This window comes from Pseudophryne corroboree, chromosome 5, assembly GCF_028390025.1.
Source record: "Pseudophryne corroboree isolate aPseCor3 chromosome 5, aPseCor3.hap2, whole genome shotgun sequence".
Lineage (NCBI taxonomy): Eukaryota > Metazoa > Chordata > Amphibia > Anura > Myobatrachidae > Pseudophryne > Pseudophryne corroboree.
In genome coordinates, this window is record NC_086448.1 from 823,251,278 (window position 1) to 823,323,366 (window position 72,089).

Below are 72,089 nucleotides of genomic sequence, written 5' to 3' on the forward strand. Positions count from 1 at the left end.
AGTGTCAATTTCCTCCTTCCCCAGGAATGCCAATAGTCCTGCAGGCAATGTCACTGGCAATTCTGACGAGTCCTCTCCTGCCTGGGATTCCTCCGATGCATCCTTGCGTGTAACGCCTACTGCTGCTGGCGCTGCTGTTGTTGCTGCTGGGAGTCGATGGTCATCCCAGAGGGGAAGTCGTAAGCCCACTTGTACTACTTCCAGTAAGCAATTGACTGTTCAACAGTCCTTTGCGAGGAAGATGAAATATCACAGCAGTCATCCTGCTGCAAAGCGGATAACTGAGGCCTTGACAACTATGTTGGTGTTAGACGTGCGTCCGGTATCCGCCGTTAGTTCACAGGGAACTAGACAATTTATTGAGGCAGTGTGCCCCCGTTACCAAATACCATCTAGGTTCCACTTCTCTAGGCAGGCGATACCGAGAATGTACACGGACGTCAGAAAAAGACTCACCAGTGTCCTAAAAAATGCAGTTGTACCCAATGTCCACTTAACCACGGACATGTGGACAAGTGGAGCAGGGCAGGGTTAGGACTATATGACTGTGACAGCCCACTGGGTAGATGTATGGACTCCCGCCGCAAGAACAGCAGCGGCGGCACCAGTAGCAGCATCTCGCAAACGCCAACTCTTTCCTAGGCAGGCTACGCTTTGTATCACCGCTTTCCAGAATACGCACACAGCTGAAAACCTCTTACGGCAACTGAGGAAGATCATCGCGGAATGGCTTACCCCAATTGGACTCTCCTGTGGATTTGTGGCATCGGACAACGCCAGCAATATTGTGTGTGCATTAAATATGGGCAAATTCCAGCACGTCCCATGTTTTGCACATACCTTGAATTTGGTGGTGCAGAATTTTTTAAAAAACGACAGGGGCGTGCAAGAGATGCTGTCGGTGGCCAGAAGAATTGCAGGACACTTTCGGCGTACAGGCACCACGTACAGAAGACTGGAGCACCACCAAAAACTACTGAACCTGCCCTGCCATCATCTGAAGCAAGAAGTGGTAACGAGGTGGAATTCAACCCTCTATATGCTTCAGAGGTTGGAGGAGCAGCAAAAGGCCATTCAAGCCTATACAATTGAGCACGATATAGTAGGTGGAATGCACCTGTCTCAAGCGCAGTGGAGAATGATTTCAACGTTGTGCAAGGTTCTGATGCCCTTTGAACTTGCCACACGTGAAGTCAGTTCAGACACTGCCAGCCTGAGTCAGGTCATTCCCCTCATCAGGCTTTTGCAGAAGCTGGAGACATTGAAGGAGGAGCTAACACGGAGCGATTCCGCTAGGCATGTGGGACTTGTGGATGGAGCCCTTAATTCGCTTAACAAGGATTCACGGGTGGTCAATCTGTTGAAATCAGAGCACTACATTTTGGCCACCGTGCTCGATCCTAGATTTAAAGCCTACCTTGGATCTCTCTTTCCGGCAGACACAAGTCTGCTGGGGTTGAAAGACCTGCTGGTGACAAAATTGTCAAGTCAAGCGGAACGCGACCTGTCAACATCTCCTCCTTCACATTCTCCCGCAACTGGGGGTGCGAGGAAAAGGCTCAGAATTCCGAGCCCACCCGCTGGCGGTGATGCAGGGCAGTCTGGAGCGACTGCTGATGCTGACATCTGGTCCGGACTGAAGGACCTGACAACGATTACGGACATGTCGTCTACTGTCACTGCATATGATTCTCTCAACATTGATAGAATGGTGGAGGATTATATGAGTGACCGCATCCAAGTAGGCACGTCACACAGTCCGTACTTATACTGGCAGGAAAAAGAGGCAATTTGGAGGCCCTTGCACAAACTGGCTTTATTCTACCTAAGTTGCCCTCCCACAAGTGTGTACTCCGAAAGAGTGTTTAGTGCCGCCGCTCACCTTGTCAGCAATCGGCGTACGAGGTTACATCCAGAAAATGTGGAGAAGATGATGTTTATTAAAATGAATTATAATCAATTCCTCCGCGGAGACATTGACCAGCAGCAATTGCCTCCACAAAGTACACAGGGAGCTGAGATGGTGGATTCCAGTGGGGACGAATTGATAATCTGTGAGGAGGGGGATGTACACGGTGATATATCGGAGGGTGATGATGAGGTGGACATCTTGCCTCTGTAGAGCCAGTTTGTGCAAGGAGAGATTAATTGCTTCTTTTTTGGGGGGGGTCCAAACCAACCCGTCATATCAGTCACAGTCGTGTGGCAGACCCTGTCACTGAAATGATGGGTTGGTTAAAGTGTGCATGTCCTGTTTTGTTTATACAACATAAGGGTGGGTGGGAGGGCCCAAGGACAATTCCATCTTGCACCTCTTTTTTCTTTTCTTTTTCTTTGCGTCATGTGCTGTTTGGGGAGGGTTTTTTGGAAGGGACATCCTGCGTGACACTGCAGTGCCACTCCTAGATGGGCCCGGTGTTTGTGTCGGCCACTAGGGTCGCTTATCTTACTCACACAGCTACCTCATTGCGCCTCTTTTTTTCTTTGCGTCATGTGCTGTTTGGGGAGGGTTTTTTGGAAGGGACATCCTGCGTGACACTGCAGTGACACTCCTAGATGGGCCCGGTGTTTGTGTCGGCCACTAGGGTCGCTTATCTTACTCACACAGCTACCTCATTGCGCCTCTTTTTTTCTTTGCGTCATGTGCTGTTTGGGGAGGGTTTTTTGGAAGGGACATCCTGCGTGACACTGCAGTGCCACTCCTAGATGGGCCCGGTGTTTGTGTCGGCCACTAGGGTCGCTAATCTTACTCACACAGCTACATCATTGCGCCTCTTTTTTTCTTTGCGTCATGTGCTGTTTGGGGAGGGTTTTTTGGAAGGGCCATCCTGCGTGACACTGCAGTGCCACTCCTAGATGGGCCCGGTGTTTGTGTCGGCCACTAGGGTCGCTTATCTTACTCACACAGCGACCTCGGTGCAAATTTTAGGACTAAAAATAATATTGTGAGGTGTGAGGTATTCAGAATAGACTGAAAATGAGTGGAAATTATGGTTTTTGAGGTTAATAATACTTTGGGATCAAAATGACCGCCAAATTCTATGATTTAAGCTGTTTTTTAGGTTTTTTGGAAAAAAACACCCGAATCCAAAACACACCCGAATCCGACAAAAAAAATTCGGTGAGGTTTTGCCAAAACGCGGTCGAACCCAAAACACGGCCGCGGAACCGAACCCAAAACCAAAACACAAAACCCGAAAAATTTCCGGCGCTCATCTCTACTTACAAAGCAGAGAAAATGCCCGTGTATATGTGGTGTATGAGCAACACTTGTATCTGGTCATTTGGGGGGCCCGGATTTAGTGTGCCCTTGCAAACACCTATAGTGAACATGAGTGAATGGGGCGTTCAGAAGACAAATTGCTGCCACCACTGCCATGCCTGACCGCAAGACCAAGGTGGTCATTCCGAGTTGATCGCTAGCTGCATTCGTTCGCTGTGCAGTGATGAGGTAAACAAACTGCACTTCTGCGCATACGTATGCGGCGCAATGCGCACATGCGTCGTACTATTACAACGAACGATGTCGTTTCACACAGGGTCTAGCGATGCATTTCAGTCGCACAGGCAGCCGCAGAGTGATTGACATGAAGTGGGCGTTTCTGGGTGTCAACTGACCGTTTTCAGGGAGTGTTCTAAAAAACGAAGGCGTGCCAGGAAAAACGCAGGCGTGGCTGGGAGAACGCAGGACGTGTTTGTGACATCAAAACAGGAACTGAATGGTCTGAAGTGATCGCAAGCGCTGAGTAGGTTTTGAGCTACTCTAAAACTGCACAAAAAAACTTTGCCGCCGCTCTGCGATCCTTTCGTTTGCACTTCTGCTAAGCTAAAATACACTCCCAGTGGGCGGCGGCATAGCGTTTGCACGGCTGCTAAAAACTGCTACCCAAGTGCCACTGAAAGTGTGGTCACTGAAGACAATAGGTATCATCTAGTACCTGGATATGAAAGTGTCACTGTCACCGGTTACTATGTATCACCGGCCCACCAAGGCAGCATCTACGGGTTAACCCCTTGTGCACAGCAAGAACTGCAGTTCATTAGGTAAGGAGCTGAGGGATCACGGCGGGCAGTAGCTGCTTCTGCATTACACCAGCGACTAATTACATTTACCGTCTATATATGGCAATCCTCCAATAGGCTTATACTCCTACAAGAAGATTGGAGCCAGGCTTATTACTGATACTTTAATCTGATCATTCGCTTCAGCTTTGAGTACCGACCTAATATCTCCGTGTGTGGAAGGTCTTTTCACAGTATACAGTAGGAGTGAGTATGACCCATCAATGCTCTGTATATCCATCTTCTGTATATTTTATTGGACAGAATGAGCGGGTATTCCAAAGTCAATAAAACAATAAAGATGAATAAATACAGACTAGAGGGAATTTCTGGCTTTTCTTTGTTTTCACATAGATTTAATATATCTGCTATTGATGTCTTAAACACTGGTAAACAACAAGTGATCTATCGTAAGCCGGCCATAGAGGTTTAATCAGAGATGGACGCAGATCTCACTTCCGCGGCCAGATCTGCGTCCATCCCCTCACATGCTGGGGGGCTGCCCAGCACAGGGCCAGGCTGAACAGCCTGTGTGTGGCGCTGCCCCACGATGCGTTCACAAGGTAATTTGCGAACTCATCAATTCGAGGTCAACCCCTGGCTGCGCTGGCAGGCGGTACGCCACCATTTTTTTCTCGGAGCGGCTGCAAGCGACAGCACGCAGCCGTCCTGAAAACGGTCTGCATTGTCCGGACCATGCCCACCAAACATCACATGGTTTCCCCCTTGCCCCCCCTCACCCTCAATGGCCACCGCTGCCAATTACCCTTCTGGGATGCAACCACATGGTGAAGGGTTGCGCACACGCACTATGGCCAGTGCACCTGCGCAGACCCGATGGCCGCGGCTGCATGCAGCGGCTGCGTCCATCTCTAAATATCCCCCATAGAAAGCATGATTAGCACAGATGACCCGGTGTAGCGATGGCTACAGAATCTCCATACACTCAAAGATGTACGGATGCAGTCTCCAGGACGGGAGCAAAACAAACAACGCAGACTGTTTTTCAGGGTATCTGGATGGCAGACGACAATGTCCTGGGCAGTACGGATGGTGTAATGGTTAGCATTACTGCCTCACAGCACTGAGGTCATGGGTTTGCAGTGGCAAACGCAGGATTTGCATGGGGGGGTTTCCAGAACTGGGCGGAGCCAATCACGGGGGTGGGGACTAAGGTGACCCAGTATATGCTGGGTCCGTAAAACTAGTGTGTCTGTGTGTGTGTGTGTATATATATATATATATATATATATAAATATATACACATATATCTACACATATATATATATATATATATATATACATACACACACACATACATATACACATATACATAGCATATTAAACATGCATACATATATATATATATATATATATATATATATGTACACACACATACAGTACACTAATATATATACACATGTATATATATATATCATATGTGTGTGTGTGTCTATATGTATGTATGTATATACATGTGTATATATGTATGCACATGGATATATATGTACTATAATTAAAATAAAGTAAACTTTTATTGCACTTACAAGTGCCACCAGGAAGACATCAGGCTGCAGAGGACGCTAGACAGCCATTAATAATACTCATGCAGCTAAAAAAAAAAAAAAAAAAAAAAAAAAAAAATTTTTTTTTTTTTTTAGTGGAGGGGGGTTTCTGGGTGCTCAGAAACCCCCCCTGGGTGCGCCACTGGTTTGATTCCCACCATGGCCCTAACTGTGGGGAGTTTGTATATTCTCCCCGTACTTGCGTGGGTTTCCTCCGGGTATTCCGGTTTCCTCCCACAATCCAAAAATATACTGGTAGGTCAACTGGATCCCAACAAAATCCCAGCATGAATGTGTGTGCGTGTGCATGAGGTAGGGAATATAGATGTAAGCTTCAGTGGTGAAGGGACAGATGTGAATGGCCAAATATTCTCTGTACAGCGCTGCGGAATATGTGTGCGCTATATAAATAACTGGTGATAAATAAATAAAATGTATTGGTCGTCAGCAACCGGTCACCCCATATGGGGGGTCATTCCGAGTTGTTCACTCGTTGCCGATTTTCGCAACTGAGCGATTAAGGCAAAAATGCGCATGGTGCGCATGCGCTAAGTATTTTTGCTAAATACTTAGTACATTTACTCACGGCCGAACGAAGAATTTTCATCGTTGAAGTGTTCGTTGTGTGATTGACAGGAAGTGGGTGTTTCTGGGCGGAAACTGGCCGTTTTCTGGGAGTGTGCGGAAAAACGCAGGCGAGCCAGGATAGAACGCGGGAGTGTCTGGAGAAACGGGGGAGTGGCTGGCCGAACGCAGGGCGTGTTTGTGACGTCAAACCAGGAACAAAACGGGCTGAGCTGATAGCAGTGTAGGAGTAAGTCTCGAGCTACTCAGAAACTGCTAAGAATTATGGCCCTAATTCCGAGTTGTTCGCTCGGTATTTTTCATCGCATCGCAGTGAAATTCCGCTTAGTGCGCATGCGCAATATTCGCACTGCGACTGCGCCAAGTATCTTTGCTATGAAGAAAGTATTTTTACTCACGGCTTTCTCATCGCTCCGGCGAACGTAATGTGATTGACAGGAAATGGGTGTTACTGGGCGGAAACACGGCGTTTTATGGGCGTGTGGCTGAAAACGCTACCGTTTCCGGAAAAAAAGCAGGAGTGGCCGGAGAAACGGGGGAGTGGTTGGGCGAACGCTGGGTGTGTTTGTGACGTCAAACCAGGAACGACAAGCACTGAACTGATCGCACAGGCAGAGTAAGTCTGGAGCTACTCTAAAACTGCTAAGTAGTTTGTGCTCGCAATATTGCGAATACATCGGTCGCAATTTTAAGATGCTAAGATACACTCCCAGTAGGCGGCGGCTTAGCGTGTGTAACTCTGCTAAATTCGCCTTGCGACCGAACAACTCGGAATGAGGGCCTATGTATTCGCAATTCTGCTAGTCTTTCGTTCGCAATTCTGCTAAGCGAAGATACACTCCCAGAGGGCGGCGGCCTAGCGTGTGCAATGCTGCTAAAATCAGCTAGCGAGCGAACAACTCGGAATGAGGGCCATGGTTCACATGCAGTAAGGTCGATGGGTAAAAATGAAAGGCCGACTTTACTTAAGGTGGACAGGTTAAAAATGTTGACACATCCATCAGTGGATGACACATGTTTTTTTGGGGGGGTTTCACACGTTTTCCCAACATTTACTTGATTTACTATCCACGTGGACATCTATTGAGAACCATGACCTTGCCTGAAGCGTGGCGAGTGAAGCTACGGTCATCGGCGCTCCTGGCCCCCAGTGAGTAAACCAGCATTGTGGCCACCGGGGGCAGAGACAGGCAGCGCTGAGCCAGAAATCCGGCATCCCTAGCTGGCAGTCGCGGCTCTGAGTGCTGCGCAGCAGTCAGGTCACAGAGCAGGGGGAGGGCACGGGGCTGTAAACGGTGCTAAGACTTCGGGATCCTGTGACGTTGCAGTCAGACATCCGGAAGTCTCAATGTATGCCCCCAGCGCTCCTTCCCCCCTGTTCTGTCACTGTCATCCCCCCCAGTGTTCTGTCAAGTGTCACCCCCCCAGTGTTCTGTCAAGTGTTTCACCCCCCCAGTGTTCTGTCAAGTGTTTCAAACCCCCCCCCCCAGTGTTCTGCGAATTGTCACACCCCCCCCAGTGTTCTGTCAAGTTCCCCCCCCCCCCCGTGTTCTGTGAAGTGTCACTCCCCCCAGTGTTCTGTCAAGTCTTTCACCCCCCCCCCCAGTGTTCTGCAAAGTGTAACCCCCCCAGTGTTCTGTCAAGTGTTTAACCCCCCAGTGTTCCTTCAAGTGTGTCACCCCCCCCCCCGCCGTTATGTTAGTGTCACCCCCAAAGTGTTCTGTTTCAGTCACTGTGTCATCGTCAATTGTTTCAACCCCCCCCCCCAGGGTTCTGTGAAGTGTCACCCCCCCAGTGTTCTGTCAAGTGTTTCACACACACCCCAATGTTCTGTGAAGTGTCACCGCCCCAGTGTTCTGTCAAGTGTTTCACACACCCCCAGTGTTCTGTCAAGTGTTTCACCCCCCCCCCCCAGTGTTCTGTGAAGTGTCACCTCCCCAGTGTTCTGTCAAGTGTTTCACACACCCCCAGTGTTCTGTGATGTGTCACCCCCCCAGTGTGCTGTCAAGTGTTTCACCCCCCCCCCAGTGTTCTGTCAAGTGTAACCCCCCCAGTGTTCCGTCAAGTGTGTCACCCCCCCGTTATGTTAGTGTCACCCCCAAAGTGTTCTGTTATTGTGTCACCCCCCCAGTGTTCTGTCACTGTGCCACCTCCCCAGTGTTATGTTAGTGTCCCCCCCCCCGTGTTCTGTCACTGTGCCCCCCCTCCAGTGTTATGTTAATGTCACCCCCCCCCCCAGTGTTATGTTAGTCACCCCCTCTGTGTTCTGTCACTGTGTCACACCCACCTCTGTGTGTTCTGTCTCAATCACTGTGTCACCGTCAAGTGTTTCAACTCCCCCCCAGGGTTCTGTGAAGTGTCACCCCCCGCCCCCCAGTGTTCTGTCAAGTGCTTCACATCCTCCCCAGTGTTCTGTGAAGTGTCACCCCCCCAAGTGTTCTGTCAAGTGTTTCACACCCCCCGCGATGTTCTGCGAAGTGTCATCCCCCCAGTGTTCTGTCAAGTGTTTCACCCCCCCCAGTGTTCTGTGAAGTGTCACCCCCCCAGTGTTCTGTCAAGTGTTTCGCCCCCCCCAGTGTTCTGTGAAGTGTCATCCCCCCAGTGTTCTGTCAAGTGTTTCACACACCCCCAATGTTCTGTGAAGTGTCACCCCCCCCAGTGTTCTGTCAAGTGTTTCACACACCCCCAGTGTTCTGCAAAGTGTCACCCCCCCAGTGTTCCGTCAAGTGCGTCACCCCCCGTTATGTTAGTGTCACCCCCAAAGTGTTCTGTCATTGTGTCACCCCCCCAGTGTTATGTCACTGTGCCACCTCCCCAGTGTTATGTTAAGTGTCACCCCCCCAGTGTTCTGTCACTGTGCCACCCCCCCAGTGTTATGTTAATGTCACCCCCCCAGTGTTATGTTAATGTCACCCCCCCAGTGTTATGTTAGTGTCACCCCCCTCTGTGTTCTGTCACTTTGTCACACCCACCTCTGTGTGTTCTGTCTCAGTCACTGTGTCACCCCCCCCCCCCCCCCTCCGTCTGTGTTCTGTGTCTGTACAGGTCAGGGCCGTAACTAGGTGAGTGCCAATGGTGCCTTGCCCACAGCGCAAGTGCAGTGAAGGCGCACCATCTGGCAGCACACCCCTACCTAGGGCTGTTTTAGTCAGTGATGGAGTAGTGAAATTTCCGCTGTTCGCCGGCGCCTGCCTCTGTAAGCGACGGGGAGCGCGCCATTTGGTGTTACCCATCGTGCGGTAATTCTGGCTGTGAGCTCCGCCGCCACCTCTGAAGTGGAGAGGGAGCGCTCCTTCAGCCACCTGGTCCCGTATAGGAGCCGCCACTGCCCCTATTGATGCCGCCCGGGAGACCCGCCGCCGCCACCTCTGAAGTGGAGAGAGAGCGCTCCTTCAGCCGCCTGGTCCCGTATAGGAGCTGCCGCTGCCTCTACTGTGACACCCGTCGCAGCCTGAGCACTGGAGAGGGGACTGTGAGCGCCAGTAAATGAGTGTCTGCGCCTGGTAGTCCTGGATGCCGCATCGCCCTAACAGGTGACTTGAGACACATACACACACACACACTCTCACTCACTCACTCACTCACACTCACTCTCTCTCTCTGTAATATGTAACAAAGGGTGACTCTGCTGCTGTAATGTGTAAAACGGGACTCTGCTGCTGTAATGTGTAAAACGGGACTCTGCTACTGTAATGTGTAAAATGGGACTCTGCTGCTGTAATGTGTAAAACGGGACTCTGCTGCTGTAATGTGTAAAACGGGACTATGCTGCTGTAATGTGTAAAATGGGACTCTGCTGCTGTAATGTGTAAAATACCTGCCTAATGTGTAAAAGGGGACTCTACCTGCCGTACTGTGTAAAAGGAAGCTGTGCCTGCCTTACTGTGTAAAAGGGAGCTATGTGGACACGCCCCTTCCCCATAAAGCCACGCTCCTATATTTTAGCGCGCGCCTAACGCTCGCATTGGCCCAGCTATGTATTTAGGGGGAGGGGGCGCCGATGCTGGTTTTTTGCACACAGCGCTAAAATGTCTAGTTACGGCACTGGTACAGGAGCCTCACCCCTCCACGCCACGCGGGTCAACCTGCCTCACAGGCACTATGCAGAAGCAATGCCTGGCATGCGCTGTCTCTTCGGCACGCGGTCCCTTTGTGAAGTATGGGAGGGAGGGCGTAAATTTATAGTTTGCAGGGGTGTGCCGAACACCCTAGCACCGGCCCTAGTCACAGAACATGAAATATGCAAATTTGGCCCCAAAAAACATATGTAGACCATTTTTGTGTCGACATTTGCCATGTTGTACCTGTCTACCTAATGCATTGTCGATCTGTTATCCCTCACCTGTTTTTCAGCCATATACCACACTGACATAATCATTCAGAGCAGTCGTTTCATTGGCTAATCTGCATGATTATCGCTCAGTGTGTGTGTGGCCGTCTCAAGGGTCTATTTACTAATCCTTAGATGAAGATAAAGTACCAGCCAATCAGCTCCTAGCTGCCATGTTACAGGCTGTGTTTGAAAAATGACAGTTAGGAGCTGATTGGCTGGCACTTTAGCTCCGTCCACTTTATCTCCCATCTAAGGCTTAGTAAATAGTCCCCTTATTCTGTAAAGGGAGGTGTTAAAAGGCCAGTGACTACTACCCAGTAAAGTATCAGCAATTTTGGCAAAAATGAGCCCCACCCCCTGTCTGTACTAGACACGCCCCTTTTCACACAGTCAATGGACTGCGCACGCATCACTGCCACAATGTACAAGCATGGCGATTGAATTGTGATTACATTGAGTATTCATTCACAAGTGATTGGGAGTGGCTATTTTGTGGGGGAGGGCATGGCGCGAGCACTTTTGGGGTGTGTATCAGCCTCTGACTGCGATCCTGTACGCAGTAAACACGCCTCTGGCGTCTCAGTGGCGGTGGCCATTCTGTGTGACCATAAATTCACTGTGGGAGCCAATGTTTCCCAGATCTGCGCCAATGCTGCAATGTGTTCAAGTTGCGTGCAGCTGCGGAGGCTCCGGTGAGCGTCTCTGTGCAAATCCCTGCAGCCGTTGCAATAGCATACAATATTTTTGCACATTTTTAAAAAAAAAAAGTATCTGTGGCAACATTAGCGCACAATGATGAACCGGGCTGACGCCCCAATCCCCAAACGGTGCCCACTTCCTAAAATGCATTCCTCCTTTGGTGTCAAACAGGGACAGTCTGAGCAAAATCAGAACAGTGGGACCGATTGCTCAGCACTGAGAGAAGAGCAGAGGTATGGCAAGCTACCCGTGGCTCTCCTTCGTGGTGGAACTACAAGTACTAGAATGTCCTGCCAGTGAGAGCGGGCGCATGTAAATCCCCCACATCTGGAAAGCCACTGACTGGCTGTCTCCCCTATGAGACATCTCCCCACTATCTCTGATGAGCTCTGTGGGAGAGGCATGGATATAGCCCCTCCCACTGCGCTACTGTCTGCCATCCTTAGCATAATGTGATTTGCAAGTGCAGGAACTTGCTATATGTTACAACATGTGGGACAGGTGAGAAATGTCCAAAACATTTATAAAGAATAAAATAAGAATTTGTTTATCTATAGACATCTATAAGACTGCGAGGGCATGCTGCAACTTGTAGTTCCACAACTGTTGTGCCTAAGTCAGTTTCAGAGCTTTATGGTAAAACTTTGCTTTGTATAAACACCAACAATTCTCAAAAAAGGTTTAAATATAGAATTATATATTAATGATTAATTATTAATGCAGCCGCCCGGCAGACGCTAATTTATTATTCATGAGATAAGCGCACCGCTGAGGTGTATGAGGGACCGCAGGCCTTAGATAGTGGCAGGACGGAGTCTTAATTTAGTGTCTCCAGCCGCTGCTTCTCTGCTGATGTATAATTAATTAGAATTATACTCTTTTACCAGCTCCTTTGTAATTAATGTGCATATGAGAATTGTTTTATGTGCTATTTATTTTTCTTCTATTTATAAAATAGGTTATAATGTTTAACATTTGTATCTCCAGTCTGTGTATACTGTGTGATTGTAACCAATTCCTACTGATCTTCTTACCAGCAAATCTAAAGGCAGGGTGTATTGGCGGTTGCCCGTCTGCGACTGTATACAAATGGCGCTATAAACTCCTTCCCCAGTGTACAGACTGGGACTATTTGGCAGTGCTGGCATTACAGTGTGCCCACGTACATTGAGGGGGTGTGGCCACAGCTCATGGGAGCGTGCTATGAGTCAAGGGACCTGCCCTCACGGCATGCCCTCGTCTATCTCTGTGTGCCATGCCGAGGGTTACATAGGCAAACGCAGGGGTAGGGGGTTTCTGGTTGCCTGGAAACCCCCCTCCTCTTGGCAAGTGGCTCAGATTATGACAACAATAGCAATAGTAAATAATACGATTACTACAGCTTCCGCCACAGGGACAGAGCAGAGCTGATGCACATGTTAGCAGCTTCTTCTACCCAGTTTGCTGTATGTGGATCCAAGTACTCAATCGGTGCTCTGGACCAGAGAGTAGCTACCAAGAAGAAGAGACAGGAGCCTTACCATGAGGTGGGAGAATGTGAGATTAGAAAGTGCAGTACTGGTTCAATTATGTTGTGTATTTATTTATTATGGTATGTTTAACCTTTTCCTGACTACTTATTTATATTATTAAAATATGTTTGATACACCCTATACTATAGACCATCTATAGTGTTCAATATTAATACTGTATTCCATACAGTATCCAGAGTCTAAAAAGACCAATGTGTACATTACTGTCAAAGGTCGTTACTAGGTTCTTCTACCGTTCCCCCAGACTCCCGCACTTGCTCCAATGTTCCTCAGAGTGGCAGATTGTGGACTGCATTTGGAAACCCCCCTCTAGAAATCCTGCGTTTGCCCCTGGGCTGGGCAAACAGAGACTGGAAGGCTTTCCGAGTGGCTGGACCGGCCCAACAGAACATCAGCTCTTCTGGTATTTGCCAGAAGTGCCATATGACCAGTCCTGCCCTGTCCATGTGTATGAATGCACAATGACCGAGACGCCCGCTTTTAGTGCCTGCCCACGCTGTAATACTGATTGGTGTATCCTAATCTAATACGCCGCCATCGGATGCACCTTCTAAACTTGCAGCAGTCCTCAGTCACTATAGCCTCCGATGCCTGCGTTTTGCACTTGGGAATGCAACTGTGTAAATCTCTATATCAGGCCTTTTCCGTCCTCCCAGTTCTCCAACTGATCCTTCTGTCTCTACCTCTAACGCCACCTCCCTCCTTCTAACTGTAGGTGTCCCCTATGGGGATGGTTCTTGCTACCCTTCTCCTCTCTCTCTCTACACCTCCGTGCCGCTCTGCAACAGTTATACATACCTCACTGAGTTACGAGATTGTTGCTATTTTTAAGTGATCAATCTCTGGCTACAAATGTATCAGCAGCAATCGCTAATCTTGCTGCAGACAAGCAAATCATGTGACACCGTGCAATAAATAGGCGCTCAGTCAATACCCTGCAAAGTATATGTAAATGCTGATGTGTAAACAAGAGATAGCAATCGCTCAGGTGTGGAAAAAGAGTGACCATAACACGTGCACTTCCGTGTCACAGTCACCCGTGGTGTGGTATCGTGGACCTATACAGGACGTAGGGGCAGATGTATTATTAAGCCTGGAGAAGTGATAAACCAGTGATAAGTGGAAGGTGATAACGCATCAGCCAATCATTACGGATTTGAAAAATGCTTATGAGCTGATTGGCTGGTGCGTTATCACCTTCCACTTATTACTGCTTTATCACTTCTCCAGGCTTAATACATCTCCACCATACTTTGTTCTGCAGGTGCAGAGTTTAAACTTTGCTGAATTTGATAAACAGGTGATAATTTGGTTCCATGACAGCAGACAGAAAGGGGAACGCTGACGGCGACACTGGAATAACACGGAACCATTCTGACATTCAGCATTGGCTGCTATAGAAATAAGAGGAGGGATACAGCACACACCAACCGAAACAAACACAGGTTAATCAGCCGTTGCTATCTCAGTGATGCTCTATATATCCGTGCAAATAACAAACTGATAGCATTGTGCGCACGATCTCCACAGCAGATAACCAACCCCAGGAGGCCATTCATTGCCGGAAACCACATGGTGGTAAATAAGAGGTTAACAGCCATCACTCCTGAGTCAGGTATATAATATACTGATTAGCTGAAGGACGGCTCTGATACTCAGAACCTAAATATCACACAATATGATTCTTGGCACACAGGGAATAACACTACTACTTGTATTATTGGAATTCACTGGACTTTACACAAAACTATTTATTTGTTTTAATACTTCGCTTGCAAAACAATGGTGGTCATTCCGAGTTGTTCGCTCGGTAATTTTCTTCGCATCGCAGCGAATTTCCGCTAACTGCGCATGCGCAATGTTCGCACTGCGACTGCGCCAAGTAAATTTGCTATGCAGTTAGGTATTTTACTCACGGCATTACGAGGTTTTTTCTCCGTTCTGGTGATCGTAATGTGATTGACAGGAAGTGGGTGTTTCTGGGCGGAAACTGGCCGTTTTATGGGAGTGTGTGAAGAAACGTTCTACTACTACCGTTTCTGGGAAAAACGCGGGAGTGGCTGGAGAAACGGAGGAGTGTCTGGGCGAACGCTGGGTGTGTTTGTGACGTCAAACCAGGAACGACAAGCACTGAACTGATCGCACTGGAAGAGTAAGTCTCGAGCTACTCAGAAACTGCACAGAAATTTTTATTCGCAATTTTGAGAACCTTTCGTTCGCAATTTTGATAAGCTAAGATTCACTCCCAGTAGGCGGCGGCTTAGCGTGTGCAATGCTGCTAAAAGCAGCTTGCGAGCGAACAACTCGGAATCACCCCCTATATTTTCTTAGCAATAATAAAAGGTAGATTTAATACTTATTAGTGGAGGAGATAACTCCAATGGGTATATTTATTAAAGTGCGGATTAAAAGAGGTGCAGATGTTGCCCATAGCAACCAACCAGATTCTATTTATCATTATCTAGCATCTTCTAGAACAGGCCTGGCCAACCTGTGGCTCTCCAGCTGTTGTAAAACTACAAGTCCCATCATGCTTTGCCACAGTTTTGCTATTAAGGAATGCTAAAACCGTGGCAGGGCATGCTGGGATGTGTAGTTTCACAACATCTGGAGAGCCACAGGTTGGCCAGGCCTGTTCTAGAAGATAGCAAGAATTGGTTGCTATGGGCGACACCTCCACGTCTATTAACCTGTACTTTAGTAAACATACCCCCAAGAAAGGAAAATATGTACTGTAAAATTTGCAGTCTCTATACGGCCTATACGTTTGATAATATAAGTGTAATACACAAATGTGTCACTACCCCACTGGGCATTGGGGGTCATTCAGACTTGATCGCTCGCTAGGGTTTTTTTGCAGTGCTGCGAGCAGATAGTCGCTGCCTATAGGGGAGTGTATTTTAGCTGTGCAAGTGTGCGAACGCATGTGCAGCCGAGCGGTACAAAAAATATTTGTGCAGTTTCTGAGTTGCCCAGAACTTACTCAGCCGCTGCGATCACTTCAGCCTGTCCAGGCACGGAATTGACGTCGGACACCCGCCCTGCAAACGCTTGGACGCGCCTGCGTTTTTCCAACCACTCCCTGAAAATGCCTTCTTCCTGTCAATCTCCTTGCGATCGGCTGTGCGAATGGATTCTTCGTACAATCTATCGCACAGCAACGATCCGCTTTGTACCCGTATGACGCGCCTGCGCATTGCGGTGCATACACATGCGCAGTTCTGACCTGATCGCAGCGAAAAAAACTAGCGTGCGATCAGGTCTGAATGACCCCCACTGTCCGGAAATGAGCATACACAGGTGCGGGTGATGCAGAATTCCACGCATTTGGGTTGCAGGTAAAATGATGCATTGTAAGGGTCATTCTGAGTTGTGTGTTGCTGCCTTAGTGACTATTGTCACAGTTACAACTACTGTATATGCTGATGCTGGTAAAGCCCTCCCCCCCCCACCCCGCCCCCACCCCGCAAGCACAAATCTAAACGCGCAAGGGCTGGGATACCTGCTTTGTACATCTGCAGGTGCAGCCATCGGAGCATCGTGGGGACTTGCACCAACCCCATGCTAAGTGCAGAATCTCATCAGACTGTGGCTTCTAACGTACACAATTAAACCTTGGAGAGTGATAAAGTGGCGAGAGATAAAGTACCAGCCAATCAGCTCCTAACTGTCATGTTACAGGTTGTGTGTGAAAAATGACACTTAGGAGCTGGTTGGTTGGTACTTTATCTTTCTCCGCTTTATCACTTTCCAAGGCTGAGTACATATGCAACCAGGGCAGTCTTTTTGTATGGGCTCAATGGGGAACCAGAGATATAGACTTCAAAGCAGGGGTCCCCATCCAAGCCTGTTAATTGCTCTTCCTAGCCAGATATCTTGGGTTGTGTCTTAGAGTTTTTTTACTCCAAAATCTGTGACTCTCCCCTTTCAGTGGACAGTGGCAGCTTGTCTCTACTATGCCCAGAACCAGTGATATCAGCCTTCAAAAGTAGCTGGTCCCTGCTCCAGCACCACACGCCCATTCATTAAGTAATCCTGGCGTTAGGCCAGGATTGCTAAAGTCCCACAATAGGCAGGCGCTAGTCCTGTGGCGGCAATAGGAGAGAAGAGGCCACACACTAGAAATAGTCTTGGCATTAGGCAAAGGCTATCCCCTTGACAGGCAGGCACTAGGCCTTAGGTGGCAGTCAGGCACTAGGCCTGTGGCCGCAATAGGAAGGAAGGGGCCACCATCTGTAGAATTAGTCTTGGCATTAGGCCAAGACTATCCCACTAGACAGTCAGGCCCTAGGCCTGTGAATCCAGATCTGTGAGCATTAGGCCCGAGGGGCAATACCGGCCGTGGGCTAGCTGTGTTGTAGGGAGCTTGAATCCCGGGTTGGCGTGCCGTCACCGCTTTGGGGGTCCAGGGAGCTGCAGTCCCGGGTTGGCGTGCCGTCACCACTTTGGGGCCCAGAATAACCGTGGAGAGACTGTCAGGCCTCCTACGGTCGATCCCGTGATTCCAGAATGGGCGGTGGTCCCCTGCAGGGAATTAGGTTGTAACAGCAATTAGCCTCCAGGCGCGCAGCAACGGGATCTTCATCAGACCAGACTACAGAGGTAACTCATTTTGTTCTAGTAATGACATTCACCTAACCGGTGAACGTTGCGGCAACCCCGGTGTGCCACTCTTCCCCCGTTGTGGAAGGGGTGGGCACACGGTGATAGTGCCTCTTTTTCCCTCTAGCCCTCGGTTCTCCAGGTCGAGTCCCCGTGTAGAGGTCCCGAGGAAGAATTCCGCCCAGACAAACAGAAGGAATGAGCGGTCTGGAAACGAGGAAAGCATCTTGAGGTAAGGAGCGGTACACCTGCACGGCCGCAGGCATTACACTGCATCGGCACCCTTACATTTGGCGTAGTCGGCAGGATCCCCTTGTAAGAATGGACAGAGAAGACAAGTCAGAGGGCGACAGTGATGAGTCTCGGGCCAAGCTGCCCATTGGGGCAGCCCTGAACCATCTCGATAAGTTTAATGGGCAAAATATGCCCCTGACGGAGTGGATCGAACAGTTGGAGACCACTATTGAACTCTACAAGAGCCTGAAGAGCGTACAAGTGAACTTGGCGTTGAAGGTCTTAACTGGTGACGCCCGGAAGACGGTAAGGGTACGCCCCCGAGCGGCTCCGGAGGAGTCTGGCGGACGTCTTCAAAATTCTAAAGGGTGTATATTGAGAAAAGGCTACCACGACCACGCTAAAGAAGCGCGTTTTTGCGCGGATCCAGAGGGAAGACGAGACCATCTCCCAATTTGCTAACGTGATACAGGAATATATGACCGAGATCCAGACAAGGGAGGATGAGGAATTGATGACGGGGAATCCGGATTCCACCTTGAGGGGTATTCTAATAGGTGGACTGAGGAGTAGGTCCCTACGAAACTATCTCCAGGACAAGGTCGATGGGGATGACAAGGTCACCTTCTTTGAAGTGTTGGGTATGGCGCTGAAGAAGGAAGAAAATGCGGAATTTAGTTCCAGTGCCGTGTCCACACAACAATCCCAACCGGTGGATAGAGTTCGGACACCGGAGGTTAGTCCCTTGGAGGGCTGCATCAAAGAATTAACCACCACTCTCCTTCTCGCCCAGGACGAAGTGTCCCAGTTGAGGCAGAGGGTGGAACGGGCGGAGAGTTGAGATGCCGACCAAGAGAAGAGGGGCTGGGATGACGAGGGTCGTTAAAAAGAAAAGTCCCCTCGGAAGAGAAGGGAACAGGAGACTACTGGACGTCGGGGAGAGGAGGTACGCTCAAGGGGACCCTGCAAATCGGTGTGCTGGGAGTGTGAGGAGCCTGGACACTTTGCTCGGGACTGCCCAGTCCACCAACATGGCAGGGAAGGGCACCAGAGGCCTTTAAACTGAGGTCCCTCGCGGTGGCGGGACAATCCGTGCGGGGGGGGGAGACGAACGAGTAGATGTCGTCAACTCATCCGATTTGTAGTAGCAAAGTTGGGAGGGAGGGATCAACATTGTCTTTTGGATACAGGGTCGCAAGTGCCCACTATGTCTGAAAAACGATTTAAAGAAGACTATGCTCATCTCACAACAACCAGTGTTGGGAATTGGGTGACCCTTGTGGCTGCAAACAATCTCCCCATTCCTGTAAAGGGGGTCGTGTGGATCGAGGTGGAGGTGTATGGGCAATCCCTTGGGAAGAAAGGGTTTGTAGTGGTCAGTGGAGAAGAGTTCCAACATGGACCGGTGATCCTGGGAATGAACATCCTTCGGAGTCTGGATCAAGTTCTCATGCAAGACAAGGGCCTACAGTACTGGAAGTATCTCGGAGTACAGAAACCGGTGCAGCAAGCTTTTCAGCGGGTCGTCCGGCGGAACGAAGAGGCCGCCTCTGTGGAGTCCTCACGTCCTCTAGGCCTGATCAAAACACGGCATAACCAAAAGGTGAGGATCCCAGCGAGACAAGAGGTGGTCCTGGAATTGCCCGTCCGTTCACAACAGCGGTTGGTTGGTTGGAAGGAAGGGAGGTTGTGATAGAACCTTGTTGGTTCAGACAAGTGGAGGCCGGTTTGCTGCTGGCCAGAGCCGTAGCGGTAGTGAGGGATGGCGTCGTACCCCTACGCGTGTGCAACCTGGGAAACTCTCCGATCAAGATTCCGGCCAGGTCAGTGTTGGCCCATCTGGAGGCTATCCCCGAGGGTGGTATCGAACTGGGCCCCAGAGTTACCTTAAGGCCTGATGCGTGTGAGCCTTGGACGTTGGAGCCCACCGCTGAATGGAATGGGAGAGTAATTCTGGAACAAATGGATGTATCGTTGGAGGGTCTTAGTAAAGCAGAGGTAAACAGCGTGGAGCAAATGCTGTGGGCACGACAGAAATCGTTTTCACGTAACGAGGAGGACTTCGGTCACACGACAGAGATCGAACATGAAATCTACACTGGAGACAGTTCGCCTGCTCGGGAGCGATATCGACAGATTCCCCCGAAACTGCACCAGGAGGTCAAGACTATGATTCAACAAATGCTGACCAATGGCGTCATCAAGGAGAGTAAGAGTCCATGGGCTGCCCCGATTGTGTTGGTAAAGAAGAAGGATGGGACGATTCGATTTTGTTTGGACTACCGGAGATTGAACAGCTGCACTGTTCGGGACGCCTATCCATTGCCCCGTATCGAGGAGTCACTGGCGGCTCTGGGGAAGTCTTGTTTCTTTTCCACGCTGGATCTGGCCAGTGGGTACTGGCAGGTGCCCGTAGCAGAAAAAGACCAGGCGAAAACGGCATTCATCACTCCCATGGGACACTCCCATGATTTTTGTCGAATGCCCTTCGGGCTCTCTAATGCACCGGCCACGTTCCAACGCCTTATGGAGCGCTGCCTCGGGGACTTAAACTTTGAGGCAATTCTCATCTATTTGGATGACATCATAGTGTTTGCCCCTACCTTGGAGGAACACTTGCATAGATTGGAACAAGTGCTTCAACGACTGGAACAATACAGCCTCAAACTAAAACCGAGGAAATGCCACCTCTTGAAGTCCAGTCTGGAATACCTGGGCCATGTGGTCTCGGAGGAAGGGGTGAGGCCCACCCCCGACAAAATTTCCGCGGTCCAAGGATGGAAGACTCCTAACCACGTGACGGAGTTGAGAGCATTTCTTGGATTGGTGGGCTACTACCGGCGGTTTATCCGGGACTTTGCCAAGATCGCGGGTCCACTACACAAACTATTGCGAGGTGTTGCTACCGATGTACAGAATCGGGCGGTGGCGTGGAATCAAGCACAAGAGGATGCTTTCGCTTGTCTGAAGCAGGCCCTCACCCAGGCCCCAGTACTGGCTTATGCCGACTTTGATAAGCCATCTATATTATACACCAACGGGAGTCACCAAGGCCTGGGGGCTGTACTCTCCCAGCTACAGGAGGGCCAGGAACGAGTTATTGCTTATGGGAGTCGGAGCCTCCGGGAATCAGAGCGGAATCCAGACAACTATAGCTCGTTCAAGCTAGAGCTGCTGGCGGTCGTCTGGGCAGTCACCGAAAAGTTTGCGGAGTACCTGACCGCCGCCGACTTTGAAGTGGTCACGGATAACAACCCCCTGTCACACCTGGATACAGCCAAGTTGGGCGCTCTGGAACAGCGCTGGGTGGCTCGCTTGTCAAAATTCTCATTTAAGATTCAATATCGCCCGGGAAAAGCGAATACGAATGCGGATGCCTTGTCTCGCTATCCGGTGGGGTTGCCTACGGGTCCCACAGATGAGGAGCGAGAAGGACAGGAGATCCCTGACCTTGCCAGGATGATTACCATTTCAGCAGAGTCAAAGGTGACGTGTGGAATTCTGCTACAGAAGACCTTGCCGGACTGGGCTGTAGAACAACGTCAGGATCAGGAGGTCCAATGTGTACGCGGGTGGAAGGAACGGGATCACTGGCCTTCCTCTTCGGAGAGACTTCAACTTAGCCCATGGGGTAAGAAGCTGCTACATCAATGGGATCGGATGGCCATACGAGAAGGGGTGTTATGTCGTCAGACTTACCTTGAGCAAGAGCTTCGGAAGGTGTGGCAGATCGTTCTCCCTAGGGATTTAGCCCGTGATCTGGTGACCGAAGCACACGAAGAAGGGGCCCATTTTGTAGCGGAAAAGACGCTACAATGGATCCGTCACCAGTATTTCTTCCCATGCTTGCAGACATTGGTCGAAGATGTGTGCCGGACCTGTAGGAGGTGTGCTGTTACGAAGGGTGACGAACAACAGGCACCGGTACAGACCATTAGGACCACAAGACCCCTTGAGCTCCTCATGGTGGACTATGTTTTGACAGGGGAATCGGTGCGTGGGTATCAATATGCTATTGTGATGACCGACCACTTTACCAAATTTACGGTGGTTGTCCCTACCATGGACCAGACGGCTGACACGGCAGCCAAGGCTATTGTTGAACATTTTATCTGCAGATATGGCTACCCGGAGCGCGTCCATTCCGATCAAGGTGCGTGTTTCCAAGGTTGGGTAATGGAGCTGCTGTGCCGCACCTATGGCATGCACAAATCAAGGACCACACCATATCACCCGCAGAGAAATGGAGCCTGTGAGCGTTTCAATCGGACGTTGCTACAGATGTTGAGGGTCCTAGAGGCCGAAAAGAGGCGGCGCTGGCCTGACTTTGTTCCGGAATTGGTGTGGGTGTATAACAATAGGGTACACCGGACCACTGGGTTCTCGACATATTTTTTGCTGTTTGGCCGACCAGGGAAGGAACTGCAAGACCTTGATCTGTCCCTACCCGCGGAAGATGATCAGTGGACGCACAGTGGATGGATTGAGGAGCAGAAACGTCGCCTGAAATTTGCCAGGGATGTGGCGGCAGGGAATATTGGGTCCAAACTGCATCCCAGCCCTGGACAGACGTTGGGGGGACCGTTTGCTGAGGGGCAAAGGGTGTTGGTCCGAGAGAAACGACCTGGGAACAAGTTGAGCGAGCGGTGGGAGGTGATGCCTTATATTGTACAGCGGCGGGTATCTCCTGACAACCCAGTCTATGAGGTGAAGGCAGAAGACGGGAGCGGACGTGCCCACACTTTGCATCGGAACATGCTGCGCCCTTGCCTCTTTGAGGATTTGTCTCCCCTTGGAACAGTCCCAGCGGTTATCCCTGGACTAGATGAAGATGATTGGTGGGTTCCTCCACCTGATGTGGCACAAGAGCCCCTGCCGTCGGAAAGAGCAGCCGAGGTTGTGGATCCGGAGGGATCTGTTCCGCCCCCAGCGACTCTGCCTAGGCGTTCCAACCGAACGACGTTGGGAGTACCAGCCCTCCGTTTTGCAGATCCAAACTTTGAGTGGGCGGCAGCTCACGTCTTTGTAGGGACTACAAAGGAAACAGGGGGGGGGGGGTGAGAGGACACCAGGCTGGGGGAACGAGGGAGGTCTCTCACCTCCGTCTTTCCCGGACAGGCAGCGGCGGCGCGCGACGGGAAGTGGCGTCACGGCGAGTTTCCGGCACGGAGGGCCTTGCATCCGCTGGTATTCAAGCGCCTCCAATAGCGTCGCGACTACTTGAATTTGGCGCTGGGTGGGAGCCAATCGGGGCTCGCGCCCAGTCAGCCAATTGGAATGGGCCGCGATGAACCAACAGGGCTCGTCACGTCATAGCGCCGCCCCCTCCCAGCGTCATATAACAGACGCTGCGAAGCGGGAACGGTCAGTCGGGCGCCGGACACGGAGCGGTGAAGAGCTCCAGAAGAAAGAAGAAGCGGCGGCCGGGAAGAAGAGGCGGCGGCGGCGCCGGAAGAAAAGAAGAGCGGCGGCCAGAGAAGAAGGAGCCCGGGGTCCAGCGCGGAGGTCCGGTGGAGAGTGCTGCAGTGTGTGGGTAGCAAAAGAGCTGACGAAGCTCCCCACTGCAGCCTCTCCCTGCGGTCCGGTAAGCGGCCTTGTGCCTAGTCTCCAATCCCCCTAGACCACCAGGGTGTCAGGCATTAGGCCTGTGGGTGCGGACGGGCAATAGGCCCGAGCAGCAGATAGGAGAAAGGGCCCCACATCCATTAAGTAATCCTGGCGTTAGGCCAGGATTGCTAAAGTCCCACAATAGGCAGGCGCTAGGCCTGTGGCGGCAATAGGAGAGAAGAGGCCACACACTAAAAATAGTCTTGGCATTAGGCCAAGGCTATCCCCTTGACAGGCAGGCACTAGGCCTTAGGTGGCAGTCAGGCACTAGGCCTGTGGCTGCAATAGGAGGGAAGGGGCCACCATCTGTAGAATTAGTCTTGGCATTAGGCCAAGACTATTCCACTAGACAGTCAGGCCCTAGGCCTGTGAATCCAGATATGTGGGCATTAGGCCCGAGGGGCAATACCGGCCGTGGGCTAGCTGTGTTGTAGGTAGCTGGAGTCCCGGGTTGGCGTGCCGTCACCACTTTGGGGGCCGGAATAACCGTGGAGAGACTGTCCGGCCTCCCACGGTCGATCCAGTGATTCTGGAGTGGGCGGTGGCCCCCGCAGGGAATTAGGTTGTTACAGCAATTAGCCTCCAGGCGCGCAGCAGCGGGATCTTCATCAGACCAGACTACAGAGGTAACTCTCATTTTGTTCTATTGTCATACTGTATTCGCTTGTACTGTTTGCTGGAGTTAGGTGAAGTAGCTAACCAAGTTGTACTGTTTAGAGTTCATAGTAAATTGGCTCAGTTCCGTTGTTTGCCATTTATTAGCTTGTAGGGAGGCTGCTGTCATTCTCTTTCCAGGAGCAGCGTTTCGGCAAGCAAGCTGACAAGAGTAGCAGTGTGAGTATACTCTGTGGGTGGGTGTCTTGGTCCGCGTTGGGCGCCGGTTGCAAGATCCCGCTAGGCCTAGCGGGCTCGTTTTCACCTAGGTGCGCAAGTGCCGAGTAGGTGACGTTTGGGTGGCTGAGGCCCGCGGGCCAGTGATGACATTCACCTAACCGGTGAACGTCGCGGCAACCCCGGTGTGCCACTCTTCCCCCGTCGTGGAAGGGGTGGGCACACGGTGATAGTGTCTCTTTTTCCCTCTAGCCGTCGGTTCTCCAGGTCGAGTCCCCGTGTAGAGGTCCCAAGGAAGAATTCCGCCCGGACAAACAGAAGGAAAGAGCGGTCTGGAAACGAGGAAAGCATCTTGAGGTAAGGAGCGGTACACCTGCACGGCCGCAGGCATTACACTGCATCGGCACGCTTACACCTGCACGCACACATACTGTAATAACTGAATTTTCCCCAGTGCAGCATGGATTGTTCCAGGTGCAAAATTACTGACTTTTTGTGTTTTGGTCCCATCTCAGAATCAGCAGCTTATTTTCTTCAACACTAGTGAGTGTGCATGCACCCGATTTCCTTTTGACTCAACATCAGGCCTTTGGTTCCTCCTTCCCATAATGAAGACTAACCATTAATTAGTCTTTGAAAAAAATGTATCCGGAACCATGAAGTACTGTAAATATGATGCTGACACAAAGTGTCAGACATTTGTCATTGATGGATTTATTTGCAGTTGTGTTGTTTAAATTCCACTCAAAATACCACAATACACAGTCTACATTAAAAATTCACATATGACGGTAACTGCACCGCTTTAATAATAACATTGGAACAGCACAGTGGTGGCCCAGTGGTTAGTACTGTTTTCTCACTATGCTGGTGGTTGTAGGTTCAATTACCTATATCTGTGTGGATTTTGTTTGTTCTCTCATTGTTTGTGCAAGTTTAATCCCACAGTCTAGTATTTCATTATATATTGTATTTAATGATATATAGCCTTTCCCCACACGATGCCGGGAAAATAGTCCTTCGGTGCCTGATACTGTGACATCACAGCAGACTTTTCCAGGTTTTATTTGCTGTGCAGCCCAATGTACACAGACAGAAGGGGGTAAGTATTTTAGCATGGGAGGGGGTCACCCAGCAGATGCCTGGTCCATTTAATAGTTAAAGATATTATGTAAATGATTGAACCAAGGAATTCATCCAATTATTAATTTTAATTATCTTCTGCGTAAACACAATAATCATTTACAAATGATTTAACTTGATCAATTTTCTACTTTTTTTATCATAATTCACTGCGTGACAGTGTAACAGTATTTGTGTAACCTCAACTGTGCAACTGTAACTATGTGTGTGCACAACCGTATCCATGTAACTATGTACAGTGTCTGTGTAATATTCATCCTTTCCTCTGCTGGGGGATCTTCTGCACATATACCCATGCGTTAACCCCTTCACCTGTGTGCACCCACGTGTGTGACACTGTCCCAGCCCACCAGCTGCAATGCAAAGTGTCATTTTACCTTCTAGTGGGATTTATTCCATTTCTTCCAATGCTAATCCCTGTCATTCCATGGTCTGGGGATGAGGAATCATGTGCAGAGCATCTGAGCTGCTCCGCTGATAAGGGAATGTTTTTTACAACTGTTTGCAATGTAAGTTACGCTCTGCCAGAGAGCGGATCTAAAACTGTATTAAGATCAGCAAGGCGTGTAACTATTTTTAACTTTTTAGCATCAGAACCAAATAAATACATTCCACCCAACCAGGCGTATATATACTGTACCTCATGGTGCGCGGTGGATCATGGCTTTATTCAGCAAGGCTTCATTAGGTTTATAGAGTGAAAGTGTCGTCTGCACTGTAAACCATAACTTCTATTACTGCCTCATTTAAATGAGAGTTCTCTGTGTAATTATCTGTAATATTGCCCATCAATGTGCCTGTGTCTTTATTGTGACCACAGAAATATATTCTGCAGATACGTCTGCGAATCCCAGCAACAATATTCTGGCTCTGTACAGATGAGTCCATGTTTATCTATCCCTTTACTAGGATTAACTGAGACTGGCCAATCGGATTTAATCCCCTGCTGTAATGACTTAATCCCCTGCTGTATTGTTCTCTGTATTGTATTGCAGCTGAGAACGATAGATGAAGGGTTTATGTTAATAAACCATGTTGGCCTAGGTGCAGAAAACTAGCCAAGATAACTGTGGACCCATCTGTATCTTCCACAACTGCGTTCACAGTGGGGGGAAGGGTGCCAGTCTGCAATATAAGGATATCTTTGACAGTGAATCAGTGTATTGCGGCTCAGCCCTAACACAGCACTGATAGGTATATACAGTAGCGGATCTTGCCACGGGCAAGCAGGACTTTTGCCCGGGGCGCCGCCTTCCGGAGGGCGCCGGCGCCATCCGGAGGGCGCCGCACCACGGCAAGATCCACTGCTGCTGTGCCCCCCGCTGCCGCTGCCCGCTGTGAAGGGAAACTAGACACTACACGTCTAGTTTCCCTTCGTCGGCTGCCCGTTGTGAAGGGAAACTAGACGCTACGTGTCTAGTTTCCCTTCGTGGAGAGGACCTTTACTGTAATGATGTGCGGTGCGCGTTGACGTCATCGCGCACAGCACAGCAAAGGTCCTCTCCATGAAGGATACTAGACGCTTAGCGTCTAGTTTTCCTTCGTGGAGAGGACCTTTGCTGTGTGGTGCGCGATGACGTCATCGCGCACCGCACATCCTACTACAGTACAGGGGGCGTAACTGACCATGCCCCCTGTATGAAGCCACGCCCCCTAATGCCGCCCGGGGCGCAAGAAGCCCCGGAACCGGCCCTGGGTATATACCATTACCTGTAACCACGCCCTGCCTGCGTGCTGCAGCTACTGTAGTCTTCCAGTCCTGTTTGTAACAGAGAATTGTGGATGGACTGCACCAAGTAGGGAGGCCAATCCCAGGCCAGTTCTTCAATCCCGGGAATCGGGATTGAAAAATGATCAGTCCCGGGATAACCGGGATTTGCTCCCTTACAACGTCCACCGCCGCTATCCCGCACTGCCCAGTCCACATAATAACATACCCATCTGCCTAGGTGGTAGGATGGGCCCACCTACTCAAGAGCTGTGTGCCGGCGCTGAGGTCCGAGCGGCAGGTGGTGTGCGGCTGTCTGTGCAACGTGACGTGAAGTCAGAGGTCACGCTGCACAGACAGCCGCACACCACCCGCAGCTGTATACAGCCGGGAGCAGGGGTAGGCGAGCAGGGGGAGCCAGGCAGCATCTCAGCCTCCTGAGGACACTCAACTCTGCCCGGCGTTGAAAAAACAAAAGGGTTTCCTAATCCTGAAATCCCCGGTATTGGAACCACCAATCCTGGGATTGAAACCAGGGCAATTCTTGGCCAAAATTCCGGGATCCCGTCGATCCCAGGATTGCCCACCATAGTACCAAGGCAGTATGCCAGTGTTGGGTGCCCAGCGCAGCCTAAGGAAACAATACTACTATACAGGATCCAGGCCAGTGGCAGAATTACTGTGGGGGCAAGGGTTGCTGCCACTAGCAGTCAAATAAGTGATGGGCAATGCCAGGACATCTACTGGCAACACCGCTACTCTCCTGCAGGAGGAGACTGGAGGCCAAATGTGGGCGTCTGCTGGGCATGTACAGAAGTGGCCCCCGCTGTGTTCTCTTGAAAGCTACAAGGGGTATGGGTGACTAGAGGGGCGTCGCCATGTCTTTGTTCCCAGCGTTATACTGAGGGCAGCGATGTTCTTTACCTGGGCTGGGCTTTGCTATATTCTGCAAACTATTGCAGGTAACTTGTTACAGTGGAGTGACTATGGAGGTGTGGGCCGAACCCGGGTGTCACCCTCGGAGGGACTGACGCCAAAATGCCAGCTCTTAGACAGTGACAGGAGCCGTGTGCTACAGTGTGACATTCTCCTGCAGTACTAAGGTCCTGTCACAGGGGAGGAGACGACAGTGCAGGCGCTAGTCTCTGAGGGCAGCTCAGCATCTCCGCCCCCGTAGTGATGTCATCGGGATTTCACACAAGGTCATGCCTTCTTTGTGTCAGGCCACACCCCCTTTTCGGGGACGCAGGGGGGATATGGAGTGTGCACCTGGTGACGCCTCTGCCATGTCGCGTTACAGTTTTGCCCCTGGACCCACCACTGTTGGCGAACATGTGTGTTGGGAGCTAATATACAGATTTAGCAGCCCTCACCGTACCCTCGACTATTCGCGTGTGACTACATTGCTGTGATAAGACTGCCCGCTGGCAGCCACGTGCGAAGTCACATCCGTGATCCACTGGAGTTACATTGTGCGATCGCGGGTGAGATTATTTGCACCCGGGCACAATAAGTCGTTGCTGTGATGCATGCATACATGAATACACAATCACGGCAATGATGGGCGCTGCTACATCTGTACGGAATGGAAATAAATAGATATTGGAAATGGTTATCAGAAGTTGTTCAGTTCTTTAAGATGCCTAAATGTTTGCATACATTCCTATGAATGTTCTCACGACCTAATTCATATAGAGGGTAATTCCAAGTTGATCGCAGCAGGATAATTTTTAGCAGTTGGGCAAAACCATGTGCACTGCAGGTGGGGCAGATATAACATTTGCAGAGAGAGTTAGATTTGGTTGTGGTGAGTTCAATCTGCAATCTAAATTGCAGTGTAAAAATAAAGCAGTCAGTATTTACCCTGCACAGAAACAAAATAACCCACCCAAATCTAACTCTCTCTGCAAATGTTATATCTGCCCCCCCTGCAGTGCACATGGTTTTGCCCGACTGCTAAAAAATATCCTGCTGCGATCAACTTGGAATTACCCCCATACAGTATTTATGCAACGCCGATGTTCACGCAGAGATAATCTGCAGACTGCGCATGTGCCGCAATAGCTCTGCACACACGCAAAGGTACCTTTGCAATTCTGCACACAGTGAGATTCATAATGTAGAGTGATTGACAGGAAGCGACCGCTTGTGGGAGGTAACCGGGAGGAACTGCAAAAATGCAGGCGTGTCACGGTCGTCTTCTTGCTGCGATTTGTGTGCAGAGAAACATGGTGCCAGCATCGCTACTGACACGGCCAGTCAGCATGACCATAGACTCACTTGAGGAATTGATGTGCCTCGTGTTTGCGAATATGTGCGCAGTTGCTGAGGACTTCGCAATGACTCCAGTGGGCGTCTATATTGTATTCTGGGCGGCGGTTTCCCCAACGCCATGATTAGCGATTCCGTCGCCTGAGAATTCGCAGCTGCGTACAAACGTAAACCAGGCCTTAGTACTAACTCTGTTCTGCACCAGTGACAGAGAATTGCTACTTATTGCTACTTATTAGTATCATTTGGTTTTTAACAAACTGATAAAAGTCCTTTTAAGATGAGAGGTGAAACTTTCTGTACATTTATTGTTTCATAAACTCAGGATCCGTAAATATTACCCTCGTTCTGCGTATTCCTGCTGCGGTCCCCGGCCGCTGTACCTGATCTAATCTTACCTTACAGGCTGTTGCTTTCTAAAACGTATTCAGCTTTCTTAAAACCTCTAATATTTATTGGGCTTAATCCCCAACAGGAGTTTAATTTTGACCAGAATATTTTCCGTGGTCACTCCCCGGTGTGCGCCTTGCGGCAGCCCCTGACAGCTTCCCACTGTCTTCTCAGCTAAGGTTTGTCGCCATCAGCAGTCCGGGACGTGGGCAGGAGTCCCAGAAATGGTGTGGAGTGAGGATATTTGGCTCCCCCTAAAGCACAGTGGTTAAGAAAGTTGGCAGCTGGCTATTTAAGGAGCGGTGCTAATTCAGGTGAACGAACAGCTCAGGACCTAATATCAATATTTAACTGGTGACCACAGGAATCGAACCGGCAATATTGAGGCATGTAAATTAGAGCCCTGAGCAGACAGTTGCTCAGCGAGGCAGAGGTTCCTCTGTAGGCTTTACCTCTGACATTATTAACTGTCTTCTCCTGCTAACAAGACAGCTAAAGAGACAAGATATTACCTAGTGAGGTGCCTACAGTAATGCAAGCTGCAGGCCGGGAATAAGTCTTCTTATGGAAATGTTTTTTGTTTGTTTTTATCCAGCCAAACGGCCATTTCTAAAATGCCTTATTCTACATACTGTATTGGCTATTTCAGCTTCAGGATTTGTCCGATTATGAAATTAGTTCATTTTAAATATAACCAGGTACTTACTGCAACTGGACACCACTTCTAGACATAATCTAAGGATCAAACACAAGGCAAGAACATTCTATGCATGCACTTTCTACTTCCTCCACTAGGGGTCACATGAATGACCTTGGGTATAGCCTGGAGAGGAGAGTCTGGACACCAAACAGTACATTTTAATTACCCAGCAGCCCAGAACTCCCTCTCCCCTACAGGGCTGGCATCAGAACTTGTGAGGGCCAGGACTGATAAACTAGGCAGGGCCCCTCATTTTGTCAGTCTTATCTTGTCAGTCCCCCACCCTTTCCCCCCAGGACTAACAAGATAAATGCCTGCCTCTTTTGACCTTTTGCAAATGTCCCTCCCAAAATGGCCACTGCCTCCTCTAGCATTTAAGATTATTGTCTCCTCTGAGGAGGCAGCCATTTTGGGAGGGACATTTTCAGTACTTAGAGCGGGGACCTTTCACTGGCAGACCCTCCACTCTTTGTCAAAGCTGCCGGACCCGGGACAGATATGCCTCCAGCACCCCCCTGATGGCAGCCCTGCTCCCCTATACCCCAGCCCCAGGCCAGTTTAACTTTGCTGCCAGCAAGGAAGGGCACCATTTTGGAGGGACTGCTATTGTGCTATTGTGTTCCCTCATTTCAGTTTTTTTATTTTTTATTTTAATTTTGACTTTTATTTGAGCAGACTGTGAAAGGCATCCTATAGGATGCCATCACTGCTGCTCCAATGACCCCAGTGTCTGTGACCGCAGCACTGGCGATTGGTACAGTGACTTTGGCTGTGCTTGTCCACACACAGGGACATCTCCCAGAGTGGCAGCCGGATGCACAAGGGGGACAGGTAAGAGCGGTTCCCTGTTTGCAGGGGGAACTGCATGGTCATGGCTTTCACCTTCGGTGTGTTGGAGACCATCGGCAGAGCTGGCAGTGTGGGCTCCGGTCTTTTCTGCACCAACCACTAGACCACTAGATAGCGGCAACAGGTAACCTCTATATTGCAATAACGGCCATTACCATGAGGTCCAGGTCATACGGGGGAGTCAGGCTAAGCCTGTTAGCCGGTCCACCACCCCTTGGTGCGCTCCCTCTCTGCAGACAGCCTGCCACAGTGTGATACTTCCTTTTTTCCCTCCACGGAGATTCGTTTGGCAGCCATTTACAGATATGCCTGCCTCAGTACTTCTCCAGAGAGTAGCTTGGGCCTGTCTCCCTATATACCTTACTTTAGCTAGTCAGGTTATACATCAAGTTTCTCCCTGCACTATGGGGCTGGTTTGTTGGGCACTATTTGTGGTATTTCTCATTATTACAGGTAATATGAAGTTAGCCAACCAACTTGCAGCTCACAGGCCAGCTTACCCTGCTAGTATATTTCCAGGTGTGGTCCAGATTGCCAACATACAGTACTAACTTAAGCCCGTTTGCCTTATTGCCACATAGTACCATGCGACTATGAATGTGATCTTTCACTTTGGTGCAGCTGTCTGCTGCTTTCCTGCAGATGCTTGATGGAGATTGTGCAACTAGATGCAGCCTCTCAGACGAGACAGCTCTAAGCCTTGTCTGGTTGGTGCATGGTTTTGGCTTCCAAAGAAAAAACGAATGTTTCAGTTCCCTCAGATGTTGGGACCTCCTCTGGGTACGGGAATCCCTCGCTGAGTGAATGTAGAAGCATTGCTAAAATCAGTTAAATCTGCACTGTTTAGCGAGCATTTCAAGTAGACCCCCAGGCTCAGAGCCCCGGTTAAACTGCAGATCGGGAGTGGGAGTCCCATCATGGCTGATGCTCACATTGCCCATCTCGTTAGGTCTTCTATCCTCCCTTTTCCACTTATGGCTTCCCTTAGGGATCCAGCAGATAGAAAGCTGGATAGTTCATCAAGACAATCTGTAGTAATTGCGCGTCCAGTCCCTGCATATGCTTGGATGTCTAGGACTAGTGGTGGGTAAATGCATCAGGCGAAGGCCTCAGTTCTGGTACAACAGAAGAAGGTTATTGTCTTTAGTGTGGACACTATGAGGTGGTTATTGACTCAGGTGTCTTGACCTTTTAGGTGTTGGCGTCTGCTGTGGCAACCAGGGAAGCTCTTGGGCTGAAAGCCTGGTGGGGTAGCATGGGTTCTAAGAAGCCTTAAGAGTCTCTCCTCCTTGGTAGACAGGTTGAGGTTGTTGCTATGGTGGCAGCACCCAAGACAACTTTTCTTCCTGGTGTGGCCTGGAGGGAGTTCAGAATGTCTATTTCATTCTTTTTTTTAGACTCAGTCTCCCTGGAGTCAGGTTGTTTGGGAATGCAGCCCAAAGCAAGTGGAACTCCATTTAAGGCTAAATACCAGCATGAGACCATTCTCCTCCAAGGACTCTAGGTACTGAAGTCAGCAGCATTGATTCACCAGACAACTTACAGTTCTGCCACATGATGGGGTGGGCTTCCACCTGGGGGACCCCAGTGTGGGAGGCCTGCTTTTGTTTTTCACCGAAGTCTGGTTAGAAACCACGACAGACGCTTGGGTCAGAAGCATAGTCTCTCAGGGATACGCAGTGACTTTTCAGAAGCGTTCCCTGGCACAATCTTTTCCACAGGATTTCCAATAGATCCAGGAAAGAGCTCTCAAGAGTCAGTTCAATCTGTTTTGGCCTCCAAGGTCATAACGGTCCCCAGTCTCAAAGAAGTAACGGTCTCCACGCCAACCTCTTCCTGGTCCAGAAGCCTGGTGGCTCATTTTGGTCTATCCTCAATTGGAAAGCACTGAAAAGATATCTGCGGATTCCCAGATTTCACATGGAGTCTCTTCACTTCATCATTACGGCTATGGAACTGGGTGATTTTAATGCATTCCTGGACTCCAGGAAGCCTATTTACACTAGTGGCGTGCAGTGAGGCGATGCAGGTGTGGCAGAGGCTTTCCTCTCATATTAACATATAAGCCAGAGTTTTAACTTTATAAAGTATATGAAAAGTACAAAGAATATGTTAGAAATATCTTCTTTGCATTATTCTAATCATTTTTATAGTCAAAACGCTGGAGTAAAAAGTCTATGGCAGGTGAGGCAGTGCCTCCCCTGCTTATCTTTTCCGCACATCTCTTATCAAAACCCACCAAATTTCCAGCAGTACAGTATATACTGCTGCATCTTTGTATAATGCCCACATGAACCCTTTGTCTCATATATTGAGTGTAAATCTGGCTTGGGTACTAGCCAGTGCCTCCTGAGTTATTTACCTCACCACACGTCTCTGACTTACACATCCCCAAACGAGTAAGACACCAGTGCTTCCTCAGATTTGTGGTGTTGTCAAATCACTACCAGTTTCAGGCATTACAATTTGGACTGTCCACAGCCCCCTCATGTGTTCACGAAGGTCATAGCAGTCATGATAGCACACCTTTATCGAAGGGGCATCAGAATATCACCTTATCTGGACAACTTTTTTCTCCTGGCCCACTCTCTGGATGTCCTGGGGGCCCACATTTGCCTGACTGTGGATCTTCTAGTGTCACACAGGTAAATCATCAATTGGCAAAAACCTACGTTGGCGCCTTCTCAGAAGATGCTGCATTTGGGAGTTCTGCTGGGTTCCAGGGTTCAGAGGGTCTTCCTTTTAGCAGACAGGGTTCAGGCCCTGCAATCCAAGTTCTGCACATTCCTCAGTATTCATCAGATGTCGATCCATGCCCAGTTTCACTCCTGTCCTCTTGAGCCCTTGGATATGGTGGCTAAGATAAGATTGTCTTCCTACTTGCCTTTGCATCAGCCTGGCAAATGTCAATCTGAAGCTTGTCGCTCCCCCTTTTTGATCTTTCATTCAGATAGGGTTTTTTTGAGGACCCAAGGTTATATCTTGGTTCCATAGCAATCAGGAGATTGTGGTACCAGCTTTCAATGTTCCAGAATCGCATCAGGAGGAAGCCTCCAGGGATGTGGTGAGGGCTCTCTCCGGATTTACGTAGACTGGATAAGAGATCTCTGCAGATCTGATTCTCTGTCCTGTATGATTTTCATAAGCAGGGCTGGCCATCTTCTAAGCAGACTTTGGCCATGTGGCTCCGATTGATTATCCACCACGCCTATTCTGCGTTGGACTCCAAAGCCGGCAAGACAAGGACTACTTGGGCAGCTCAACATGGTGCTTATGCAGAGCAGCTTTGCAAGGCTGCCATGTGATCTTCGGCCCATACATTCATACGTTTCTATGCCTTCGATACCTTTGCCTCTGCAGATGCAGGCTTTGGGTAAAGGATTCTCAGCACAGCTCAGGAGCATCCTATCAGACAGGGGAACAGCTTTAGGACATCCCAAGGTCATTACTGTGCCTCCTAGTGGAGGAAGCAGAAAGTAGGATTTATGGTCTTACCTTGCTAAATACTTTCCTCGACTCAATCGGGGGCACAGGATACCCACCCTGACGCATCTGGCTTATGGGGGATAGTTTCTGTGATACCAGTTCTCTATGCACCTGGCCTCTGTGTGTGTTTCTGTATGTGTGCCAGTCTATCTTCTCCCTCCCTTTTCCTCACTTCCTGCTCTGAGTTAGCCCCATAATGCCCAAAAATGTACATATTATTTTTTACCCCGGGTTGCCGGTTGCACCTGGAAGCATTTCTGCAGGTACATGTTCTTTGTCTCTATTGCAGAAACCAGCCGTGCTGAGCTTGGTTTTTATTGAAGCGGATCTAGAGTTTATTTGGCCGTGAGGTAAATAAAAATGTCTTATATTCTAGTGCTACAGGTGCATTAAACACCTGCTTACCCATAAAGGTGTGTTGTACTGGTTGTCATAAATTACATTTCCGAGTGCACTGCACAGTTTTTATACACAGAAAGCATGCCTGTAATATATCCATGCAGTATACAGTTTAAAGGGAAAAAAGTGCTTTAGTACAGATGGAGCCACAGTTATCTAGACTTCTCTGCTGCACCTAGGTGCACCATGGTTATTAGCATAAACCTTTCATCTATTGTTCTCAGCTACAATACAATACAGAGAGAACAATACATCAGGGGATTAAGTGATTACAGCAGGGGATTAAGTCCGACTGCCCTGGCTCAATTAATCCTATCATAGGGATAGATGAGCAGGGCTCCATCTGTACATCTCTTCCCATTTTAATATAAGCAGAGAGATGTACGTTGCTGCAGTTTGGTTAATGGATCTTGTGTGTGAGTATAAGTATTTTATATTGAACACGATAGAATACCGGTACCCAATGGAGGGACTGACAGAGTGGATCCGCGGATGATGAGGAAGATAAGCCTCTCCGCTGCATTTAGAATGAATTGTAGTGGTGAGAGTATTGGGGAAGACCAGTAAGAAGACAACTGAATTAATCCATGCGAGAGATAATGAGTGCTAACCCTAACCTTACCCCTAACCCCCCCCCCCCCCCCGCAGCCTAACCCTATTGCTGACAGTATGACAATATTGTCATGTTACGTAACAACATTTTAACAATGCTAACTTTATAACTGCTTACATTGTGGCGTTGCCATTATGATTTTTGATATTTATAGTCCACCTTTTGACTACATTCCTCACTGTTGATGTGTCTGTTCCTCTGAATAAAGGAATCATATGCAAACCACAAGAAGTTTGAACCCCGTCTTAAGCCTTTGATACAGTAACTGGAGGATCTTGAGACTGTGATGACCAAGTTCCTGTGACACGTGACTGTTCCTGAGAATAACAGTCATTTACACGCCACTTCCTGCCAGGTCACAGGGTGGCACTTCAGACTGGGGGCACGTCACATGGTCTTACCATGACCAGAAAATGCCATAGACTGATATATTCAGGCCAGGACCCCGTGACCTGCAGCTACTGAGCACTGAACATGCAGCAGACCCAACAACACTGTACAGACAGGGTCAAGATGACCAAATCCTGAAAATAATCTTTTCTAAAAATAAGGTTATAAAATCTTTATATTCTATGTTACAATAGGTCAGCAGGTGAAGATGCAGATAAGTGTAAGTTATTAATATTATTCCTTCTATCCCTGATGCTGATTCCACAGTTTCGCCCTAAAGATGATGTTTGTACAACTTCAGACCTGGTACCATTGGAAGCTGGTTGGGAGGGAGAAGTCTTTCAGCGGGCAGTGACGCAGTCAGAGCGAGCCCTGGGTAATTGGGCAGGGGTACGTGGCAAGTCCACGTTCTAACCAGCATCCACAATTATGCCCATGTTTCTCTCTCTAAGGGGCCTATTAATTAACATTATTTTAATTAAATAGGGCGGGATGTACTAAAAGAAAAATGCAGTAAAACCCCGGTTTTCGGGGGTTTTACAGCATTTTCAAATGTACTAAGACCCCACAGCCGTTTTTTCGCCATCCAGGGTATCGCCATCTCTGGATGGCAATACCCTATAGAAGCCTATGGGCTTCTTATCGCTGACCGCCGCAACCCGCCGCCTCCGCTGCCCCTGCCGCAGACGCCGACTCCCCTCCCCCCCCCGGCATACCTTCCTCCAGGCTGCCCTGGTACCGGAAGGTAATCTCCTCCTCCCCCTAGCAACGCAGCCGGAGGTCCTTCCGGCTCCAGGGGGGAGGAGGAGGCGCCGGGGGCAACCTGCTGCTGCTTCCCGGCGTTGGAGAAGTGTGGAGACCCCTGGGAGGGGACGGAGACCCCCGCAGACCACCTCACAGGTATCGCTGGGGGCCTCCGTCACCGCATTGCGATATTGATCGCATATTTTATTTATTATTTATTATTTATTAACAGTTTCTTATATAGCGCAGCAAATTCCGTTGCGCTTTACAATTGGAAATAACAATGATATAACAAACTGGGTGATAACAAACAGTCATAGAGGTAGGAGGGCCCTGCTCGCAAGCTTACAATCTATAGGGAAATAGGCATGGATACAGAAGGAAAGGTGCCATCTACTGCATATGTTAGTACATATACGATCAACATCGCTGCGATGCGCGGCAAGGGGCGGCGATGTATCTTAATACATTTCGCCCTTCATGTGAAAAGGTGAGTTTTCTGTTTTCACACCCTTTTCCCATTATTTTAGTATCAATGAAATGTATTAAAGGGCTTTTGGAGCAGTTTTTGTGGAAAACTGCTCCAATCCCTTTAATTGTCATTTTTTTAGTAATCCACATCGCATTTCCCATACTTATAATGGGAAATGCGATATGGCCAAATTTAGTTAAAAAAAATAAAAAGTAAACTAATTCTGCAGTGTGCCCTGTGACAATAACCCCAGCTCTGGGTAATAGCGCCAGGCTCACAGGGTAGCACTGCAATTGGCAGCCATTTGCCAAGATTTCTCTGTCCTCCCCCCCCCCCCCCCCCCCCTGCAGAGAAAGCTGTGCGGTACCCGGCCAGTATGATCAGCTCTGTGTGTCCGATGGACACACAAGCTGATCACCTTTAAAAAACAAAAAGTCTAAAAATAAAAATCATACTTACCAGTCCTAGGGGCCGGTGATCGGTGCTCCGGTGCGGGCTGCCGGGCACTGGGTCCTCCATGTGCTGTGCTGTGACCCCTGTGCAGTAAAGTGACGCTGCAAAGCGGAAGCTCACTTTACAGCACCGGGGGTCACAGCACAGAAGCAGGATCCTGCACCCGACAGTCTCCTGGAGCGGTGGACACCTGCTCCTGGGTCTGGTAAGTATAAATCCGGGCGGGGGGCGGGGGGCTTTTTGCTGCGTGCAGAAGTCATGGTGGCGGGGCGGGGGGGTACCCAGCGGTAGTGGTAGTCCACGAGAATCAAGGAAAAGTTGAAAAATATGTGAAAAACCCCACAAAACTTGTGTCAACCATATGTGTGTCAGACATTTTCAAGTTGACCTTTTGAACCAGCCAACCTTTTGTACTTTTCAACCTTGAGCACTGTCTACCTTTTACCTGTCGACCTACTGACCTTGTCGATCTTTTGGCCATGTCGATCTAATGCATGTTGGTCAATGCGTGTTGACCTATTGACTGGATTGTCAGTGAGAAGAAGCGGACCTGCTATTATCCCATAGGCCGACTACAGCTGCATAAGATCAGACGGTCAGTCATAGCATTTATCCTATACCCTGTATCTTGTCTAGCCGTGATAGGGAGATAATAATCGCTGCACACTCATACATTATTTTTTTATTAATATAAGCAGTGGGTACTAGTAGGTATCTGGGTGTCTATGCACTGTGATTGTCTTACACAGGAAAAAATTGCTGCAACCTGCACATGTGCTGTAGCACATCCGGTTGGAGGTTGCACCTCCCTGCAGACTCTAGGTCCTAGTGCCCGGAATATATGCAGCATAAGAGACAGCGTAGAGGGCCGCAGTCCCGGAGTCTTTTTTCTTTCTGTTCTAAGGGAAAGTGCATGTGATTTTACATGTTAAGACTGGACAGGCCACTTATGGTTGCTTCTATTTAGAAAAAAGAAGAAAAACTCAAAGTGTTTTCAGCAAAGCATCTTACTGTACATTACACTAGTCCAGACTCCCTACATTTCTTTGATGTTCACAGTCCCTGCCGCTGGTGGCTGCAGGTTTTTGAGTCTCAAGGTTCTTAGTGCTTCTGTGATGGTTTTGGCGACTTGGTAGGAGACAGCAGCAAAGAAATCCAAACACTGGGAAAGAAATTGGATAATTAGCACAACATCCCATTTAAAAATAGGGACAACTGAGTAAACTTCGCAAAAATCACAAATTTGGTGCTCTTTTTTATGGAATAGAACAGTGGGGGACCTATGGAAGTAGGCATTGCCCAGTAAAAATGTGTGCTAGCATATTCCGTTACATTGTGAACACAGTAATAAAACAATACTGGGTGTTAATAGTCAGACAGCCAGGTAAGAGGGCACCACTTGCAAGTTTACAGTCTATATTATTATTATTATCCTTTATTTATATGGTGCCACAAGGGTTCCGCAGCGCCCAGTTACAGAGTACATAAACAAATGATCAAAACAGGAAAACAGTGACTTACAGCTGACGACAATATAGGACAAGTACAGGGTAAACCTAGCTACACCAGCAGACAACACTGGAATAAGTATCAGGTGGCAGAAGACCGCTGGATTTGGTGTAGTCAAAGAGTATTAAATTAAGAAAAGGATAAACAGATGAGGGAAGAGGGCCCTGCTCGTGAGAGCTTACATTCTAAAGGGGAAGGACAGACAGACAGGGGTGACACAGACCAGGTAGACAGCAAGAGTGGAACAGAGGGTTGGGATGAGATTTGGCTGGGTTTGGTGAAGAAATGGGTCTTGAGAGCCCATTTGAAGTTATATAGAGAGGTGGAGAGTCTGAGGGGGAGAGGTAGAGAATTCCAGAGAAAGGGATCAGCACAAGCAAAATCTTGGAGGTAGTAGTGGGAGGAGATAATCAGTAGGCAGAAGAGGTAGCGTGCATTAGCAGAGTGAAGAGGACAAGCAGGAGTGTAAGCATAGCCAGATTAAGGGGGGGAATGCAGGGCATACTGTATCCAGGGCCCCCCTTTGTCAGGGCCCCCCTGGCCAAAGCACACTGATATCACTAGCTTTCCCTCTTAATGCGAGAGCCAGAATGCGAGCAGGACAGTATGCAGTGCAGGCAGAGACACAGGAATATCATGTTTCATGAGCTGCCAATGGAGCTTTCCGACCAGAGGAGGGTGGAGAGAGCTGTAAGTGACACAGGGATCCCAGCTTCTACTCTTCCTTGCTTGAGTGTATGAGTCCTGTGTAAACTTTTATGCAACTAAACCATTTGGGTCTAGAGATAGAGACACACACAGAATCCTCCTGAGTCCTGTCCCAGTGTGTAAGTAGTACAGAGGCTGATGCTATCCTTGCATGTGACAAGATAAATTATTTTATTTTTCTATGTGTATTTTAAGGTTGTTTAAGTTGTCTTTGTTCCACTTCAAGAAAATTTTATAAAATAGTTGCCTCTCAATTAGGTGGAGCTACTGTATTAGTTTAAAACTAATATACACCTTTGGTTTAAATTAAATATTCCCAATCTGTACCTCCCACCATGACCCATTCCAGGAGGTACAACATGCTCTCTACCTGGACTTCCTTCTTAATTTATGATTGCAAGCACCTGTGCTGAAGTACCTTTCTTATCAATTAAATATTTCAGCACAGGTGATGCCAATCATATATTAAGAGGAAAGTCCAGGTAGAGAGAATTTTGTCCCTCCTGAAATGGGACATGTTGGGAGGTATGCACAATTATAATACATCCCCCACCTTCCACCGGGGCCCCCTATCTCAAGTGCCCCGGGCACCCCAAAGGCTTAATTCGGCCCTGAGTTTAAGGGGAGATAAGGTCAGACATGTAACTGGGAGAGGAGTGGGTGAGAGCTTTATAAGTGAGTGTGAGAAGCTTGGATTCTGAAAGGGAATCGAAGCTAATGAAGGGCATGTAAGAGAGGGGAGGTAGATGTAGTGCGTTTGGTGAGGAAGAAGAGCTGGGTGGCAGCACTGAGGATAGATTAGAGTAGAGAGAGACATTTGTCAGGAATGCCAGTCAGGAGGAGATTACAGTAGTCCAGTCTGGAGATGACCAGTGAGTGAATGAGGGTCTTAGTGGCATCCTGGGTTAGAAAGGGTCTGAGCCTGGAAATATTTTTGAGATGAAAATGACAGGTTTGTGAGAGGTGCTGAATGTGTGGTTTGAAGGAGAGGGAGGCGTCAAAGATTACTCCAAGACAGCGCATTTAGGGTCTAGAGGAGATGATAGTGTTATCAATAGTTAATAAAATTGTGGGAGGTGAGGTTGTGCGGGAGGATGGGAAGATGATCAGCTCCCTCTTAGACATGATAAGTTTAAGAAAGTGCCGGGACATCCAAGAAGATATAAGTAGCATAGTGACACTTGGAGATATGAGTGAGGAGAGCAGGGGAGAGGTCAGGGGAGGAAAGGTAGATTTGAGTATCACCAGTGTAGAGTTCATATTGGAAGTCAAAAGAACTAATGAGTCCACCTAAAGAGGATGTAAAGGGAGAGAAAATTAGGGGACCAAGAACAGAACCTTAGGGGACACCTACAGTTAGTGGAAGTTGGGGGAGGGGTGGAGTCATGCGAGGAGATAGAGAAGGAACGTCCAGAGAGGGCGGAGGACAGCCAGTATCATGCAGGCCAATAGATTGAAGGCTTTGCAAAAGGAGAGGGTAGTCCACAGTGTCAAAAGCAGCAGAGGGGTTAAGGAGAATAAGCAGAGGACAGGTTTCAGGGCACTGTTTGGCTTATTTTGTTCAGCATTTTCTACTTAAAATGTTTGAAGATTTGGTCATATCCAAGATCCACCCAAACCATAACCCAATTTGTCTTCATAAGAACCATTTCTGGTAAGGCCACCCATGTAATCTCAGAAATGCAGGACTGTCTTGTGGAATTCGGGAGTATTTGGACTGGATACGCATTAGCCAAGTGTGGCGGGGGAGTATCTCCTGGGCAACCAGGATACAATAACTTACACTGAATCTGCTATTCTGGGAGAGGCTGCAGATCTCCGATCATACATAGCTGCACTAGCAGGGACTAGGTTGCTGGCAATGAGCATTTTGGATGTAGTTAGGGCTGTGGTGGGAATTGAACTCATGACCTCAGTGCTGTGAGGCAGTAATGCTAACCATTATACCATCCGTACTTGATTCTGTCAACAAAATGTCTGCCTATAATGTGTCTCTGGGTAAATTATACCTTAATATGAGTTTTACATGTTCACTGACAGCTTCCCTAGGCCAATACACTCCCCCCACCATCATTATCTGGAGAGGGGTTTCATAGACAGTGCTAAGACACTTTTAATGAGAGCATTCTAGTGATAACCGCACAATACAGAGAACATCCAACTGGTGTAATACACTACAGAGAACATCCTAGTGGCCACCATACAATACAGAGAACACCCTAGTGATCACCATACAATACATAGAGCATCCCAGTGATCACCTACAAAACAGAGGGCATCATAGAAATCACCATACAATACAGAACACCCTAGTGATCACCATACAACACAGAGCACATTCTAATGATCACCATACAATACAGAGAGCATCACAGTGATCACCTGCAAATCAGAAGGCATCATAAAAATCACCATACAAAACAGAGAGAACCCTAGTGATCACCATACAATACAAAGAGAATTGTAGTAACATATCCACGCAGCTCCTTTCTTCTATCATTCCTCTCTTCCCTGGACATTGCTCTCCTTGATCCTTCTCTATCCTCCTTCTCCTCCTTTATTTCTTTTCCTCCCTCGAGTACCACGTGAGGGCATTGGAGCATCCCACCAGAGGTACTGTATGTAGGCTTTCCAGTCATTTAAATATAAAGATGTAGGCTGCTACTGAAGCAGGAATGAGATATAATGTTTTTATCTTGATATGAAGCACTTACTGTATATCACAGTTCCAGACAGACCATCAAGATTCCAACATACACTCAACCCCATATTCTAGAGGTATCAGTGATCGTAGTGCTTTCCTGGCATAGAAACATGGGGATTTTTTTTTTTTTACAACTTTTATTATGGGGAAATCCCCTTCATCACAGAACTGACCAATAAAATATTTTAGCTGAAGTCAGAAGTTTCAGAAACAATTCAGCTGTAATGTCATTGTTTCGGAATGTGAAAGGTGAGTGTGGGGTGCAGCATGCACGTGGGAGTGAAGAGATATTTGTATGGTTTGGCATGAATTAATGTAAAGAGTACAAACAAACGCCCCCACCATAAAAATTATTGTTACATAGTAACATATTTTCTGAGGCTGAAAAAAGACAATTTGTCCATCGAGTTCAACCTATTTGTGGTCTCCTACGCTGTATTATTTTCAGGACTAATTCTAACTTGTGCTAAAGTCGGCCGTTATGTTTATTACTCTTTTCTATAACTATAGCGTGTGATCTATGTACCATAACCCTGTATATCCTTATCCATTATGAATGTATTCAGCCCATTCTTAAAGTGTTGGCCGAGTCCGCCATTACTACTCTCTCATGCAGGGAATTCCAAACTCGTGATGTCCTTACTGTGAAAAAACCTGTTCGCCTTAGTGTGCGAAACCTCCTCTCCACTAACCTAAGAGGGTGGCCACGTGTTCTTTATGTCGATCTGACTAAAAGCAGATCCCCGCAAGCTCTGTGTATTGTCCTCTTATATATTTATAAATGTTGATCATGTCCCCTCTTAATCTCCTCTTTTCCATTGTCAACATGTCTAGCCTTGCAAGTCTTTCCTGGTATTCCAGCTTCTCCATACCTCTGATCAGTTTAGTCGTCCGTCTAAACCTTTTCTAGCTCCAGGATATAAAAAACATAGTAATATTAACTTTATTGTACTCATACCAAGGTCCCATCTATATTTTATATTGGATAATTATATTTTTAATATAGCTAGCGGTCAATACCACTGAGACTGTAAATCATGATGTGTTCTGAGCGGCAAATAAAGAAAGTGTTGTGTTATGTTTCCATTCCTTGGCTATGTTACAATGAGCTGCATTAATTATATGCATGGCTAATTCATCCAGGGGTTTATCCTAGGAGTCACCAGGTTTGTTTAGTATATGTGTGGCTGGGTGACTATTTTAGTGACATTTTCTGTAAGAGGAGATATTTTTTTTCCCAAAACGTTGTAATTATCGGGCAGTGGCACCATATCTGCTGGAGAGCTCCCAATTACCCAGGTTCCAGACAGCAATCCAAAATCCATTTGAGGGGAAGCATTTATGGAACTTGGTTAGGGCTAAATACTACGAGATTAATATGCTAATTAATCTGTCCTCCTTAATGAGCACAGTTGCTGAGAATCTAGCACACAGCAATGCTGGGGAAAGAGTCTGCTGCCTAGCACACAGCAGCACTGGGGAGGGTCTACTGCCTAGCACACAGCAGCACTGGGGAGGGAGTCTACTGCCTAGCACACAGCAGCGCTGGGGAGGGAGTCTACTGCCTAGCACACAGCAGCGCTGGGGAGAGTCCGCAGCCTAGCACACAGCAATGCTGTGGAGAGAGTCCACAGCCTAGCACACAGCAGTGCTGGGGAGAGAGTCTGTTGCCTAGCACACAGCAGCGCTGGGGAAAGAGTCTGCAGTGTAGCACACAGCAGCGCTGGGGAGAGAGTCTGCTGCCTAGCATACAGCAGTGCTGGGGAGAGAGTCTACAGCCTAGCACACAGCAGCGCTGGGGAAAGAGTCTGCAGTCTAGCACACAGCAGCGCTGGGGAAAGAGTCTGCAGTCTAGCATACAGCAGTGCTGGGGAGAGAGTCTACAGCCTAGCACACAGCAGCGCTGGGGAAAGAGTCTGCAGTCTAGCACACAGCAGCGCTGGGGAGAGAGTCTGCTGCCTAGCATACAGCAGTGCTGGGGAGAGAGTCTGTTGCCTAGCACACAGCAGCGCTGGGGAGAGAGCCTGCAGCCTAGCACACAGCAGCGCTGGGGAGAGAGCCTGCAGCCTATCACAGAGCTGCACTGGAAATGGAAAGAGAGTCTGCAGCCTAGCACACAGCTGCGCTAGGAGAGATTCCGCAGCCTAGCACACAGCAACACTGTGGACAGAGTCTGCAGCCTAGCACACAGCAGCACTGGGGAAAGAGTCAACAGCCTAGCACACAGCATCGCTGGGGAGAGAGTCTGTAGTCTAGCACACAGCAGCACTGGGGAGAGAGTCTGCAGCCTATCACAGAGCTGCACTGGAAATGGAAAGAGAGTCTGCAGCCTAGCACACAGCTGCGCTAGGAGAGATTCCGCAGCCTAGCACATAGTAGCACTGTGGACAGAGTCTGCAGCCTAGCACACAGCAACACTGGGGAAAGAGTCAACAGCCTAGCACACAGCATCGCTGGGGAGAGAGTCTGTAGTCTAGCACACAGCAGCACTGGGGAGAGAGTCTGCAGCATAGCACACAGCAGTGCTGGGGAGAGACTCTGCAGTCTAGAACACAGCAGCACTGGGGAGATAGTCTGCAGCCTAGCACACAGCAGCACTGGGGAGAGAGTCTGCAGCCTAGCACACAGCAGCACTGGGGAGAGAGCCTGCAGCTAGCATACAGCAGCATTGGGGAAATAGTCTGCAGCCTAGTACACAGCATCGCTGGGGAGAGAGTCTGCAGTCTAGCACACAGCATTGCTGGGGAGAGAGTCTGCAGTCTAGCACACAGCAGTGCTGGGGAGAGACTCTGCAGTCTACAACACAGCAGCACTGGGGAGAGAGTCTGCTGCTGATTAGCAGCAGTGGTCTCCTTTCTCTTCCTGTTGTGTTCTATGTGTAACAGATCTCTGCCGCATTTTCAATTATCTCTTATTTGGGACATCTTCATGTCCTGCTTCCAGTCCATCACGTCTCACCTCTCTTTTTATATAATAAAACTGAAAGTAGAGGGAAAAGGGCAAATCAGAAGATGCCGCTCTCACCGTGCCTCACCCTCGATTTGACACAGTTTTATAACATGTCAGGTTATTCTTAACACGTTCACATTCTTGTGCTAGAAACAACTGCTCATGCACGTAATTCAGACACTGACAATCCAGCAATGATCAAAGTTTGGAAAACATATAGCAATTATTGGATCAGTAAGCATTAACACTGCCGCATATTCCGGACTATTACGTAACCTTCTAGAAGTGCAAACTAATCATTGGATCACTCAGTGTCACTTGCCGTGTGCTTCCCGGCTGATTGCGTCTGCTCTGGTTAACTTTTAACTGCAGTAATTCCATAACATTCTTACAGCCTTTATTTTGGGAACAGTATAGAGCAGTGTTTTTCAACCACGGTGCCGTGGCACACTAGTGTGCCCTGAGCAGTCTCCAGGTGTGCCGCCATAGAAGCACAGCCAGGCCCGTCAGTGTTTTGCCGCTACTGAGGCCCTGGAACGAGCAATACTGGTGGGTTTAGTGGAAGCAGAGCCAGTTCTAATTTTGGGCCCGGGCAGTGTTGGGCTCTTCTGGCTTTCTCAGATGTGGCTAAAGCGTTACCTATGGAGAAGCTGCGACATGACATCCTAGGACACGCATTCATCACCATTATATTTCAGTGTGCCTTGGCAATATTTAAATCTTGTTCAGTGTGCCGCGAGTTGTAAAAGGTTGAAAATCTCTGGTATAGAGACATAGGAGTATATTCAATAAAAGTCGGGTCCATTCCGACATGCAGTTGTCGGAATGGACCCGACACCCCTATTCAAAGAGTGACCAAATCCGACTGTCGGATTTGGGCGCTCCCGGTGTCTTGTCCTGCCGCTGCGGCGGTGGGAGCTGTCAGCGGTGCCAAGAAGGGTGGGGGGCGGGGGAGAGCTGTCAGCGGCTGACATGTCTGCGGCAGTGGGGGCAGCAGCGGGAAAAGCGGGAAAGCAGCGGAGGAGGGGAGACGGAGAGGAGGAGACGGGGCGAGCAGTGGCTGCATCAGCGGATGCTCACGGCGGTGTCCACCCGGCTTCAGCAAGCGGGAGCCACGCTTCCGACAATGCACGCTGATCGGCGGCTGAAGCCGCCGATCAGCGTGCATTCCGACAGCATTCCGACAAGTCGGGTTCCCCGACTTGTCGGAATAAACGGTGCACTAATGAATAGGTCGGAACACCTTCCGACCTAAAACTGTCGGAAGCTGCCATCTTTCCGGCAAGACGGCAGCTTCCGACAGTTGTTGAATATACCCCATAAGCGCTGTTCTCCCAGGGTGCACAAGTCACCAGTTTGGCTGCTTTTATCACATGTTGAGCACAGTGTCGGTTGGATGGAGGTCAAAGTGTCGGTTGGATGGAGGTCACAGTGTTGGTTGGATGGAGGTCACAGTGTTGGTTGGATGGAGGTCACAGTGTTGGTTGGATGAAGGTCACAGTGTCAGTTGGATGGAGGTCACAGTGTTGGTTGGATGGAGGTCACAGTGTTGGTTGGATGGAGGTCACAGTGTTAGTTGGATGGAGGTCACAGTGTTGGTTGGATGGAGGTCACAGTGTTGGTTGGATGGAGGTCACAGTGTAAGTTGGATGGAGGTCACAGTGTTGGTTGGATGGAGGTCACAGTGTCAGTTGGATGGAGGTCACAGTGTTGGTTGGATGGAGGTCACAGTGTTGGTTGGATGGAGGTCACAGTGTTGGTTGGATGGAGGTCACAGTGTTGGTTGGATGAAGGTCACAGTGTCAGTTGGATGGAGGTCACAGTGTTGGTTGGATGGAGGTCACAGTGTCAGTTGGATGGAGGTCACAGTGTTGGTTGGATGGAGGTCACAGTGTTGGTTGGATGGAGGTCACAGTGTTGGTTGGATGAAGGTCACAGTGTCAGTTGGATGGAGGTCACAGTGTTGGTTGGATGGAGGTCACAGTGTCAGTTGGATGGAGGTCACAGTGTTGGTTGGATGGAGGTCACAGTGTTGGTTGGATGGAGGTCACAGTGTTGGTTGGATGAAGGTCACAGTGTCAGTTGGATGGAGGTCACAGTGTCGGTTTGATGGAGGCAGTGGCGGTTCTTGCCACGGGCAAGCAGGACTTTTGCCCGGGGCGCCGCCTTCCGGAGGGCGCTGGCGCCATCCGGAGGGCGCCGCACCGTGGCAAGATCCGCCACTGCTGCCCGCTGTGTCCCCCGTCCGCCTCCGCTGCCCGCTGCCGTCCCCGGCGCCTCCTGTGAAGGGAACTAGACGCTATGCGTCTAGTTTCCCTTCGTGGAGAGTAACTGCTGAGCGGTGCGCGATGACGTCATCGCGCACCGCACAGCAAAGGTCCTCTCCACGAAGGGAACTAGACGCATAGCGTCTAGTTTCTCTTCGTGGAGAGGACCTTTTGCTGTGCGGTGCGCGATGACGTCATCGCGCACCGCTCAGCATTCAAGCGGCGCTTTCAATGTACAGGGGGCGTGACTCACCACGCCCCCTGTATTAGGCCACGCCCCTTTCCTGCCCGGGGCGCTCTGCGCCCTTGAACCGGCCCTGGATGGAGGTCACAGTGTCGGTTGGATGGAGGTCACAGTGTCGGTTGGATGGAGGTCACAGTGTCGGTTGGATGGAGGTCACAGTGTTGGTTGGATGAAGGTCACAGTGTCAGTTGGATGGAGGTCACAGTGTTGGTTGGATGGAGGTCACAGTGTCGGTTGGATGGAGGTCACAGTGTTGGTTGGATGAAGGTCACAGTGTCAGTTGGATGGAGGTCACAGTGTTGGTTGGATGGAGGTCACAGTGTCGGTTGGATGGATGTCCAGCCACCACAGATGGACTTGGCCAAACATTAGAGAGTACATAGGGCCTGACTCTGATGGTTTACATATAAATCCAATGGTGGGGAAAGTGCACATGTGTGGAATGAGCCCTGCGTGAGCGCTCGCATTCCCCCCATAGCTGCAGCATGATTGACATGGTGCGGCATATGCGGGATAGCGTCCGAACCGTTCTACAAAATAGGAGCCCCCCGTTTTGTAGGCTTGCTGAGCTCAGGGTCTGCATGGTCAGATGCAGACTTCACGGATCTGGCGTCCAGTATGAGGAGCTTCGGCTTACGCAGATGGCTAAGGGCTGCAATGGTGATCTGCTGCTGCTTCTTCAGTGTGTCAGGACCACCCATACTTATTGACAGGAGGGGTAATCTGGGTGCAGGTTCCATCGAAACAAACCTGGGGCCTAATTCAGACCTGATCGCTAGGATGCATTTTTTGCATCCCTGCGATCAGGTAGTCGCCGCCTACAGGGGGAGGGGAAAACACTGTGCAGGTGTGTGATCACATGTGCAGGAGAGCTGTATAAACAGAAGTGTGTGCAGTCTCTGCACAGCTCAGGACTTATTCTTCCAGTGCGATGATCGGGGCCGGAGCTGACGTCAGAAACCCTCCCTCCTAACGCCTGGTCCCTCCTGCGTTTCTCCGGACACTCCCTGAAAACGGTCAGTTGCCACCCACAAACGGCCTCTTCCTGTCAGTCACCTTGCGATCGCCCGTGCGATCGTTTTTCTCGCACCATCCCGACGCTCCTCGGCGCTGCAGACCGACGCGCCTGCACATTGCGGTGCATACGCATGCGCAGTTCAGACCTGATCGCAGGCTGTACGAAAACGCAGCCTAGCGATCAGGTCTGAATTAGGCCCCAAGTCATTAGTTTATCCACGCTCCTGCTCCACCAAGTCATACTTCTACTTACCTACTTTTGAAAAAGCATTTCAGGGAGTTTGCAAAAGCAACACCTATTAGTCTGAGACGTCATAAAATTGACTTACGTATATAAACCATATAATGATGCATGATGTTATACGACAGGCGTGACTGTACATTAACAATATGATGCACTCTGCTATTTTGTAGCATCATAAATGACCCCATCTAACTCTCTCCTTTCTACCAAGCTCATGCAATTCATCATACGTCCCTTGTAATCCATTACACATCCTTGGGCACACAAATTAGAGATGAGCGCCTGAAATTTTTCGGGTTTTGTGTTTTGGTTTTGGGTTCGGTTCCGCGGCCGTGTTTTGGGTTCGACCGCGTTTTGGCAAAACCTCACCGAATTTTTTTTGTCGGATTCGGGTGTGTTTTGGATTCGGGTGTTTTTTTTAAAAAACACTAAAAAACAGCTTAAATCATAGAATTTGGGGGTCATTTTGATCCCATATTATTATTAACCTCAAAAACCATAATTTCCACTCATTTTCAGTCTATTCTGAATACCTCACACCTCACAATATTATTTTTAGTCCTAAAATTTGCACCAAGGTCGCTGGATGACTAAGCTAAGCGACACTAGTGGCCGACACAAACACCTGGCCCATCTAGGAGTGGCACTGCAGTGTCACGCAGGATGTCCCTTCCAAAAAACCCTCCCCAATCAGCACATGACGCAAAGAAAAAAAGAGGCGCAATGAGGTAGCTGACTGTGTGAGTAAGATAAGCGACCCTAGTGGCCGACACAAACACCGGGCCCATTTAGGAGTGGCACTGCAGTGTCACGCAGGATGTCCCTTCCAAAAAACCCTCCCCAATCAGCACATGACGCAAAGAAAAAAAGAGGCGCAATGAGGTAGCTGACTGTGTGAGTAAGATTAGCGACCCTAGTGGCCGACACAAACACCGGGCCCATTTAGGAGTGGCACTGCAGTGTCACGCAGGATGTCCCTTCCAAAAAACCCTCCCCAATCAGCACATGACGCAAAGAAAAAAAGAGGCGCAATGAGGTAGCTGACTGTGTGAGTAAGATTAGCGACCCTAGTGGCCGACACAAACACCGGGCCCATTTAGGAGTGGCACTGCAGTGTCACGCAGGATGTCCCTTCCAAAAAACCCTCCCCAATCAGCACATGACGCAAAGAAAAAAAGAGGCGCAATGAGGTAGCTGACTGTGTGAGTAAGATTAGCGACCCTAGTGGCCGACACAAACACCGGGCCCATTTAGGAGTGGCACTGCAGTGTCACGCAGGATGTCCCTTCCAAAAAACCCTCCCCAATCAGCACATGACGCAAAGAAAAAAAGAGGCGCAATGAGGTAGCTGACTGTGTGAGTAAGATTAGCGACCCTAGTGGTCGACACAAACACCGGGCCCATTTAGGAGTGGCACTGCAGTGTCACGCAGGATGTCCCTTCCAAAAAACCCTCCCCAATCAGCACATGACGCAAAGAAAAAAAGAGGCGCAATGAGGTAGCTGACTGTGTGAGTAAGATTAGCGACCCTAGTGGCAGACACAAACACCGGGCCCATTTAGGAGTGGCACTGCAGTGTCACGCAGGATGTCCCTTCCAAAAAACCCTCCCCAAACAGCACATGACGCAAAGAAAAATAAAAGAAAAAAGAGGTGCAAGATGGAATTGTCCTTGGGCCCTCCCACCCACCCTTATGTTGTATAAACAAAACAGGACATGCACACTTTAACCAACCCATCATTTCAGTGACAGGGTCTGCCACATGACTGTGACTGATATGACGGGTTGGTTTGGACCCCCCCCAAAAAAGAAGCAATTAATCTCTCCTTGCACAAACTGGCTCTACAGAGGCAAGATGTCCACCTCATCATCACCCTCCGATATATCACCGTGTACATCCCCCTCCTCACAGATTATCAATTCGTCCCCACTGGAATCCACCATCTCAGCTCCCTGTGTACTTTGTGGAGGCAATTGCTGCTGGTCAATGTCTCCGCGGAGGAATTGATTATAATTCATTTTAATGAACATCATCTTCTCCACATTTTCTGGATGTAACCTCGTACGCCGATTGCTGACAAGGTGAGCGGCGGCACTAAACACTCTTTCGGAGTACACACTTGTGGGAGGGCAACTTAGGTAGAATAAAGCCAGTTTGTGCAATGGCCTCCAAATTGCCTCTTTTTCCTGCCAGTATAAGTATGGACTGTGTGACGTGCCTACTTGGATGCGGTCACTCATATAATCCTCCACCATTCTTTCAATGGTGAGAGAATCATATGCAGTGACAGTAGACGACATGTCCGTAATCGTTGTCAGGTCCTTCAGTCCGGACCAGATGTCAGCATCAGCAGTCGCTCCAGACTGCCCTGCATCACCGCCAGCGGGTGGGCTCGGAATTCTGAGCCTTTTCCTCGCACCCCCAGTTGCGGGAGAATGTGAAGGAGGAGATGTTGACAGGTCGCGTTCCGCTTGACTTGACAATTTTCTCACCAGCAGGTCTTTCAACCCCAGCAGACTTGTGTCTGCCGGAAAGAGAGATCCAAGGTAGGCTTTAAATCTAGGATCGAGCACGGTGGCCAAAATGTAGTGCTCTGATTTCAACAGATTGACCACCCGTGAATCCTTGTTAAGCGAATTAAGGGCTCCATCCACAAGTCCCACATGCCTAGCGGAATCGCTCCGTGTTAGCTCCTCCTTCAATGTCTCCAGCTTCTTCTGCAAAAGCCTGATGAGGGGAATGACCTGACTCAGGCTGGCAGTGTCTGAACTGACTTCACGTGTGGCAAGTTCAAAGGGCATCAGAACCTTGCACAACGTTGAAATCATTCTCCACTGCGCTTGAGACAGGTGCATTCCACCTCCTATATCGTGCTCAATTGTATAGGCTTGAATGGCCTTTTGCTGCTCCTCCAACCCCTGAAGCATATAGAGGGTTGAATTCCACCTCGTTACCACTTCTTGCTTCAGATGATGGCAGGGCAGGTTCAGTAGTTTTTGGTGGTGCTCCAGTCTTCTGTACGTGGTGCCTGTACGCCGAAAGTGTCCCGCAATTTTTCTGGCCACCGACAGCATCTCTTGCACGCCCCTGTCGTTTTTTAAATAATTCTGCACCACCAAATTCAAGGTATGTGCAAAACATGGGACGTGCTGGAATTTGCCCATATTTAATGCACACACAATATTGCTGGCGTTGTCCGATGCCACAAATCCACAGGAGAGTCCAATTGGGGTAAGCCATTCCGCGATGATCTTCCTCAGTTGCCGTAAGAGGTTTTCAGCTGTGTGCGTATTCTGGAAACCGGTGATACAAAGCGTAGCCTGCCTAGGAAAGAGTTGGCGTTTGCGAGATGCTGCTACTGGTGCCGCCGCTGCTGTTCTTGCGGCGGGAGTCCATACATCTACCCAGTGGGCTGTCACAGTCATATAGTCCTGACCCTGCCCTGCTCCACTTGTCCACATGTCCGTGGTTAAGTGGACATTGGGTACAACTGCATTTTTTAGGACACTGGTGAGTCTTTTTCTGACGTCCGTGTACATTCTCGGTATCGCCTGCCTAGAGAAGTGGAACCTAGATGGTATTTGGTAACGGGGGCACACTGCCTCAATAAATTGTCTAGTTCCCTGTGAACTAACGGCGGATACCGGACGCACGTCTAACACCAACATAGTTGTCAAGGCCTCAGTTATCCGCTTTGCAGCAGGATGACTGCTGTGATATTTCATCTTCCTCGCAAAGGACTGTTGAACAGTCAATTGCTTACTGGAAGTAGTACAAGTGGGCTTACGACTTCCCCTCTGGGATGACCATCGACTCCCAGCAGCAACAACAGCAGCGCCAGCAGCAGTAGGCGTTACACGCAAGGATGCATCGGAGGAATCCCAGGCAGGAGAGGACTCGTCAGAATTGCCAGTGACATTGCCTGCAGGACTATTGGCATTCCTGGGGAAGGAGGAAATTGACACTGAGGGAGTTGGTGGGGTGGTTTGCGTGAGCTTGGTTACAAGAGGAAGGGATTTACTGGTCAGTGGACTGCTTCCGCTGTCACCCAAAGTTTTTGAACTTGTCACTGACTTATTATGAATGCGCTGCAGGTGACGTATAAGGGAGGATGTTCCGAGGTGGTTAACGTCCTTACCCCTACTTATTACAGCTTGACAAAGGGAACACACGGCTTGACACCTGTTGTCCGCATTTCTGTTGAAATAGTTCCACACCGAAGAGCTGATTTTTTTGGTATTTTCACCAGGCATGTCAACGGCCATATTCCTCCCACGGACAACAGGTGTCTCCCCGGGTGCCTGACTTAAACAAACCACCTCACCATCAGAATCCTCCTGGTCAATTTCCTCCCCAGCGCCAGCAACACCCATATCCTCCTCATCCTGGTGTACTTCAACACTGACATCTTCAATCTGACTATCAGGAACTGGACTGCGGGTGCTCCTTCCAGCACTTGCAGGGGGCGTGCAAATGGTGGAAGGCGCATGCTCTTCACGTCCAGTGTTGGGTAGGTCAGGCATCGCAACCGACACAATTGGACTCTCCTTGTGGATTTGGGATTTCGAAGAACGCACAGTTCTTTGCGGTGCTACTGCTTTTGCCAGCTTGAGTCTTTTCATTTTTCTAGCGAGAGGCTGAGTGCCTCCATCCTCATGTGAAGCTGAACCACTAGCCATGAACATAGGCCAGGGCCTCAGCCGTTCCTTGCCACTCCGTGTGGTAAATGGCATATTGGCAAGTTTACGCTTCTCCTCCGACAATTTTATTTTAGGTTTTGGAGTCCTTTTTTTACTGATATTTGGTGTTTTGGATTTGACATGCTCTGTACTATGACATTGGGCATCGGCCTTGGCAGACGACGTTGCTGGCATTTCATCGTCTCGGCCATGACTAGTGGCAGCAGCTTCAGCACGAGGTGGAAGTGGATCTTGATCTTTCCCTAATTTTGGAACCTCAACATTTTTGTTCTCCATATTTTAATAGGCACAACTAAAAGGCACCTCAGGTAAACAATGGAGATGGATGGATACTAGTATACAATTATGGACGGACTGCCGAGTGCTGACACAGAGGTAGCCACAGCCGTGAACTACCGTACTGTGTCTGCTGCTAATATAGACTGGTTGATAAAGAGATGTCGTAGTATGTATGTATGAAGAAGAAAGAAAAAAAAACCACGGTTAGGTGGTATACAATTATGGACGGACTGCCGAGTGCCGACACAGAGGTAGCCACAGCCGTGAACTACCGTACTGTACTGTGTCTGCTGCTAATATAGACTGGTTGATAAAGAGATGTCGTAGTATGTATGTATGAAGAAGAAAGAAAAAAAAACCACGGGTAGGTGGTATACAATTATGGACGGACTGCCGAGTGCCGACACAGAGGTAGCCACAGCCGTGAACTACCGTACTGTACTGTGTCTGCTGCTAATATAGACTGGTTGATAAAGAGATGTAGTAGTATGTATGTATAAAGAAGAAAGAAAGAAAAACCACGGGTAGGTGGTATACAATTATGGACGGACTGCCGAGTGCCGACACAGAGGTAGCCACAGCCGTGAACTACCGTACTGTACTGTGTCTGCTGCTAATATAGACTGGTTGATAAAGAGATGTCGTAGTATGTATGTATGAAGAAGAAAGAAAAAAAAACCACGGTTAGGTGGTATACAATTATGGACGGACTGCCGAGTGCCGACACAGAGGTAGCCACAGCCGTGAACTACCGTACTGTACTGTGTCTGCTGCTAATATAGACTGGTTGATAAAGAGATGTCGTAGTATGTATGTATAAAGAAGAAAGAAAAAAAAACCACGGTTAGGTGGTATACAATTATGGACGGACTGCCGAGTGCCGACACAGAGGTAGCCACAGCCGTGAACTACCGTACTGTACTGTGTCTGCTGCTAATATAGACTGGTTGATAAAGAGATGTCGTAGTATGTATGTATGAAGAAGAAAGAAAAAAAAACCACGGTTAGGTGGTATACAATTATGGACGGACTGCCGAGTGCCGACACAGAGGTAGCCACAGCCGTGAACTACCGTACTGTACTGTGTCTGCTGCTAATATAGACTGGTTGATAAAGAGATGTCGTAGTATGTATGTAAAAAGAAGAAAGAAAAAAAAACCACGGTTAGGTGGTATACAATTATGGACGGACTGCCGAGTGCCGACACAGAGGTAGCCACAGCCGTGAACTACCGTACTGTACTGTGTCTGCTGCTAATATAGACTGGTTGATAAAGAGATGTAGTAGTATGTATGTATAAAGAAGAAAGAAAAAAAAACCACGGGTAGGTGGTATACAATTATGGATGGACTGCCGAGTGCCGACACAGAGGTAGCTACAGCCGTGAACTACCGTACTGTGTCTGCTGCGACTGGATGATAAATAATGATATAAAAAATATATATATATATCACTACTGCAGCCGGACAGGTATATATATTATATAATGACGGACCTGCTGGACACTGTCTGTCAGCAGAATGAGTTTTTTATAGAATAAAAAAAAAAACACCACACAAGTGAAGTCACACGACGAGTGTTTAACTTTTTCAGGCAATCACAATATAGTATACTACTAACTATACTGGTGGTCAGTGTGGTCAGGTCACTGGTCAGTCACACTGGCAGTGGCACTCCTGCAGCAAAAGTGTGCACTGTTTAATTTTAATATAATATGTACTCCTGGCTCCTGCTATAACCTATAACTGGCACTGCAGTGCTCCCCAGTCTCCCCCACAATTATAAGCTGTGTGAGCTGAGCACAGTCAGATATATAATATATACATAGATGATGCAGCACACTGGGCTGAGCAGTGCACACAGATATGGTATGTGACTGTCTTGTACTCCTGGCTCCTGCTATAACCTATAACTGGCACTGCAGTGCTCCCCAGTCTCCCCCACAATTATAAGCTGTGTGAGCTGAGCACAGTCAGATATATAATATATACATAGATGATGCAGGCATGCAGCACACTGGGCTGAGCAGTGCACACAGATATGGTATGTGACTGAGTCACTGTGTGTACCGTTTTTTTCAGGCAGAGAACGGATATATTAAATAAAACAACTGCACTGCTGGTGGTCACTGTGGTCAGTCACTAAACTCTGCACTCTCTTCTACAGTATCAGCCTCAGGTCAATCTCTCTCTCTCTCTCTCCTAATCTAAATGGAGAGGACGCCAGCCACGTCCTCTCCCTATCAATCTCAATGCACGTGTGAAAATGGCGGCGACGCGCGGCTCCTTATATAGAATCCGAGTCTCGCGAGAATCCGACAGCGTCATGATGACGTTCGGGCGCGCTCGGGTTAACCGAGCAAGGCGGGAAGATCCGAGTCGCTCGGACCCGTGAAAAAAAACATGAAGTTCGTGCGGGTTCGGATTCAGAGAAACCGAACCCGCTCATCTCTAACACAAATGCTCATGTAGCAGTCAATATACTCTGGAGAGCGGTGGCCATTTTCTTGTAGCACTCATCTACCTAACTCTCCAGTGTTTCCTCCATGCTAGAAAGAAGCAAGAAGGATGACATCATCACTCTGTTGCACACATCCAGCCAGGGCTCTATTTCAGGGAGTCTCACTGACATTCAGGGAGAGAGTTTGCAAGTACAGCATGAGTCAGAGGCGGAGTAAGGGGAGGAGCACAGGGGACACGTTACCACTGGGCCCCCCTCTCCCAGGGTTCCTCTCCCTATAAGAACCACCCTCCACTATCCCACTCCAAAAAAACAGCTGAGAACCTGGTAGAGCTTTCACATTACTCAGTTCACCAACACTAGACTTTCGTCTCTGTGTTTGAGATGCATGCACCCACACTATGAGCTGAAAACAAGGAGTGTTGGGGTGTGCCGGGCTCCCTGCCAGTGCTCAGGACAGGTTTTCCAGTATTACTTTGCAGTGAGGAGCTGGGACATGGGCACCGCTACCCAGTGGCGTGCGGTGATGTCGTTGGCTCACAATCCTTCCCCCCTGCAATAGAGTGGGGGGAAAATAAAATAAAAGTGTAGCCCCCTACCTACATTGGTGAAACCAGCACCAGGCAGAACCAGCCAGCCAGGGGGGATAATGCCATAGCAGGGGAGACACTCGGTATGGGGTCCCCGTACCATAGCATTAATCTGCCCCCCCAAACTAGTCAGCCCAGGGCTGGAATTCCTCGGAAGTGGGGACCCAAAAAAATAAAAATGGGTCTATGCCCCGCACCCCTGGTGGCGGTGAGTGCGGGGTTCACTGTTAATATTGTTCTTTGCAGGTGGCCTACAGGTCCCAGCAAGCCTGCCCCAGCATGCTGGCACTTGGAGAACCACAAGTGCCAGCACGCCCGGACATAAAGGGCCCGCTGGCACCTGTGGTCCACCTGTAAAGAATAGTAATATTGTTCTTTACAGGTGGCCTACATGTCCCAGCAAGCCTGCCCCAGCATGCTGGCACTTGGAGAACCACAAGTGCCAGCATGCTCGGACATAAATGGCCTGCTGGCACCTGTTGTCCACCTGTAAAGAAAATATTAAAATAAAAACACGTCTTTAAAAAAAAAAGTTTATTTAACAGGGTCTTCACCTGGGGGCGGAGGCCTTTAAGCTCTTTTGCATGGTCGCCGCCTTCCCCAGGGCTTCCAGCGTCTTCACCTGGTAGGTGGCGGCTGCTAAGCTCTTTTGCATAGCCGCCGCCCATCCAGGACTTCCAGCGTCTTCTGCCTTCAGGAGCTCTTCTCCGCTCCTCCTCCGCCATCGGACTGACAACCGCTCCCTCGCACTGACTTATATAAGTCAGCCGGAGGGGGCGGGGCGATGAAGCGGCGAGCCAATCTTGAATTTAAAAAATGATGCTGAGGCGCCATTTTTTAAATTGGTACCACTCCGCTGCCCAAACTCTGCACCGTCGCCCGCACCTTCGCTGCCCGCGCCTCCGCCGCCCGCACCTCTGCCAACGCCCGCACCAGTGATTGACAGCGGATCCAGTGACGGATCCGCTGGCCAATCACTGTGGCCTCACTGACAGGGGCGTGCTTTCATAGGTTGAAAGAACGTCCCTGTATGAAAGCGGCACCTCTAATGGTGCAGCTTTACCATGTTATTTCAATGGGCTTTTAATGCCCATTGCTAGGCCCCGACCGCGCCCACCCCCCGCTCCCCATACTGTTCCCATTCACACCGGGAGGCACCACGATCGGTGCCTCCCAAACACATTTCTCTTACGTCCTAGAGGATGCTGGGGACTCCGTAAGGACCATGGGGTATAGACGGCTCCGCAGGAGACATGGGCACTGTAAAGCTTTAGAATGGGTGTTCACTGGCTCCTCCCTCTATGCCCCTCCTCCAGACCTCAGTTAGTTCCTGTGCCCTGTAGAGACTGGATGCACTGCAGGGGAGCTCTCCTGAGTTTCTCTGAAAAAGCTTTTGTTAGGTTTATTATTTTCAGGGAGCACTGCTGGCAACAGGCTCCCTGCATCGTGGGACTGAGGGGAGAGAAGCAGACCTACTTCTTAAGAGTTCAAGGGCTCTGCTTCTTAGGCTACTGGACACCATTAGCTCCAGAGGGACTCGGAACACAGGTCTCACCCTGGGGTTCGTCCCAGAGCCGCGCCGCCGTCCTCCTCACAGAGCCGGAAGATAGAAGCAGGGTGAGTATAAGAAGAAAGAAGACTTCTAAGGCGGCAGAAGACTTCAGATCTTCATGAGGTAACGCGCAGTGGTAACGCTGCGCGCCATTGCTCCCAGCTCACACACACAGGCACCGCAGTAAAGGGTGCAGGGCGCAGGGGGGGTGCCCTGGGTAGCATTAATATACCTCACATAACACTGGCTAAGTACATATATACACTATAAAGTATATATATTTCCGAATCCCCCGCCAGTATAAAGATTTAGAGCGGGAACGAAGCCCGCCATCGGGGGGGGCGGAGCTTGTTTCCTCCAGCACTAACCAGCGCCATTTTTTCTCCTCAGCATACAGAGAAGCGGCCCCAGACTCTCCCCTGCTGTTAGTTAATACAGAGGGACAAAACTAGGGGGGGGGGGGGGGCACATTTATTTGGCGCAAAATATGTGGTGTTTTACAATTGTAATAAAAAGCGCTGACAGACTGGGGTTTTTTTTCTCTCAGTATACAGTGGCGCTGGGTGTGTGCTGGCATACTCTCTCTCTGTCTCTCCTAAGGGCCTTATGGTGGGTCAGTCCCCATAATATTAGGTATCCCTGTGTGTGTGGGGATGTCAGTACGTCTGTGTCGACATGTCTGAGGTGGAAGGCTCATCTAGGGAGGAGGCAGAGCGGATGATTGTGGTGTCTCCGTCGGCGCCGCCGACACCTGATTGGATGAATATGTGGAATGTTTTAAATGCTAATGTGACTTATTACAAAGTTTGGACAAAGCTGAGTCCAAGGATTAAAGCAGGGAGTCAATCCATAGCTTTTACTGTGTCACAGGGCCCTTCGGGGTCGCAGAAACGTCCCCTTTCACAGTTAGTAGACACCGATATCGACACGGATTCTGACTCCTGTGTCGACGGTGATGATGCTACGTGGCACCCAAGCGTGGCCAAGTGTATTCGAAAAAGCTTGGGAAACTCCAGATAAGAAACTGCAGATTCTCAAGGAAATATTATGGCATAACCTTTCCACTCCCAGGACAGGTTACGGTGGGAATCCTCACCCACGGTGGACAAGGCATTTACGCGCTTGTCGAAAAAGGGGTGGCGCTACCTTCCCCTGATACGGCAGCTCTTAAGAGTCCTGCTGATCGCAGACAGGAAACTACCTTAAAATCAATTTATACATACGGGTGCCCTACTAAGGCCGGCAGTAGGGTCGGCATGGGTGGGTAGCGCAGTTGCAGCGTGGGCAGATAACTTGTCATCTGTCATTGACACCCTAGCTAAAGATACCTTTTTGGTGACCTTGGGTCACATTAAAGACGCAGCATAATATATGAGAGAAGCTGCGAGTGATATTGGGCTGTTGGGTTCTAGAGCCAATGCCATGGAGTTTTCTGTTAGACGGTTCCTGTGGACCCGCCAATGGACAGGTATACTGTCTTAAAAAAAAAAAGACTTTACCTTACAAAAGTGACGTTTTATTTGGGGAGGGCCTCGCGGATCTGATTACACAGCGACCGCGGGTAAATCTACTCTTTTGCCTTATGTTCCCCCACAGCAAAAGAAAACACCTCAATATCAGAGGCAGTCCTATCAGTCGCATAAGTTCAGAAAGAGTCGGGGCTCTTCCTTCCTCGCCAGAGGTGGAGGTAGAGGGAAAAGAACACCAGCTACGGCTATTTCCCAGGGACAAAAGTCCACCCCGTCCTCCACAAAATCCACTACATGACGCGGGGGCTCCACTGAGGGAGCCAGCGCCGGTGGGGGCACGTCTGCGACTCTTCAGACAAGTCTGGGTTCAGTCGGACTTGGATCCTTGGGTGGTAAAAATTGTACCCCAGGGATGCAAATTAGAATTCGAAGATGTGCCTCCTAACCGATTTTTCAAATCGGTCCTGCCAGTTTCCTCCTCAGAGAGGGAAACAGTGGCAGCTGCCATACAGAAACTGTATCATCAGTAAGTGATTATCAAGGTTCTCCTTCTACAGGGGAAGGGGTTTTATTCAAGCCTTTTTTGTGGTCCCGAAACCGGATGGCTCGGTCAGGCCCATTCTGAATCTAAAATCCCTGAACCTATGTCTGAAAAGGTTCAAATTCGAGATGGAATCTCTCTGGGCAGTGATCTCCAGCCGGGAAGGGGAGGTTTTTTATGGTGTCACTAGACATGAAGGATGCATACCTTCATGTCCCCATTTATCCTCCTCATCAGGCGTACCTGAGATTCGCTGTACAGGATTGTTATTCCCACGTCCGGCAAGTTAATGGCGGACATGATGGTGCTCCTGCGCAAGCAAGACATTACATTTATTCCATACTTGGACAATCTCCTGGTAAAGGCGAGTTCAAGGGAAAAATTGTTACAAAGCGTATCTCTCTCCCTGAGAATACTACAACACGGCGGAATACTAAATCTACCAACATCACAGTTCGTTCCAAACTCGACTGCCGTTTTTAGACATGATTCTGGACACAGAAAAACAAAAGGTCGTTCTCTCAGAGGAAAAAGCCCAAGTACTCCAGAACATGGTCAGAGACAAAATGAGTGTCAGTTCATCAATGCACTCATGTATTAGGAAAGATGGTGGAGGCCTACGAGGCCATTCCACACGGACTTTTCAGTGGGACCTTCTGGACAAGTGGTCAGGGTCCCACCTGCACATGCATCGAAGCCCTGTCCTTTCGGGCCAGGGTCTCTCTCTCTGTCTCTCTCTCTCTCCTGTGGTGGCTCCAGAGTACGCACCTTCTAGAGGGTCGCAGGTTTGGTATTCAAGATTGGGTTCTTGTGACCACGGACGCGAGCCTCCGAGGATGGGGAGCAGTCACACAGGAAAACAATGTTCAGAAAATATGGTTAGGCCAAGAGGCTTACCTACACATCAGTGTGCTGAAATTGAGGGCCATTTGCAACAGCCTCAAACTAGCGGAGAATTTTCTTCACAACCTGCCTGTTCTGATCTAGTCAGACAACGTCGCGGCAGTGACGCAGGTGAACCGCCAGGGCGGGACAAAAAGCAGAGCAGAAATGGCAGAAGCCACCAGGATTCTTCGCTGGGCGAAAAATCATGTAAGTGCTCTGTCAGAAGTCTTCATTACAGAGGACACAATCTCCATCTAGGACAGTGGGGACTTCATCAGGAAGTCTTTACAGTGGTGACAAATCGTTGAGGACCTCCTCATATAGACATGAGGGCATCACGCCTCAACAGGAAGATTCGGACGTATGGTCCCAGGTCGAGGGATCCTCAGGCAGCGGCGGTGGACGCCCTGGTGACACCGTGGGTGTTCAGTCGGTCTATGTGATCCCTCCACTTCCTCTCATCTCAAAAATATTGAGAATCATAAGACGAACAAGAGTGCAGACGATACTCATTGTTCCAGATTGGCCTTGAAAAGCCGTGTATGCAGGTCTTCAGGGACTGCTCTCAGAAGATCCGTGGCCCCTTCCTCACAGGGAGAACCTGCTACTACAGGGGCCGTACGTGTTCCAAAACTTACCGTGGTTACGTTTGACGGCATGGCGGGTTGAACACCAAATCCTAGCTAAAAAGGGTATTCCAGAGGAGCTCATTCCTACTCTTAGTAAAGTTAGAAAAGATGTTACGGTGAAACACAATCACCATATCTGGAGAATATGTGTGTCTTGGTGTGAAGCCAAGAATGTTCCTACTGAGGATTTCCAACTAGGAGGTTTGCTCCATTTCCTACAAACAGGGGTGGATATGGGCCTAAAGTTAGGCTCAATTAAGGTGCAGATTTCTGCCTTATCCATATTCTTTCTGAAGGAATTGGCTTCTCTCACAGAAGTCCAGACTTTGGTAAAAAGAGCGTTACACATCCACCCTCTTTTTGTGCCTCAGTGGCACCTTGCGACCTTAACGTGGTGTTAAGATTCCTTAAGTCGCACTGGTTTGAACCGTTTCAAACTGTTGAATTGAAGTTTCTCACTTGGAAAGTGGTCATGTATTGGCCTTGACATCTGCGAGGCGGGTGTCCGAGTTGGCGGCCTTGTCTTTCAAGAGCCCCTATCTGATTTTCCATGCGGATCGGGCAGAGTTGAGGACTCGTCCTCAATTTCGGCCTAAAGTGGTTTCGTCATTTCATATGAACCAACCTATTGTGGTGCCTGTGGCTACGGGATCCTTGGAGAATTCCAAGTCCCTTGAGGTAGTCAGGGCCTTATAGATTTAATTAGCCAGAACGGCTACAGTTAGGAAAACAGATGCTCTGTTTGTCCTGTATGCAGCCAACAAGGTTGGCACTCATGCATCTAAGCAGACTATTGCTCGCTGGATCTGTAACACGATTCAGCAGGCTCATTCTACGGCTGGTTTGCCGGTACCAAATTCAGTAAAGGCCCATACCACTAGGAAGGCGGGCTCTTCTTGGGCGGATGCCCGAGGCGTCTCGGCATTACAACTTTGCCGAGCAGCTACTTGGTCGGGTTCAAGCACTTTTGAAAAATTCTATAAGTTTGATACCCAGGCTGATGAGGACCTCGTGTTTGCTCAGTCAGTGCTGCAGAGTCATCCGCAATCCCCCGCACGTTCGGGAGCTTTGGTATAAACCCCATGGTCTTTACGGACCTCTAGGATGTAAGAGAAAATAAGATTTTAAACCTACCGGTAAATCTTTTTCTCCTAGTCCGTAGAGGATGCTGGGCGCTCGTCCCAGTGCGGAAACATTCTGCAAGACTTGTATATAGTTATTGCTTACTTAAGGGTTAAGTTACAGTTGAGATCGGCCTATGGCTGATGCTGTTTTATTCATACTGTTAACTGGTTATTGTATACCACGTTATACGGTGTGTATGGTGTGGGCTGGTGTGTATCTCGCCCTTAGATAACAAAATCCTTTCCCTCGTACTGTCAGTCTCCTCTGGGCACAGTCCTAACTGGGGTCTGGAGGAGGGGCATAGAGGGAGGAGCCAGTGCACACCCATTCTAAAGCTTTACAGTGCCCATGTCTCCTGCGGAGCCGTCTATACCCCACGGTCCTTACGGAGTCCCCAGCATCCTTTACGGACTAGGAGAAAACGATTTACCGGTAGGTTTAAAATCTTATTATTACACAGGAGTAATGATTAGCTTAATATAAAGCAGACACTTATTACACAGAATATGTGTCATAAGTGTCTTCTTTATATTATTTTAATCATTAATGACAGGGGGAGGCACTGCCTCTCCTGACTGCACATTCCTGCTGCAACCTCATGTTATGTCAGGTGACTGCAAGCCAGCCAGTCTGGCTGCACATGACTGCTTCAGCCAATCCAGGCCCAGGGCACGCTATATAAATCCCTTTAGGTGCTTCCTCCAGTGCCAGTGCAACTTTTATGTTTATGTTGCTTGCATGTACTGTATGCCTGTACTAGCATTATCCAGAGTATTGGCTCTGCAGTTTCCTTCAAGTTACTGTGTTATTTCTTCAGCAAGTTAGCTGGTTCCTGTTACCTGTGAGTTACTAATCAGCATCAGCCATCAGCTGTGGGATCTGTTGTTAGGTAACCTTCTCCTGCATGCAGCCAAGCTGCCTAGGGTTTACAGTCAGCCATCTGCCGCATCTAGTATATCGCTTTGCTCTCCAACCCTGCGTCCAGCTGCAGCCTTCACCTGATTCAACTCTGCTGGAATTAACCCTCTGCTGCAACAAGCCCTGTTGCTTTGCTCTTCTTAGTCGTCAGCCAGCTTCAGCCAACCACTGATCCAAGTCTACTGGTGTTAACCCTTCATGGCTAGAACTTCTATTCTTATATTCAAGCATCTCTTCCATGTCAGGCACACTCCTGTGGGCAGCTATCCAGAACCGAACTGGGACCTCCAAGTTTTCTCCACAAACAATACAGCTGTAAATAGCCCTCAGGTACTGACACGAATCCAGAACAAAAACAAACACAAATCCCGACGCCAATAAGTTTACATGTGTTTATTATTTCATTGTATACAGTGAACAGCGAGGGGAATGGGTTATCTTTACTGATTTGCACTATGACGTATATTAAGGAGGCTTAATTCAGTTAGCCCCTGATAAAGCTAAATATTTATCGTGTATATAACCCTTTATGAGGTCTAAGAACACTGTACGCTATCTACGTAAGAAGTACCGTAAGGGTACGCAAGTTGCGTATCGATCGCTTAGCCGTGATCGAGACGCTCAGGCGTCACGTTCACTCACGGCCAAGTGATCGCAGGCAGGCAGACTATTGGCTGTTGACTTATCGTAATGATTCGCTATAGCGTAGCAGCGCTCGGGACCACGAGGAGATCACCAGCGATGCAGACGCTCACAACGTTAAACCTTTATATCTATACCTTTAGCAATGAAATACACAGCAAACCTTAATGTAGAGACAAAGTGTAAGTGCAACCTTGTGTAACCTGATTAACTACAAAGCTGCTTGAGTGTCACCGATGCTCAGGGAGTACTTAACACTATAAAGAATACACAGATACCTGGGCTTAGGGTCCGAAACCTATTATGTGTATTATGACTATTATACTTGCAAAAGGAATCACAGTACAAAGCATACACTACAATATAACATAAACCAACTAACCAGATAACTACACAGGAAATACAATACAATACAATTCAAGTCTAATCAAGGAAAAATACGAGAGAAAAAGAAGAGAGGGAGAGAGAGAAATGGCTCACAGTAAGACAATATGATTACGGAGAGAACTTACGCACAAGGGGAACGATCGCATGCGCCTCGATATCCAGCTCCCGATTATCAGCAATGAGAACCGTTGAAGAGAGTGAAGTTGGATATGGTCGGCCTGCTATTTATGCCCCACACACAATACAATTCAATGGTCCCTACAATCTCATTGTTCATTGGACACAGGAATTCGGCTTCGCATTATAACAAAAGGTCATAGGTTGATTCATACAGGTGGGCTGTGACTATTTCCAACTGCTCAGGTGGGAGGGAAACTGGGTTTCCCGCCGCATGGGTAATAAAGTGCAAATAAAGTAAATGTTCATAAACTTCTTATGTCCATAACTATTCGCACGAGCGATTGATCTGCTTCAAACCAACACCGGAATATTTCTAATTAAATATTCTTCCGATGGATACTAAACACCACTGTATTACTCCTATCTGACCCTTCGTATCAAACAAAGAGGGATTCCTCTGTTCATAAACATTCTATATTAACCAAACTTTCAGAATCTATCAAAGGGACCATGATCTATAAAATACATTATTAGTGAAAATATGTAATGATTGAGTCGCACGCTATGATCGCATAAACTCTACCGTAAATACGCATACCATGCGCCTGCGGGTGCCCGCGACTGTGAGTATGCGCACGTACGGGAGAGCGTACGCATGCGCAGCACGGACCTGTGTGAGGTGCAAATATGGTAGTGTGCATAGAGATATTTTTCTGACTTTGACAGTCCACCCTTTGGCAGTCAATAATAACTGCCACCTTCTAAAACATTTCAAAAGGAGAAAAATATATGTCAGGGGTTAATTCATTTCCATGGTTGGGTAAGGGAGGAGAGAGGAGTAGGTGGGAAGAGGGTATGACCTAGTGAGATAGCAGAAGCATGTGTGTATGAGTCCATGTTTGGGGGGGTCATGTATCATCGTGCCGTACGTGTTGTAAATCAAGCTTCGAGGTATTGCGAAGTATACATTTGAATTCCTTCTTATCCCGTGGTACGGGTCTGTGGATGGGCTGTCAAACTTTACCGAGCTCTTTTCGGATTTTGAACAAAATGGGGAGCACATTTTAGTTGATGATACATGAATGGGGGAATATGTGATTGCTGATATCTGTGCCTGTATTCCCTATACTATGTGTGTCATTACCTGAGGGTTGTAGAAATGAAGAAAAGACATAATTACGGTAAATGCGGTGGTATTCTATGTCAGGTTAATGTACATCTGTCGGTTGAAGTTTTGTTCGGTATCAGTTGAAAGTCGTCTTCTTTGCGCTGTTTTGCTCATTAAGCGTGAGCAATAAGCTTTGTCAATGCCATTAGATTTACAAAAAATGTTGGGCTAGCGTAATTTTAAGAATTCTAGGGAAACTGGGGATCCATGGCAAAGTTCATCAAGTGTCCATATCTCAAGTAGTCAAAACTTCTTCTTTGGTCTATCCGTTGTCTGTATAGCGTCTCATCAACTTCCTCGTCCAAGGGGGTCTTGTTATCTTGGAGAAAAACCAGAAAAACAGGTGAAAGAAACGGACCGTAGAAATCGCATTTTCATCACATCATTGTTTCTATCGTTGGGTCGTAAATCAAATCCAGGTTAATTACAGTTTCCTCACTCCTCAAACTCATCACTCTGGTACTTTGTTTGCACCTCATTAAAGCCTGCCCGCATCTAAATATCAATCCAATCGATATAACGACACCTAAGATACATAGTAGAAACTTCCCAACATCCATTATGACTCCTTGAGCCCAGTCTCCTAAACCAGAGAACCAATTTCGCGGGTTCAACCATGACACCCATCCAGTCAGCTCATTACCTACAGCAGCAAGAGTGAGATTGTGTTTTCGGCGAAATTCCCACTTTAATTGGAGAATATCGTCCATCTTTTGGTCTATGACCTCTACCGGATCCTCGGTGCTATTTGTGATATACGTGCAACACTTCACGCCGTACTGTGTTGCCAATGTAACACAATATCCGCCTGTCACTGCTGTGAGGTAATTAAGAACCATTCTATGCTGTACCAGTTCTGTTTTATAAGCTTGAAGTTCTCTTCCAGTGTATCTAAACGTGTCATCATACATTTCAGTGATATTATCTAACAAATTGGCGAGTGCGGAAATGTATCTATAATTCATCACTCCTCGAGCGGTGCGAGTGAAATCTAACGCCACCAGAACCTGAATCCCGGTGGATTCATGGATCAGATCAGAGGCCGGATGCTCTAACCTTTCTGACAGTTGTCTTTTAACGAGGTGCTCGTAATGAGTGTGAGTATAAGGAGCTTGGGCACCACGGTGTATGTCTTTCATTTTATCATGTGTTACAGTCATTACTTCAGGCAATACTCTTCCAATATAACACAATCCTTCAGAGTTTGGGGCAAGCCACTTGTACGCCTTTCTCCCGCATATGAAATATGCATCATCGGGGAGAACATATGGGACGGAGAAAGACATTACCATATTACACACCTTCCAGGTGAAATCTCCTAGCCCTAATTCTTCCATCTGCTTAATGCACGTATCAGGTTGTACGATATGTGCACAGTATCCTGGTGATACTTCTCCAACTCTAGTAATCCTATTTCCTAAGGTGTATCTATACCGGAAAGATTTTCCTCTACTGGCTATGTGGCGTACAAGCTCTGTATCTGTAGGCATTCTATCTGCTTTATGTGAAAAGGTCATGGTGTGGTTACTCCATGATACTTCCCAATTTCCCGGCTTTCTGGGATTGGAGATGTTAAAACATAATAGGGACCTATCCACGTGGTATTGGTGGAGCTTCTAACTAGGAGGGCTGGAGATATTAAACCTCCGGTCCACCGGTCTCCCACCATTTAACTCAAGTACCTCCCCTATCGTTAAAGGAAATGGTACTAGCCCTGATTTGCTATGACCCTGAGGTACTTGAGAGCATACCCAACAATCTGTTTTGTTTAATACATTACCCACTAAGGAGTGATAATCACTCAATGGATGCCGGTCCATATGGATATTAAAACTGGATTGGCATTTCTTAATGCACCCATCTTCAATGACATTGTTACAGAGCCTACAGATACAATTTTCTTCAGCTAACAATCCGTCACAATTTCTTCTATGGTCAATGCTATCGGATCGTTTTCTGATACTCGCCTTTGCTAGTTGGTTAGGTTGATCTTGGAAAACTACGCCTCCATCTTTATCATCAGAACTCATTCCAGAACCTCTATCGACCTCCATGGTACTCTCGCCGGAACAGACTGCTCTGATCAACATCATGGTCAACAGGAAAATCCGGATCACAGTCTCTTGGGGCAAGTCCATCTTTGAGGAGGAGACGAAGAAGAATGAGAAGGAGGAAAAATACATTTGAGGGAGAGGGGATGGGAAGTGGAAAAAAAACAATAAAAGGGAGTGGGGAGTCGACAACAGCTCTCGGTCTTCAAGGCTCAGGTGCCGCCTCAGTCCTCCTGGAACAGACACTCCAGTGATACAACCTCTACCGTCTGTTCCTTATCACGGGACTTCTCTGGATCAGCAACCTTCTTGCAGTGGGATGAATGGACCCAACTCTCTCTCTCAGCAACCTTCAATGCTGTAGTGCTAGTCAATAAGACCTGGTATGGTCCTTCCCATCTGTCAATAAGGCAACCTGAGCGTAGAAAATTTCGTATCATTACATAATCCCCAGGTTCAATGTCATGACAATTACTATCAGGTAGATCAGGAATCACCAACTTTAGATTATCATTTTGATTCCTTAACTGTTTACTCATGTTAATCAAGTACTTTACAGTTACTTCATTGTTACATTTCAAATCATCCTGAGGGTTAATCATGACATGCGGTTGTCGACCAAATAAGATTTCAAAAGGGGACAGATTAAGAGGGGACCTGGGAGTGGTTCTGATACTGTACAATACAATGGGTAAAGCTTCTGGCCATGTCAATCCTGTCTCTGCCATCACTTTACTCAATTTATTTTTAATAGTGCTGTTCACTCTTTCGACCTTCGCACTCGCCTGTGGACGGTACGGAGTGTGCAGCTTGCTATCAATTCCCATCAACTTACACATTCCTTGAAAGACATCACCTGTAAAATGGGTACCCCTATCACTTTCGATTATTCTAGGGATACCATATCTACATACAAATTCCTGTACAATTTTCCTAGCTGTAAACATAGCGGTATTTGTAGGTGCAGGAAATGCTTCGACCCAATTCGAGAAAACATCTATACAAACAAGTACATATTTCAAATTCCGACAAGGGGGTAATTGAATGAAGTCAATTTGTATTACCTGGAAAGGGCCGCCGGCAGGTGGGATATGGGATGGTTCTGTAGGTATTGCCTTTCCAATATTCTTTCTCAGACAGGTAAGGCATGACATTGCTCTTTTACTCGCATGAGAGGAGAATCCTGGGGCGCACCAATAGGCTCTTACCAATTTGCACATTCCCTCCTTGCCTAGATGAGTGAGCCCGTGAGCTGCTTCAGCCAGACATGGAAGATATGCTCTGGGGGCCACTGGTTTACCATGTCCATCCGTCCAGAGTCCTGAGGACTCTTGGCCACATCCCTTTGCCTTCCAGACTGCCCTTTCCTGTGTGGAACACAAATTTTGCATTTTACACAACTTCTGTGTGTTGATGGTATTGAATACCATCAGTTGTGTGGTGTCTGTCTGTATGGGGGTAGCAGCTGCTAACTTAGCAGCTTCGTCTGCTCGGCTGTTACCAAGTGATACCGGGTCTTGGCTATATGTGTGTGCTTTACATTTGATAACAGCCACTCTGTCGGGTTCCTGTATCGCTGTTAGAAGCCTTTTTATGTGAGCTGCATGCGCTACCGGTGTACCAGCTGCCGTCATGAAATTTCTGAGGCGCCATAGGGCTCCGAAATCATGGACTACCCCGAATGCGTATCTAGAATCGGTGTAGATATTGGCTGACTTACCCTTAGCCAATTCACATGCTCTGGTTAGGACGACCAGTTCAGCAACCTGGGCTGAGTGAGGTGGGCCTAGCAGTTCCGCTTCTATGGTGTCTTGGTCATCTACGACTGCGTATCCAGTACACAAGTCTCCCGAGTCTGACTGTCTGTGACAACTACCGTCCGTGTAGAACGTGAGTTCTGCATCTTCCAGTGGGTTGTCACTGATGTCAGGCCTTGCGGTAAAATTTTGGGTCAAATATTCCATACAATCATGTGTATCTTCCTTTGTATTAAACCCTCCTTCCCCAGCACTCTCACCTTCCACCCTTTGTGCCTGACCAGGCACACCTGGGAGATATGTTGCAGGATTTAATGCACTGCATCTCCTTATGGTGATGTTTACGGGGGCCATTAGTGCTAATTCCCATCTTGTAAACCTCGCTGATGAGACGTGTCTGGTTTGGGCAGAATTCAATAAGGCTGATACCGCATGTGGCGTATGGATTGTGAGGTTGTGGCCTAGCACGACATCTTCGCTTTTTGTCACTAGCAATGCTATCGCAGCAACGCTTCGCAAGCATGTGGGGAGGGATCGCGCTACCGTATCTAGCTGAGCGCTGTAGTATGCAACTGGCCTGCTGGCATCACCGTGTTTTTGGGTTAGTACGCCTGCCGCGCAACCAGCACTTTCTGTTCCGTATAGTTCAAAGGGTTTCCCATAGTCTGGCATACCTAGTGCTGGTGCCTGCGTTAGGCACTGTTTGAGTCTCTCAAATGCTGTTTCGGACTCGTCTGTATGCGAAATCCTATCAGGTTTGTTCGAGGAGACCATTTCCTGCAAAGGTAACGCTAAAATGGAAAACCCTGGGATCCAATTACGGCAATACCCACACATTCCTAAAAACGTTCTGATCTGTTGCTGGGTTTGTGGCAGGGTCATGTCTCTAATTGCTTGGATTCTATCAGCGGTCAGGTGTCTCAGTCCTTGTGTTAGACAGTGTCCCAAATATTTTACCTTAGTTTGGCATAATTGCAACTTGTCTTTGGACACCTTGTGTCCGGTGTCTGAAAGATGAAACAGGAGCTGTTTCGTATCCTTCAGAGATGCTTCCAGTGAATCTGAACACAGTAATAAATCGTCCACATACTGTATCAATACTGATCCACTGTCTGGTTGGAAAGACTGTAAACAATCATGCAAAGCCTGAGAAAATATACTTGGACTATCTATGAAACCTTGGGGCAATCGAGTCCACGTGTATTGGACTCCTCTGTATGTGAATGCAAACAAATATTGGCTGTCAGGGTGCAGAGGTACCGAAAAGAAAGCGGAGCAGAGGTCAATAACAGTGAAAAATTTGGCAGTGGGAGGGATTTGCATTAGGATGACAGCTGGATTTGGCACTACGGGGAACTGACTCTCAACTATTTTGTTAATCCCCCTTAGATCCTGCACTAGCCTGTAACCCCTCCCCCCACTCTTCTTAACAGGGAAGATGGGACTATTAGCAGTGCTGGACGTTCTTACCAGATTGCCCTGTTGTAGCAAGCGCTCTATTACTG